General features: G+C 42.7%; 1 protein-coding gene across 1 annotated transcript; it reads right to left on the bottom strand.

The window, feature by feature from the left end:
* Positions 1 to 31,291: 31,291 nt before the first annotated feature.
* Positions 31,292 to 66,501, bottom strand: LOC124607279 (UDP-glycosyltransferase UGT5-like). Its single transcript, XM_047139558.1, has 7 exons — positions 66,369 to 66,501; positions 58,122 to 58,325; positions 52,408 to 52,589; positions 51,847 to 52,306; positions 38,079 to 38,301; positions 37,776 to 37,995; positions 31,292 to 31,840 (listed from the first exon to the last, which is right to left on the bottom strand). Exons 2-7 carry the CDS (start codon positions 58,302 to 58,304, stop codon positions 31,564 to 31,566), a joined length of 1,545 nt encoding a protein of 514 aa, XP_046995514.1. The 5' UTR covers positions 58,305 to 58,325; positions 66,369 to 66,501; the 3' UTR covers positions 31,292 to 31,563.
* Positions 66,502 to 72,089: the final 5,588 nt, after the last annotated feature.

Here is a 72,089-nt window from a genome sequence, read left to right as displayed (position 1 = left end):
AAAATTCCTATTATTAATTTACACAATCTGACGGTATTTATTAAATTCATTTCTGGATTCATTTACAAAATAATGATATAACTTGGTGGAGATTCTTTTTTTGTCAAAAAAGTTTGTTAACTCTTTTGTTTTGTAAACTACTTTGAATGTATTTAGTACTTCAGAAGGAGTAGTGGGCATGCCTCTGATGGAATTGGACATGCTTTTGTGTTTGGAAATAACAATGTAAATTTCTGTTTTATGGAAGTGGAGATCATAAAGTCAATGTGATATAGAAGAATGTGACATAGTAAAAAAAAGTGCAAACAGAAGTCATGCAACAGACTTACTTAAAATTTATCTGATCATCTCGAACCAATAAAGTCAAAAAATTTCAGCCTGAAGAATCCAACCCTAGACGTGATGAACTGCAGCCAACAATGAGAAAATGAACGTAGGTAAAAAAGTTATTTGGACATCTTATGCCTCTCGATGCTTTCGAAACAAATCAGTTTTTATGAATAGACTGAAAATGTGCTGTTGATATGTGGGAGGGTAAGATTACAAGTGCCAACTGTCAGCATTACAAATGCAAGAGAATGACGGTTGGTTTGAAAGGGACACCCAGTACAATTCAGTGAGTGATGAACATTTCATCAAAAGGGTTACAAGGCATGAAATGCTCAGTATATTTAGATGATGTTATCTGCTGTGAAAGTTTCATGATAGAGCATGATGAGAAATTGCGAGAAATTTTGATAGACCAAGGGAACACCAACTGAAGTTGCAACCATACAAATGCAAATTTCTATGAAAGGAAGCGATGTTTTTGGGCATACAATAACACAGTGGGGTGGGGCTGGATGAGTAGAATGTAGAAAAGATTTCCAGTGCCAAGAACTGGAACTGAGGTGGAAAGCTATGTCCAGTTAGTAGGATACGATCACACTTTTATAAAAGGCTTCAGCAAGATTGAAGCACCCTTGCATAAACTCTTAAAGTCAATGAAAGTTGTAAGTGGGGAGGCCAACAGCAGAATGCATTTGAACAATTGTGAGAGACATTAATTTATTCCTCCACATTGTAGAATCTGAGTTTTGAATAACCTTTCATTATACCCATGGACTCAAGTGGTGGGGCCATTGGGACAGTACTGTCACAAGGAAGAGATGTACCAATAGTTAATGCGCTGAGATCCCTAAATAAAGTGAACAAGAATTATTTAGCCATAGAGTTAGTGGGTATGGCATGAGATTGGGCTAGAAGGCAATTTTGACCATATGTATATGGAAGAATATTCACAATTATGGCAGATCAGGAGCCTTTAACTTGGATTTTTAGTTGGAAGTACCTGTCCTCACAGTTATTAAAATAGAGACTAAAACTTGAGGAGAATTCATATGAGATTATATGAGCCAGGTAGATTGAACAGCAATACAGATGCATTAAGTGAATGCAGAAATTGACAAAGAAGTGTAAAGAGAGGAGATTCCAGAACAATAACAGAACAAAGAATTAGATGAGAATATGGTAGTAATTGAGTGACGAGCAGAAAGCAGTGATTATGAAATAAATACATGATGATCCATTGGGTGGTCACCAAGGGGTACACTGCTGGAGCATTTAAAAGAATATAGCACATGGAAGGGAATGTACAGGGGCATCGAAGAGTACACCAGAACACATGAAAAATGGCAACACAATAAGATACTCAGTGTGAAACAAAAATGCCATTGACAATTGCAGATATGTCCACAACTGTTCTTGGCAAATGCAATATTGATATAATCAGCACATTAGCTGTAATGTCGTAGGGCAACAGATATATCCTAACCTTCCAGGATGATCTGAGTAAGTTTCCAGTAACCACTTCACTAGAGAAGCAAGATGCGGATACAATAGCAGAAAAATTCATTGAGATGATTATTTTATTGTATGGCATTCCTTCAGTAGTATTTATGCACCAAAGATTGAACTTTCTGAGTAAAGTGTTTAAGAGAGAGAGTAAATTAATAAGAATTACAACTTCTTTCCACTCCCAGATGAATAGAGCATTAGAAAGGAAACATCAAACAATAATGGAATATTTGATACACGAGGATCACAGCAACTAGGATATGTGAATCCCTTACAGTATTTTTGTTTTTAACACTGCACCACATGCCAGCACAGGGTATATCTTCTTTGAGTTGATGTTCGAAAGAACAGCAAATGTACGAAGGTCATTACAGAAAGAGAGCCACAATGGGGTACAGTTACATAAATCAGTTCAAAGCCAGAATGCATGAAGCACATAGAAGAGTGAGAGAGGAAAGAAGAGGCCAAAGAAGCAAGCAAGGCTCATTATAAGACAGAGCATCCAAGGACATTTCAGATAGGTGACCAAGTGTCACTACACAATGAGACAGTACAACGTAAATCAAAGAAGTTAGAGTCCCATTTCAGAGGAGCATATGAAGCGGTCAAAGTAGAACTGCCAAATGCAGTATTAAAGATGAATAGGAATCAATGGTTAAAGGTGTGTGAATATATTGTCATCATGAGGGTGAAGTCAAAATCACTAGTACAACTTGGAAACTGGTAACCTATGTTAATCTTAAGACATTGGATTGGGAATTTCACCAGTATCTACATATACTATACTGTCTGTATCAAAATACATATACAACAGCTTTTCCTAGCTTATCTAACATATCATACAATGTGAGTCTTGCATTTGATATTGTGAATGCTGCTATAAAATTATTTTAACGTTGCCATTTTCCTTGAAATTGTACTTCAGCTGGACCATATTGTCAATAACAAAATTTATATCTATATTATCTAATCAATCATCCAATCAAAAATTGTGGTAAATCTTCCACATACTCAGTTTTACTCATATTTTGCTGCTGTCCAAATTTTCCCTATAATGAATTCAGGCATACCTTTTCCTGGGTTTACTTTTATTTTCTTTAGATCTAAAGTTAATACCTATTTTTTCTTCTATATATTTTATATATATCTTATTTGTTTTAAACTTACATTTACTTGTTTCCAATTTTATTTTCATAAAGCCTTTCACATAATTTTTAAACATGTTGCTTTTATTTCTATTATTCCACATATGCGAATCAGGTCACTTAGCTCCCGTAATAACCTGAACACCACTTGTATGAAACTCGTATTTATTCTAACTGCACAATTACACATACACACATAAACAACCCTCGCGACCATCACCGGTCGAAACGTAAACACAACTGCACAAAGGCGTGCGCAGAGGTGGCCGTCCTTGTCAATCTAAGTGATAATTGCCGCCTCCTCTGCACCCGTTGGTACTGCAAACGTGCGTAGGAGTGTAACCTGTGTGGCTGAATCGTCCAATGTGTGGGGGGGAACGTGCAGGACGAACAGTGTCCCATCTCATAGATGGAGAGACAGGTCCTCAACTGGAAAAGGTGACACGTCGACGTGGAAAACGGCGATGCTAGTGTCGTCGGTCTGTGTCAGCCGGTCGACAGAAACACTAAGGTGAGGGGAGGGAGGGGTGAAACCTTCACATGCGACCTTTCCTGCAGCCTCTGAGCTGGGGGGAGAACACGAACCACTGGTGTCACACGCATCATCACACGTGTCCCAGGTACCAGAGAGGGGGTTCCGTGCGTTTGAGGTATTAGAGATGAAAGGTGGCACGAGAGTATAGTCGGGGTGGAAGTTGTATTCAGAAGTTGCCTCGTTGTTGAGGCGCCAAGCTGGTTTAAGGCGTGAGATGGACACTGTATTTCACCGTCGCACAGAATGTCAAAAGTCTGCAGCGAGCGGTTATCACTTTGTGTGGGCCTGAGTAGGGTGCATGTAGTGCGGGTCGTACCGTATCATCGCGCAGTATCACGTAATCGCAACTGTATAGGTCTTTGTGCACGAAGACACGAGAGACCGTGTGTGCTCGTGTGGGCGGGGGGCATACATTTGCGGCAAAGTGTCAGACGCATTCTATAAGTGTTGGAAGTTCCGACTGTGGGGGAGGATCGGGACCCTCGATGAACTGTGCTGGGAGGACGAGGGGTTCCCCATACAACAATTCCGCTAGGGAGGCTTGCAAATCGACTTTGTAAGCTGAACGGACACCAAGTAGTACCCAGGGGAGGGCTTTGGACCACGATCAGTTGTGGCACATCAACGTTGTTTTTAATGTGCAGTGCCAGCGCTTGACCAACCCATTGTTTTGCGGGTGGTAGGCGGTTGTACGTAATTTGTTTGCACCACATAGATCACATAATTTGCCAAAGAGCACAGCTTCAAATTGTTGTCCTTGGTTTGTCATGACCGAAGATGGGGGGGCAACAGAACCGTACGATCCAGGAGGTGATGAAGGCCCGTGCGACAGAGTTGGTGGTAATGACTTGTTATTGGAATCGCCTCCACCCACCGACTAACACGGTCAATGATAGATAAAATGTATCGGGAACCCTCAGAAGGAGGGAGCGGTCTGACCAGGTCAAGATGGACGTGACGGAACCTGCCTTTCAGTACCTCAAACAAGCCCAGTGGTGGGTATGCATGACAGCCAACCTTAGCGCGTTGGCAAGGTATGCATGCCAGTGTCCAGTTTTTGCAGTCTGTTCCAACCCCAGTGCATACGAATCGCTCTGTTATGAGACGTGTGGTAGCCCGAATACTGGGATGTGCTAGGTCATGGATAGTGGCAAATAACTTATGGCGCAAGGAAGCCGGTACGAGGGGGCGGGCAGTACCTGTGGAGATGTCACAGAGGACTGGGAAGGCCGAACCTGGAATTTGGCGGGACACAATTGCGAGCGAGGTGGACTCGCTATTCAGTAACTGTTGAATGTTGTCATCCACTTGTTGCTGGGCAGCTAGGTCATCGAAGTCCCAAGAAAAGGAGATCGTACTGACCCATGACATGTAGTCAGCAACGACGTTGTCCGCACCCTTGATATAATGGACGTCTGTTGTGAATTGACATATTAGGTCCATGTGTCTGAAATGGCGGGGGGGAAGGTCGGTTGAGGGATTACGCACAGCGTCCGCCAACGGTTTGTGGTCTGTATATATGGCCACTGACCTACCCTCAATGTCCTCTCGGAAATGCTGAACTGCCTTGTAAATAGCAAAGAGTTCTCAGTCGGAAGTGGACCACTTACGCTGGGAGGCTGACAACTTCTGCGAGAAGAAATGTAGTGTTTGTGCGGAGCCTGCCACCTGCTGCAGGAGCACAGCGCCGATAGCAGTGTTTCTTGCGTCAGCTGTGATTGATATTGGAGCATCAGGTATCAGGTGCGTGAGCATTACAGCCTTCGCTAGTGCCATTTTTATTGCGTCGAACATGCGTCGCATGTCGTCACCCCACGGGACCTTGCGGAGCCCTGAAGTATTCTTTTTGATGAGTGTGTTGGTCAACAGAGCGTGTAGGGATGCGGCGTGTGGGATGTACCGCCGGAAAAAATTTATCATCCCTAAAAAACGATGTAGGTTGCGGTAAGTCTCGGGCAGGGGGAGGTCACATATAAATGCGACTCTGTCTGACGTGGGGCGGGTCTCTTCCGCGGAAACAGTATAGCCCAAAAATGTCACACTAGCCGACTGCAATTGAGATTTATCGTCATTGATTTGGGCTCCATTCTCGGTGAGAACACTAAGGACTGTTGATAGGTGCTGTTCGTGGTCCTCAAGGGTAGTTGATGAAATGAGGATGTTGTCTAAATATTCGTAACAGTATGGGAGTGAGAAAAGTATGGAGTCGATAAACCGTTGCCAAGTCTGTGCGGCGTTTTTGAGGCTGTACAGCATGTAACAGTATTCGTACAGTCTGAAAGGGGTGATAATTGCTGTTTTAGGGATGTCGTACTGGTACATGGGGATCTGATGGTACGCTTTTCAGCAATCAAGTACACTGAAAACGCATGCACCATGGAGTTCTTGGGCGAAATCTTATATGTTTTGTATTGTGTAGTTGTCTAAGCTCGTTCTGGCGTTCAACTGTCGGTAGTCGCCAAACAAACGAAATGAACTGTCCTTCTTGGGCACTAGATGGATAGGCGAGGACCAATTGCTGTTGGATGGACGGACAATACCTGAATCTAACAGCTCCTGTACAGCGGTTTTTGCATGCTGTAATTTGGGGCATTAAGGCGTCGAGCCTTGTTGCGTACTGGGGGGCCTTCCGTGGTGTTCAAATGGTGACAGGTACCGTTAGTAATCACGCCTATCACATGCGGGACACCCTTGGGAACCACATTGGGACTAGGTGGGGTAACACACACTACATTAGAGGTAGGGAGTCACTGACCTGCGAGAAAATGCATTGTTGCGGAGGTATCTGCGCCTCGGTGGAGTTCTTGTGGGTGTATCCCCACGGTGCGGAAGCGTCCCCTTCTGCCTCCCGTGTGCATGACAGTTCGGCTGATGTGGCGGTTTTCAGCTGTTGCAGGCGCGCGTTTTCAGCACGAAGGTCGGTGATCTCGAGGTGCTGGGTTGTCAGGTGCGACCAGGCGGCAGAGAGCTCTGTCATGAGATTGGCGCGTTTGGCTGTCATGGTGGGCAGGGTATCACAGTGTGTGCCAGGGGGCGGGGGAAGGTGGCGAAAATCCCTGGTATCCTGTTGCTGGAAGCGTGATGCAGGAGGGCTGCTGCCTCGATGTCTGGCGAGAGCTCGAAGCTATGCACGAAATCCATACTGATAATGGGGCAGTCGACATCCGCGATGCAAAAGTCCAGGTGCAGCGTAAATCAGGTGAGAGATTTATTTGGAGTTCGGCTGAACTGTGGATGTGAATTGCGGAATTGTTCGCTGCTCACAGTGGCACAACAGTGGCACAGCGGGCGTCAATGTCGAAGATGGGGCGCTTGACTTAGGAATGACGGTAGCATCAGCACCCATGTCCATGAGGAAGTAGAGTGTGCTCATCCTGTCGTGGATGTACAGTCTGTCGGCATGGTGGGCAGTGGGGGTGGTCAGTTGATAATGTGTTTGGCGCACTAGACTGCCATTGCGAGCCATGGTGCCTATTCTGACTAGCGCTGCCCGTTTGGGTAGTTGCAGGGTGCGCGACAAGAATGTGCAGCATCGCCGAACGTGATATGATACCAGCATAGTGGGTATGCTGGGTGTTGTGCCTGAGACAGCGAGCTGGCGACGTCACGTGGCGTATTCGGTTGCACCCGCGTGGAGGTGGGTGTGGCAACCAGTCGAGGAACCGTAACAAGTACGGCCATCTGGCCACCAGGGGCTGTTGCTGTGAGCTAAGTGCCTGGCCTCTGCCAGCCGGCTGGTGAAATGTAGTAGACATCACGGCAGTGTTGCCAACATTCGGAGTGTCGGAAAAACAGGAGGACGCGATCTGGCGATGTTTGATAATGGAATATGCCTGGTCCACCTGTCATAGTTTTTCCTCCAGAGCGGCGTTTTGATATGCCAACAGGTGGAGTTGGAGGTCTGGTGGTAATTTCACAAGACACGATGCCCAGAGTGCTAGGTCGGGGAGTTGCTCCTTGCCCACCTGGGCCCTTAAATGGCGCCAAAGTTGTGAAGGCGTACGGTCCCCTATTGGCACGTCGTGAATTATGTAGTGGATGGCTTCTGCTGGAGGGTGCGATAAGCGCTCGATGATACGAGCTCTTGTGATGTCATATTTGCGTTGGCTTGGTGGTGTGAGCAATAGGTCACTGACCAGGTCTGGTTCATCGTGGAGGTGGGTAACTAAACAAATGAAACGTGCATTGTCTCCCCACACTCCGTGAATGACCAGAATATTGTCCACTAACACAAACCGTGATATAGCATTGTCCTTCTGTAGTTGTGGCAGCTTCGGAAACTGCCCTACAGGTGGCTGCTGTGGTGTTGTGGGAAGATGGCGATAGGGGGGCAGTGGAGGCCTGGAAACTGGTATAGGGTCAAGTGTCTGTACAGTAGCGCAATTAGGTCTATGACCACATGACACACACGGCATGGGAGCAAATGCGGTAGGCGCGGGCGTCGCAGCTGTTGCAAATGCGGTCGCAAGCTATTGGTATGTCAGGAGCATAGCAGTATGCGCTTCAGGCAAAAGTACCTGGTCATGTGTCAGGCTGGTATGTAACATATTCATACTGGATGTTGCTGAGCACTGTGGTGAGGGAAGTTCTTGTTTCACCTGCGGTATGAAGTTCGGAAACTGCCACGCGTTGGGAAGCAAGCACTGCAACATGTGTGGGCCACGGTGCGTGGACTGTACTAGTGGGGTTATACTGTGCACACGGGTTTAACACTGTAGTCGGAGCCGTTGATGGGTGAATTACCGGCAATTCGTCCATGAATGAAATTGTAGGGAAACTTACGGCGAGCTCCGGGTCACAAATCACGTGGTAGTTCACCGGTGCGTAACAGTGGCAGGAGGTAAGATGAGAAACGTGCACACTGTGGTCGTATCGAAAAAGTCAGGGGTCAGCACTAAGGGAGTCAGGTCGCTTAGCTGCCGTAATAACCTGAACACCACTTGGATGAAACTCGTATTTATTCTAACTGCACAATTACACATATACACACATAAACAAGCCTCGCGAGCATCACCGGTCGAAACGTAAACACAACTGCACAAAGGCGCGTGCCAAGACCCACGTCCTAAGAGCCTGTCAGTGCGCAGAGATGCCACTCTGACTGCCACACACACTTTGATGTTTAAAATTTTAGTTCCTTTTTCTGTAGCATTATGTACTTCATCAGTTGTCCAAGTTCCAATAAAACATAGTTTTTCACTTTTATCGATCTTCATACATACAGGTAAAACAGGATAATACAACCCTCTAGATGTCACTACTTTACGTTTTATAAGAACACACCATTTATTAGAATAATATCTTGGCATGTATATTTTTGTTCGGTGGGCCAACGGAATAGTAATGATAATGTTGTACAGTTGGATAGAGACTACACACATCAATCTATCTTATTTTTGTGTTAACAGTATCTGTTTTAGCTCTTAATTTGATTGCATTTGTATGAACTCCATGAAAAGCATGTCTTGATTCAGTGGTTTAACAACTTCGGATAACTGTTTCAATTTCTTAAGTTTTTTGTACTCTGCTAGTTAACCCAATCACATTCCCATATCTCCACTAAATTGCATTTGGTATTCTATATTTCTGCACTTCTTGTCAATGTCTTTTGATACAAGTCATCCATCGATTCCTTATTTTTGTTGTTAATTTTCTCACATTTAAAACATTTTTTACAACCATGCCAAAAACGACAAGGGTATTGATAAAAAGTTTGGTTGCTTTATCAAGGCCATCTACTTTAACTCTACCATTAAGAGCACTTTTCATATTATTATTGTGTAAACTCTTCAACCAAGCTATAGACCCTTTGCTATAATTTTCCTTTTGTTGTCTATCCAGTGCAGCAATTTTTAATTCAGGCATATATTTAGATGTGCATATGTCCATGAAACCTCCAGCAATTGTTAAATAACAGAATGGATACACATTAGCTATTTCTAGCAGTTGTTTTCTTAGTTCCAAATAAACTCTTATTAATATATCTACATCAGAATTATAGTATTTACTAATTTTTTCTTAATATTGAATACAGAATTTCCATTAACTTTTTTTGCCATTTGAGAAATATTTGCCTATCTTTAAGTGTCATAGTATCAGCACAATAGTATTTGGTATCAGGAAATTGTCCTATGTAATTTTAATTTTCCTGTGTATTGAATATATGTGAGAGGTAACCTTTCTTTAATTGTTTCAAATCAGATGTTTGTGGAAATTTACTAAGTTTTCCTCATATAAACTTGCTTCTATCTATAATTTTTAGTTCTAAATGCTTTATCTCCAATAACATCAATTTAGCTCCTGTGCAGACAGTGGTTTAGAATCAATTGAATATCATAGTCTTTAGCATAATGTACTATAAGTATATAATTCTGATGATTATCAGCTATCATCCACCTACAAAATTCATCAGTTGTCTTAAATTTATAAACAATATCATCATTAAAATTGTGAAATGTTTTACGTTTTGCTTTGACAGATCCTTCTTATTTTGCGTTCTCATGAGTTATTGAGAACCACACACAAATACTATAAATATTTTGCACAATTTTGTTCATAACAAATCCTTTTCACTTTGTCAGAAGTAAACATTGTTATTATGTGTCTCATCACAGTTGGCGTTCACTTGATTTCAAGTGAGTTTGGCGCTGAATTTGAATTTTGTTTGCTATCTGTCTCTCTTTCACACTCTTTCTCCCCCCCCCCCCCTCCCCCCCCCTCTCTCTCTCTCTCTCTCTCTCTGTGTGTGTGTGTGTGTGTGTGTGTGTGTGTGTGTGTGTGTGGGTGGGTGGGTGGGTTGGTGGGGCTGTGGCTGTGTCTGTGTGTAGGCTTGTCAGCTATGTGTTGTATTTTCTGTAAAGTTAATGCTTATTAATGTTCAATGTGTTCAATATCGTGCATTTGCTTAGTGTAGTATATTCATTTAAGCCCATTTTCGTTCTGAATGGCTTTCTCTATGTGGAAGTTTTCTTCTATTGTCAGTTTGCGGTACAGGTTGTGGCTGGGTGTTAGTACTTTTAAATCTGTTTCTATTTTGGTTGGAGGGTAGTCGAGGGCTATTAGGTTATCAGCAGAGGTGCTGTTGGAGCTGCTACTTTTTAGAGCTGTGAGGTGTTCTGAATATCATGTACATTTGCTCTATGTACACCAAGTACTGCATGTGAGTTGGTAAACGCTTGATCTGTTGAATTCATCTCTGGATATTTCCTGTGTTATGAGCTTTTTCTGCATTGTTTTGTCAGTCCTCCAGCCTATTTAAAGTCCCTGCTTCTTGCATGTGCTCAATGTCTATGTGCTGTGTTCTTTTATGTTTTGTAAAGTCTAGCACGTATATGGTCTCTTCATTCCTTTTCCATTTACATATTTGTCAGTTTCGTTTCTCTGTCATGTGGGTGTCATAACCCTTTTCCAACGCTAGTTGTTTTATTGTGCTTAGCTCCTGTGTATAGTTCCACTAGCTTATAAACGTTCTGTTTAATCTGTGGTACTTTAATCTGAAGCTTGCTTGCTTGTGTGCCAGTGGGTGGTTCTTTAGTGTGGGAATGGTGGTGCTGGTGGTTGTCAGTTTCCTAAATATTGTGAAGTCATGAGTTTTATTTGTTTTTTGTATGATGAGATCCAGAAAATTTAGTATGTTATCTGTTTCTGTTCTAATTGGAAGTCAATTTTTGGGTGTAAATTGTTTATTTTATTGTGTAGCTTTCTTGTGTGTAATGTGGTTTGTCAATCAGGCAGGTATTTGTGTATGGCTCTTAGTAACTGACGAGAACGCAAAAGAAACAGGATCTGTCAAAGCAAACCCATGTTTCATCCCCTGTGACGATGTTCGACAAAAAATTGTGACAGTGAGCCTTGTAACACACAAGCAATTCCTCACAGATGGCCCTTGGTTGCTTTTTATGGTCTCCCGTTATGCACCGAGGAACCCAGTGTTCACAGACCATTGATGACCCCAGGTGGTGGTCAGCACTACCTACAGAGAAGTCCATTTGTGCAGCCCTGTGTTTGATTGTGATTTGTTGATCACCTCGATTGAGAGTGTCAGTACGTTCCAACACTGCAGGAGTAACAGCTGTATGCGACCAGCTGGAACGTGGGGGATTGGACAGGTTTACACGACCTTGTTGTGATGGTGAAAGACACCACACCCAACGACTCACCATTCTTTTGTTCACTGCTTGTCTCCATAGATATTCTACAGGTGCCTACGAAAACCTGTGATGCACTGGTTTTTCGCCAAAAGAAATTGAATGACATTCCTCCGTTTGAACGCACTTTCATTACAGACACCATATTGAAGACTATGTATAGCGCTACCACCTTTGGGAAATTCATGTAACTAAAGGGGTTAAAGTGGGAATATTCCATCATGTTGCACACCAACTCAGCATTTTTGCAACCGAAATTGGCCGAGAAAAAAGTGTTGCATTCCTTTCTAAACGCCTCTCATATACATCGGGTGCCTTATTAAACCATGGACATGGCGTGAGTTTAGTTTTACTGTGTGTGTTACATGTAAAGATTTATCTCAGTTTGTATGTTTCGACAATGTAGCCACCGTTTATTGGCGAGGAAGAGGGACGAACCCAATATGAGGCCCGGACATTGAAGCCCTTGTTCCGGCAACGCAGGGTATGCTTGGTTTGCAGGTTACGTGTGACTAACTTAGTGTGTCAGTCTAAGCAGAATGTGGCCATACTTTCCGACAATGGAAAATTTTCATTGATTTATGACACTTGAAAAAGTTGTGCTAGAGCTATTATGATACTGAGAAAATTTCGCCACATTGCGAGTTGACGTAGTTAGATAATTTTGTCTGCTTTTGGGACTTCTAGAATTAAACGAGCTGCAGTGCCAAACTTCGAATTCGGTTGAAGGACTTTGTATCTGAAATTTAAAACTTTCCTGGCCTACAGATTCTTTATAAAATTTTGGAAGAACTGTCGGATGTCTGTAACCTACTGCTGAAAACTTTTTTCTGACTGAATAGACAGAACATTCGTTTAGACTGCAAAGTTTTCGGTGTCCGGCGTAGGCTGTAATCGTCATATATGAGGAAAATTTTGCTACCATGCTAATGCGTTAATGTGGAACAGTTTTACGCTGGAAAAAAAATTAGTTCCAATTTTGATCACCAGATGCAAATCTGGCGCTGTGGATGTAGGAAAGACATGTAGAAGTGTTTCCACATGTAATGGATTAAGAACAGGGTTGGGCAGAAAAGATCAAACAAGTGAGAGATGCATAATGTTGATTTTATTATTAACTGCTGCTTAGACAGTTTGTTTGGTAGGATGTCGACACGATGCTGCATCCGTAAAACGACGTGATAAACAGTTGCTTGTGACAGGACTGGTGGAATCTGAGCAATGTGCCCCTGTATACTGGCCTTTGGATCAGGTACAGATCGAACATGTCCCTGGTAAGCGCGTTCTTTTGGATATCCCCAGAGCCTAAAGTTGCCTGGTTTCAGATCAAGTGATCTTGCACGTCATGCAGCTGGAAAACCTTTGGAAATACCACGTTCGTGGAAGGTTGCATTAAGCAGATGTTTCTCAGTGCGAGTAACGTAAGGTGATGTCCCATCTTGCATGAAAACAGCGGTTTTCACACAGTTACACTCTTCCGAAGCAGGGATCACTTGCCTGTACAAGGTGGTCTCGATTTTAAAGACAAGGTGTACAGCAATAGCCGTAGAGCCAATGCTGAGCTGAAAAGAGCCATTCAGTGTGTCATCGACAGCATCGCTCTTCCAATACTACATCGGGCATGCACAATTTCGCTATTCGTCTGCACCACATCATCCCCAATGAGGGCAGGCATATCAAACATGTCATAACCTAAATCTGAAAAATCTGTTATGACGTTTATATGTAGAACATGATGTGTGCAGACTGAAGTTTGTAACTACGAGTAATTTATGTTTGTTTTCATATAGTTCAATAAGTGTCACCCTGCAGCTGTGTGTGTAGGAGACAACAGTACTTTCGGTTGTCTACATCTACATGGATATTCTGCAAATCACATTTAAGTGCCTCGCAGAGGGTTCATCGAACCACCTTCACAATTTATTATAGAGAAAAACGTAATAAATGACTAAAATAAAATGAATTTTGTGTTATTGCCTAATAACTGAAGCGAAGGTGTAATGCAGTGTAAATACATTCCTCTAGAGATAAGTGTACGGAAATTGAAATATCTGTTGTTTTACAATCTAATAATTTGAGTGAGACATGTATTGCTGCGCTAAGCGCAATGGTTAGCTGAGGGACACAACGACCGGGCACACGCTTCTGGTCCTTCACCATGGGGAAGGCTGCTCTACTTACTTTGCTCTCTGGCAGCATGCCACAGCATACCTGGAGGACAGCTATGCCTGCAGCGGTCGAAGTGCCAAGGATGGCCCGTAGCAGCAGCAGCCTTTTGGTAGACAAGGAGGAGGTCTCGGTCTTTGGGAAGACGCTAACCGAGTACTTTCATTGTAGCCAGCGAGAATGGATAATGCTTTTTGCAAGGTACACATCAAGCTGAAACGAGATAGTTCTGTGTTTGTGAAGCTTCTTGCTTATGAAACGCCAACAGTGGCATCTCTCACCACGTATGTTGCCCAGTACCTCGAGTATGTTACCTGCATATAACATAAATCTGATTGCATGTTAACTGTGTTGAAAAACTGCCTTCACATCTTACGACTTAAGTATCAAATCTGAGTGTACAAGCCATTGTCAGTGATCGTGCTGGTTGGTTTGGGATAGCGTACTTGCCAGACTCATTCATAATCAGACATAACAATACCGAGGATGTCTATGGAATATTTTAAGCAGTGTGCTGTTCAGGTCTTTCTATTGTATAATGTGGACGTATCATTTAGGCTGTGGTTCATATCCTCTTTTAATCATGGAGACAGATTTTCAGCAATTTTCCTGAATCGATTAATAATATTAGGATGCCGTATTTGGTAAACATTTGGCTGGATTTTTCTTTCATCTTTCTATGTCCAAGCCTATATTATCCAAGCCATCTTATGGTGCGTGGCGGAGAATAGTTCTCGTACTATCATAAATTCCCTCCTTCCTTATCCCATTCGTGAACTGCACATGAGGAGAGTTATTGTTGGTAAAGCTCCATAGGATCTCTGATTTCTCAAATTTTCTCACTGCAGTACTTCTGTGAGACTTGCATGGAAAGAAATAATATGTTCCTCGACTCTTCCTGCAACATACGCTCTCTGATACAACAGGAATGCTCTTTGTGGTACACAGCGCCTCTGTTGTAGGGTCTGCCACTGGAGCCTGTTGAGTATATCTCTAAGGTTCAGAGTTCTAGTACCGGTCCGGACCACCCTTTTAATCTGCCAGCAAGTTTCAACTTCCATAAGTCTTTCGCGTCACTAAAACAATAGCGTGACGTAACACCTCCTCGATAGATCATCCACAGACTCTCTTTTGTTGATCCAGCCTGGTAATGGTCGCAGACTGTCGAACAGTATTAAAAGATCGCTTGAATGAATGTTTTGTAAGCTTGCTCTTTCCTAGATGAATTACATTTCCTTCAGATTCTCCCAATGAATCTCAGGCTGACAGCTGCTTTTCCTGCTGTTGTCTAACGCCGCCTTTCCACTTAACGTTGATCTAGACGATTATTAGTTATTTTAGGATAGTTATTCTTCCCATTCGTTTGTCGCTAATAATGTGATGAAACAATAGTGGAGCTCTTGATATATCGTGTGATTATAATTAAGGTGCAGATACTCACAGAGATCCAGTCATATGGTAGCAAAACTTCGTACATATGTGTCAATGCAGAACGGATTTACACTGGAAAGAAATTACTTTCAATTTTGGCTACCAGATGCAAATCTGATAGTGTACAATGTTTGGATGATGGTGTGACATCCACACTGTCATTTGACAAGCCGTAATGTGAGTGAACAGTATGGCTATCGAGAAGAGAGACTGTGCACTACTGACTCTTTTACGTGAATAGCAGCGATTCAAGTGATATTTTGAGAGAGTACCGCAGGATGAAGGGTCTGAGGAGAGGCTAAAATTCATCAGATGGCTTAAAGAAGATGATAATGAAATTACAAAACACAGACATGCTTGATGTGGCACGCAGGAGACGAAGGCGTCCTATCCTTGAGGAAGTTGTTGACAAGGTTGCTGTTGCCGTAACTGACCAAACTGTATGTGCCTTAGGTAGTGCTGCTGCTTGTGCAATGTCCTGAGAATTGTCTACAGCACGGACAGCAATATACACAGTATTGCTGTCTATTTTACACTGGTACCCATACAAGATCCACACAATGCAGCAACTGAAACCTCACGATCCACACTAATGTTCTGAATTTGCTCTTCAGTTTTTGATATGGATCGAAGTTGATACCATGTGGCCAGGTGATATTCTATGAAGTGATGAGGCACCTTTTACACTGCAGGGTGCACTGAATATACAGAACTGCCGAGTTTGGGGAACTGTCAAACCACGTGGTATACACGAAGAGCTATTGCACTCGCCTTTTGTGATTGTGTGATGTTGATTCACGAACACCTTTACTTTCGGTCAGTTCGTAATGAAGAAAATACTCACAGATGACTTGTCAGGTATACCGTAACCTCTGCATGTTCTTGAAACCTCCTTGTAGAGGCGTGTGATTCCTGCTTCTGAAGAGCGTGACTGTGTGGAAACCACTGTTTTCATGCAGGATGGGATATCACCTTATGTCGCTTGCCCTGTGAACCATCTGCTTAATACAACCTTCCATGAATGCGTTATCTCTAAGGTTTTCTAGCTGCATGGCGTGCAAGATCACTTGATCTGAATCCATGCAACTTTAGGCTCTGTGGATATCCGGAAGAACGAATTTACTGGGGACATGATCGATCTATACCTGATTCAAAGGCTAGTATACAGGAGCACTTTGCTCAGATTCCAACAGACCTGGTACAAGCAACTGTTTATCACGTCATTTTACAGATGCAGCATCACGTCGATGTCTCCAGTGCTCATACCAAAGAAATTGTGTAAGCACCGGTTAATAATAAAATCAACATTATGCCTCTCTCACTTGTTTGACCTTTTCTACCCACACCCCGTTCTTAATCCATTACATGTGGAAACACTTCTACATGTCTTTCTTACATTCACAGTGCCAGATTTGCATCTGGTGATCAAAATTGGAAATAATTTTTTTCCAGTGTAAAACGCTTCCACATTAAGGCATTAGCATCTTAGCGAAGTTTCCCTGCTATATCAAACTCCCTTCTTCTGCATGTTTTTTTCATTTTGATGCAGTCTTTTGGCGTTGCAATACTTTGTCATCGATTAGACATTTCAAACTACCGCCACACTACAAGTGGCCTGGAATGTGGGTAAGGTGTCGTGTTGTCGATGTGTTTTGGCTTTGTCTTAGGGATGACCAAACCGGTAGAATATGTTCTACTTCTCTATAAAGTTCAATAAAAATTATTAAGAAAGTGGCTGGAGAATGCCAATAACTGTAGCTGACACTGAAAACTTTGCAGTCCAAACGAATAGCTCTAGTTTTGTATAATCTGCACTCATCTACAAGAGCAGACACCTAAAAACCTGATATATGTCAGTTATCCAATCCATTATGCTCTTTGAAGACAGCTAAGCTTAAAACTATATGTGTACAGATTCTATGAGAAAATGTGGACCAATTTGATGGAGTTGGCATGTCGAAATCCTAATCTGCCTGTAGAAGTCACCACTCAGCTGTATGACGCGTGCTATGCGTAAATACATGGGATTATGTATGAACTTGCCATACCAGATGCCGGCACCAAACTATGAGCATATTTAAGCATATATATTTATCCTTATATGTGTAAGATTTCATAAAGAAAAAATAAAAATGAAATATCAGTACGTGATTCCTTACTCTATAAAATCCACTGAATGCTAATGTAAAAAACGTTAATTGTCACCATCACTCAGTGGATGAAATAGCCTTGTCACAAGGATTTCACTGTAGCTAACTTGTCCTACAATAACGTTGATAACAAGAACAGGAAAAAAATGGACCCTTCTCTCCAATAACATACATATTTTAATTGTAGGTCCTCCTGACTGTGGGAAGACTGGTGTTCCATCTCTGTTAATGCAACTTTGGGCACTTATACCTTTTTTTGAACACATTATCTCAGCTCCAGTATCAGCTATTGCAAGATAATCTGCATGGTATTGATAGAGTAATGTACCAGATGTTCAGTGAAAGCAGCGATATTCCATCACCTGAAAAAGTAAATCCAAGCAATGTATTCATATCTGATAATGTCTCACTGAAAATTCAGGATGGGAACCGAAAATATTTCTGTTTTGGTCGCTATATGAAGATCGATCTCCTCTATTGGAACCAAACATACTCTAGGATTCTACAGCAGTTGGTAAGCGATAATGCGAACCTTATTATTGCTTTCAAACTGGTCAATATTAATTTAAAATAATTTATCTAGCACGTGTAGAAACTGGCATGACATTCAACGAGTTTATAGCCATATGTTAGGACTTTTGGAATCATGGACAGTATTGGCTTCTAGTAACTGACAAAACAAGAAAACTGATTGATAGACTTACAGATGAAACTTCCAGGAGTTTTTGTTTAAAAGAGAGTGTACCACTATGTAGCTGCATCAGTTTATTGTTTGCAATGGGTAAGTTTGCGAGAATGTCATGCACTCACTCCGAGGGTGTGATGTGCAGGCCAAATATCCATCTGCATGTTAACACAAAAATTGAAGCATTAAATTGAAGTCTTGGAAGCTCTACTGAATATATCACTGATACTCTTAAACATTGCACTGTGGAAATGCAAGCTTTTAGAGATGTCCTCAAAACAGTAACTGGAAAGGCACATTAAATTGAAACAGCTACTGAGGAAACAAATGCTAATGAAAGAAATGTATGGAAAGAAAGCACTAGAATCATTCTGAGGGTAATCAATATGGTATATGCAAAGGTTGACAACGTAGAGCAAGTCTGAGGCGTTTGGAAAGAAACACTGTACATTAACTTTTATATACATGTCAAGAACATGGAAAGTCATTAAGCTGTGGGGGCTATTCATTTTAAACTATGATTGCTAAAATTAAGACAGAACAAGACCATTTTCTCTCTCTGAAATGCTTAGACTAGTAACTGAATATCTTAAATGACTCTCATACATGACAGATGTGGGCAGAAGAGGAGGAGGAGGAGGAAGAAGAAGAAGGAGAAGAGGGATATACTATTAACGATTACATTAACTGTCACAGTGCTAACAAAATAGACAGGACATATGAAGTCAACAAAGATAAACTACATATGTTGGAAAAGCATCCTAAATGCTTAACCAGACATTTAATGCATGTTGGAGAGAAGGAACTTGAACAAACATCTCGTTTAGTGGGTTTCATATTTTTAAAAACTTCGAATCCTAGCATGTAATTCCCACTAGAGATATGAACATATTTCAGTATATGTTCATATCTCTGAAATACTATTTATGACTAACGCACATAGATGAAACGACACCCAGATGGACGAATAAATAGCCTCAACTACATTAAATACATGAATATTATTAGGCCGTAAATGCATCGACATCTGTCATAAGGGAATGAACAATCGACCTCTGAAGCATGTGTGCTATGATGATTCTAACAAAATCATAGAATTGTAGTGGCAACTTCTGCCACCGAATGTATCAGGAAGACCAAATGTAGCTGGAAGAGGTAGAAGGCACTGTATTAAGACTTGTCCATGCTTTCCCAGTGATTTATAGTTTCCAACTACAGTGACTCCGTTCCCCTCGATCTGCGTCACAGAGCCACGCAATGCTGAAGAAGCACCCCAGTGGCCCGTGCAGTGCAATGCTGTGTCTAGCCGGCCTTCTATGCCAGTGGAGTTGCAGCATCGTCAGGACGCTGGCAGTTGGCTCGGTGTGCGCCACAGGTGGCCAGCTGCATACTTCTCGCCGACATGGCTGAGATTGTGGTGACAACAAGCTCCCGCAATCCGGTATCCGAATCTGCGGCCCTTGCCTCGGGATGCTGCTGGCATGTGTCGGAAGCCAGGACTACTGCCCACGGTAGCGAGCCATGGAGTGGCCCGCCGCTGGCTGGCTACGGACCCTGCATCAGCCTCAGAGGGTGGAACCAGTGACCCACCGTGGACTGGAACGCTGGCGACCCATCTGCTGCTGTGTGTAACTGGTGGTGCAGCACGCCCCGCTGTCCAGGAGAGCTGTCACACTTGAATCAATCTCGTTAGAAACCCACACCTATTTATACGTGGCTGTACACCTCTGTTTTGCCATACGCACCACTTAACATCACGTACTCATAACGTGCTAAGTTGGCCAGTGGGCCCCTTCTGCCTGTGATTTGCGACATGCAAAACCACTGTGTATACGCTTTCAGCAATTTGACGGCCTTGTGGCATCTATTCTATTTTGCATCTGTTGGTATGCGTAACTCATTGCAATCTGGCCAACACCTGGCTGTAACTTGTGCTCAGAATATTTCACAAAACTAACTTTCCATCTCCTAAACAGTGGTGCCACTACAGAATACTTATGGCTACTCATATCATCATCTGGTGCAGGGAATGCTATTCAGAGGAATGAAATCACACCAATCATTTTAGAGCTTCGAGAAAGGGGCAGTTCTGAATAATTATGGAGACTATTGCCCAAGAGCTCCATAAACTAGTGTGTAGGCATGTTATTATATATGATTTGTGTAATTTATAGCAGACAGATCTCACAGATATGAACCAATATTCCTGAGCAAATAAAAGTTCCAAATATGTTTTAATAGTTATAGACACATACTCTAAATTCACCCAGGGCCCTAACTGTGAAGGTGAAGAGTGGTAAGAATGTTGCACATGTATTTGAACAATTTCTGCAGACAGGAACAAATCACAGCCCAGGCAACATTCAGACCAATCATGGTGCCAAATTCTACAATCAGTGACTCAGGGCAGTAATGGATCAATACAGAATACACCCTTCCTGAGCATTCTCCCACATGAAAGTGAGTATTGTGGAACATTTGCATTGAACAATAAAAAACTATACATGTATGCACTTTAATCTTTGAGGATCATGCTGGTGGCTCAATATTATCCTGCAAATAACTGCACAGTATAACCGTTCTTGACACTTTTACACATAAAATTCCAGTATGTAGGAGTCAATAGCTCTTCTCCTCTTAAATGGATTGACCGATTTTGATGAAATTTTTTTTATACTGATGGGGACATTTGAATGGTTCTTAGCCACAGTTGGCTCTGGTTGATGATGTTCTTGTTGAGCTCCATAAATAATTTCTATATTATGACCAAACTTTTTATATATGTTTTGGATTCCTCGCACAAAAAGCATATAATCACAAATTTTTAGTCTCCTTGCACCTCTCAGTTTTGACTTACACCTCAATACATGAGAAAGTTCAAATGGCTCTGAGCACTATGGGACTTAACATCTTAGGTCATCAGTCCCCTAGAACTTAGAACTACTTAAATCTAACTAACCTAAGGACATCACACACGTCCATGCCCGAGGCAGGATTCGAACCTGCGACCGTAGCAGCCCCGTGGTTCCGGACTGCAGCGCTAGAACCGCACGGCCACCACGGCCGGCTACATGAGAAAGGTCATTGCATATTAGCTTGGCACTGGTTTGACACTGAAATTTCGGATTGTTGGGTTCTGGTATAGTACATGTATTGTAATTGCATGCATACTAAGTGAATTATTTATCAATTAATTTGAAGCAGATGTATCAAAGGAAATGCTATTGAAATAATATATCGTGAAAATGCGAAAGGTTCATTGTTTGAATAACGACTTTTACATGTGTTCATTTAGCACTTTTCATGTAACCTCCTAAATAAATATTTTATTTAGTGTTCAGTTGTCCCATTTCAATGATGATGCAATGTTTATGAAGGACACAATGTGTAAGTATATTCTACTGACTTAAATAATGTGTGGCTCATTCATAACTGACAGTTTGATTAATCTGTGGAATTGACTTATGTATCAATGTATGAACAATCTCATTGTGTCATAGATTGGCATTATTTTTACAGTTCGATTTTGGATTGCTGAGTTCTGATATATTCTGTGTATTGTAGTTGCAGGAATATTGAGTGAATTACTTATTGATTCGACACTCATACAACAAGTGAAGTGTATTTGAAATAATACTCTGTGAAAATGTGAAAGATGCATTGACTGATTTTTACACATTTTCGTTTGGCGGCCTTAATATGTAACCTTCTAAATAAAACATGTTATTCAGTATTCATTTGTGCAATTTCGATAATGAAGCAATGTTTATGAAGAGTTAAATGGTTTTTGGAATGTACACAACATGTAATCATACTCTACAAATTAATGTAAAGTAAGATAAATGAATAATTCGTTCCTCATATATATGTTTTATGTGTTTCTCATATTCATATATTGTGAATGTATGGAAATATGCAACGAAGAGCACAGACAAATATTGTTCAACATACACAGATCAGTCAGGCTGTAAGAAACCTTAGAGCATCAGACCAACACTCAATGCACAATGCAGATGGACAAGATGGGATGGCAAACATATGTGCAATGGAAAGTCAAGAGCAATGCAACAATCGCCTTCAAGCAGATGTATTGGGACAAAGGAAGGTGAGTTAACATGCCACTGATGCACATGGAGCATAGAAACGACAGTGCATGGAAGCACATCGTGCAGTAACACATTCTACATTCGTTTATCTTGTATATGACTGTGAACCAGACACCGAGTATTCGATGCATTCAGAATTGTTACTGGTGAAATGGACGAATATTACCAATATTTTCATGCATTAACATTCAAATTAGAAGCACGTGGCAACTGCTGTGAACCAGGTGAAGTCGTACTACCAGCTTAGAATTTACCACCCAAATCTTTGAAAGAGCTTATCGATGGTGCGACTGTCCTTAAGAAGTGTTTTTGCTCAAAATTCACAAATTAGAGTCAGGCTCCCAAATGATGCCTTTTTGAGCAATGAACATTGTTCACAGCAATGATGATCAAAATTTTGAGTCGATATTCAAAATTGAAGGCCAAGTTTACCGTCAATGGCAGTTCATGATGAGGATCTAAAAGTCCTAGAAATTCATGTTGCATAAGAAGTATACATGGACACAAAATACCATTACAATCACATCAAACACACTAAGGAAAGGGAATTGTGGCATGGCTTTCAAACAGTCACAAACAGTTGGTACGATTATTCAAAACATTGTCAAGCAGTTTACAGAATGACACTGATGGGCTCATCATCAAAGCAAACAAAGCGCCAATTCGAGAACAAATAAGCTAGTCAATGCACTGACTATACAGGAAGTCGTTGTTATATCTGACGATCAGTTTGAACATCAAGACATTAGAATCCAATGCAGAGACAACACAGTACAAGCGACTGCAGACACACGGCACTCATTCGGTGCTCTACAATATCCACTGTTATTTTGGGAAGGAGAAGATGGATATCTAATTAATATCAAACGGCAGAATCGATTGATAGGAATAAATTTTCAAATGGAAACGGAAATGTCTCATACAACGCTATTTTCAATATTTATTCAATCATTCATACTTTCTGGGTGTCAAAACCAACAAAATTGTTAGCACAGTGAGATATTATTCATACCGGATGGTGATACGAGCCAATCAACACAATCAGATTCCGAAATGTCAGCAGATATTCCAGCAATACATCGAGGACATGTACGTGAAAATCGAGAGCAAGCGATTACATTACAGCTGCTTTAATCAAGCGAAGCTGTGTTCAGAGGAGTATATTTGTTTGAGAGATGCTATTTTCAGTAACGTACATTACAGCTGCTTTAATCAAGCGAAGCTGTGTTCAGAGGAGTATATTTGTTTGAGAGATGCTATTTTCAGTAACGTACATAGAAATTTAAATATCAACGAAATCTGAAATGCGTTCGTACTTCTGTCGACATATATTGGCAGTCCACATCACATGAAAGAATACATACAAGATACTGTGACTTTTGTGCTCGTTTATGGACGACCATATGTATTTATAACGTTCACTTGTAATTCCAAATGAGAAGAAATACAAACTTTGTTATTGCAAGGTCAATCAGCAATACAATACTACGACATTGCTGAATATGTGTTCAAGCAAAAACTGAAACCATTGATTACTTTAACAATCAGATTGCACGTTTTGGACCAGAATGTTGCTCATTGTATTCTATTGAGCTGCAAAAATGAAGTCTGTCGCATGTACACGTTTTGATGTGGTTAACAGACAAAATATGACCAGAAGAAATTTGGTAATGTTATTTAAGCAGAAGTATCAGATAGGTCAACCAATGAAGAATTGTTCCGTTTTGTTACCACAAACATGCCCCGTGTTTCGTGCAGTGATCTGAACACGAGAGCACCGTGTATGGACAACTGGAATTGTAGGTAAGCATTTCCCAAAACAGTTTATTAACGACATTAATTTGAACATAAACAGTTATCCATTATATCGTCGTAGGAACAAAGACAATTATGGTCATTCATTTACAAAGTGTATGTCAAACAGTAGCAGTCAGACTGACACTGGCACTCAGTGGGTAGTACCATGTTCATAACTACTGTCAAAAATTACAAAGCTCACCTTGATGTGTAGTTTTGCAGTACTGTTAAATCAGTGAAACACACATCAAATATGTTCATAAGTGCAGCAATATGACAGTATTTGCAGTTCAAAATTTAAATGAAAACGACGAAATGACAGGCTACCAGCTGAGCAGATACATCAGCGGCAACGAATCCGTTTCGTGTATTTTGAGTTGTTACATACACGGTTGATCTGTCATGCATCTGGCTGTCCATCCTGACAATGGCAATGTGTTTGATTCACAGAAGGCAGTGTTCTGTAAAGAGCATTCGATCCACCAAAAACCATGCTGACTAAATTTTTCGAAATAAGCAAAGGAACAGATATTTTCGGTCAATTAGCACGAACAATATTTTATTGTGATGTCCCACGATACTTCACATGGAATGAACTACCATAGAAGTGGAACAGCACAAGTGAGGTAACTCTGTTCAGACATTTCCGGCAAACAGAGGTGAGGTTGTTTCTCTGACGACAAAGTCAAACATTCTGCAGTGAAGGTATTAACAAACTGGTGTCGTTGAGAGAGATGTGTTTATAGCAAGGTTGGTTGGTTTAAAGGCGTGAGAAGGGACCAAACTATGAGGTCATCGGTTCCTTGTTCCTAATAAAACAATGCCACAAGTGTGAGAAGAAAACGGACGAAACATATAACACAAAATGGATAGAAAGGAAAAGCCAGAAGAACGAAGGGATGGCAACAAACACTAAAAGGAACGAAATAGGACCAGAAAACAACAGAGAAACGCTAGAAGCAGAAGAGAGTAAAACATGAAAGCAGATTACAGTACCTGGCCAACCACGAGAATAAAAAGGAGAAGCCAGCCAATCTGCAACATATTAAAACCTCCACCCTAAAAGCACTAGGGTGGAGGACACAGAGGGACTTGTGCTAAAACCTGCATAGAAGTATAAAACCCACTCTCATGGATAAAACGTAGAACTAAAGCTGCTGTGGAGGCATTGTCGCCCAATACTGAAGGCAGGGTGCTAAGTAAAGTTAAAAGTCTGCCACAGAGCGGTTAAAAGTGGGCAGTCCAGCAAGAGGTGGATGACTGTCATTTGGGAGCCTCAGTGACACTGAGGTGGGTCCTCGCGACGGAGCAGGTAACCATGCATTAGCCGCATATGGCCAATGTGGAGCCAGCAAAGGACAACTGATTCCCTGTGAGAGGCCTGCGTGGAAGACTTCCACACATTCATAGTCTCCTTAATGGCACACAGTTTGTAGTGTGTTGATATGCCATTCCATCTCCCAAAGCCGGAAAACCCTGCGGTGTAGGACAGAATGCAGGTCGGCTTCAGTGATGCCTATCTCCAGAAGCAGTTTCAGCGTCGCCTGTTTGGCCAACCTGTCGGCAAGCTTGTTGCCAGGGATTCCAACGTGTCCTGGGGTCCACACAAACACCACGGAATGGCGGGACTGTTCCAGAGCATAGATGGACTCCTGAATGGACGCTACCAGAGGGTGGCGAGGGTAGTAGTGGTCGACAGCTTGTAGGCTGCTCATTGAGTCAGTACACAGGCGAAATGACTCGCCAAGGCATGAGCAGATGTACTCAAGAGCACAAGATATGGCTGTCAGTTCTGCAGTGAAAACACTGCAGCCAATTGGCAAGGAGTGTTACTCAATATATCCTCCATGAATATATACAAAGCCTACGTGACCATCAGCCATTGAGACGTCGGTGTAAACCACTTCAGAGCCCCAGAACACGTCCAGAATCGAGAGGAAGTGACAGCGGAGAGTGGCGGAGTTAACGGAGTCCTTAGGGCCGTGTGAAAGGTCCAGACAAAGCCGCGGCCAAGGCGTACACCATGGAGATGTATGTGAACGGACCACAAGTAGAGGTGGTAAAGGGAAGGACTCCAGTTGGGGGAGAAGGGACCACACGCGAACCACAATTGTTAGCTCCGATCTGGGCCGCTGATGCGGGAGATGGACTGCCACGGGCAGGAAAAGGAGACAGTAATTCGGATGCTCAGGGGAACTAAAGTGTGCTGCCTAACTGGCGAACAGTTGTGCACCTCTGATCTACAGTGGAGGAACACCATCCTCCACCAGTACGCTGGTCACTGGAGTCGTCCTAAAAGCTCCTGTTGCTAATCGAACCCCACAGTGGTGCACAGGGTCGAGTAAATGCAATGCTGAAGGCGCTGCCGAACCATAAACCACACTCCCACAGTCAATTCGGGATTGGACAAGGGCTCTGTAGAGCTGCAGCAGCGTAGAACGATCTGCAATCCAGTTGGTGTTGCTCAGGCAATGGAGGGAATTGAGGTGCTTAAGCTGACAAAGATGAGGGAGCCAAGTCAATCGAGTGTCGAAAACCAGTCCTAGGAATTTATATGTCTCCACTACAGTGAGTGGATCGTCATTAAGGTAAAGTGCGGGTTCTGGATGAACAGTATGACGCCGACGGAAGTCCATGACACACCACTTTGTGGCTGAAAACTCGAAGCCATGGGCTAGAGCCCATGACTGCGCCTTCTGGATGGCTCCCTGGAGGCGCTGCTCAGCAACAACAGTCCTGGAGCAGCAGTACGAAATGCAGAAGTCGCCTGCATGCAGAGAAGGTGAGACAGAGGGCCTGACAGCTGCTGCTAGAGCGTTAATGGCCACTAAAAATAGAGAGACACTCAATACAGGGCCCTGTGAGACTTTATTCTCCTGGATATGGATGGAATTATGTGAGTCACCAACTTGGACACGGAAAGTACAGAGCGACACGAAGTTTAGGATAAAAATCGGGAGAGGTCCCTGGAGACCTCACTCAACAATGTGGCAAGGATATGATGTCGTCAAGTCGTGTCGTATGCTTTATGAAAGTCGAAAAAGACAGCAATCAGGTGCTGCCGTCTGGAAAAGGCTGTTCGGATGGCAGACTCGATGGACACAAGAATATCAGTGGTAGAGCGACCCTGATGGAAGCCGCCCTGACATGGAGCCAGCAAGCCACATGACTTCAGGACCAACCCAACTGATGTCATACCATACGTTCCAGCAGCTTACAAGGAACGTTGGTGAGGCTGATGGGCCGATAGTTATCCACATCAAGCGGGTTTTTACTGGGTTTGAGCACTGGAATGATGGTGCTCTCCCACCATTGCGATGGAAAGATTCCACCACATCAGAGCTGGTTGAAGATGACGAGAAGATGTCGCTTGTACCCAGATGAGAGATGTTAAATCATCTGGCTGTGGTGCAATCAGGTTCAGGAGCTGTGTTGGGGCAATGTGCAAGAGCACTGAGGAGCTCCCACTCTGTATATGGGGCATTATAGGATTCACTGCAGCATGTAGTGCATGAGAGGACGTTCCCTTCCAGCCGCCGTTTGAGTGTGCGAAAGGCTGGGGGGTAATTCTCCAACACAGAGGCTTGAGCAAAGTGCTCAGCAATCGCGTTTGCGTCAGTACATAACTTGCCATTTATTGTAATACTGGGGACAGCTGTTGGGGCCTGGCACCCGAAAAGACTTTTGATCTTTGCCCACACTTGGGAAGGTGACTTATAGCACCCAATAGTGGAGACGTATCTCTCTCAACATTCCTCCTTCCATTGTTTGATAAGGTAGCGAACACGGACACAGAGCCATTTAAAGGCTATGAGGTGCTGCAGGGAAGGGTGCCACTTATGCCGCTCCTTAATTGCTTCAGCATCTTCCGGTGACCACCAAAGGACTGCCTTACGCCTCGGGCACCCAAAGATTGAGGGATCGCGTTTTAGTTGTACTAGTCACCTGCTCAACCATCACATCAATGTTACCATGTGGGGAAGATTCAGCGGTGACACCAGAGGTGAAAGTTCCCTAGTCCACCTTGTTCAAAGCCCATCTGGGCAGGTGTCCATGTGCCTGACGCTGGGGCAGTGACAGGAAGATGTGCTCTCCAGTGGATAGATGGGAGAAGTCCTGGGCAGCAAATTGATAAATCAAATGCCGAGTAACTACCATGTGTGGCGGCCCCTGTATTTAAGAGGCAGAGGTCGAATTGCGACAGTAAAGTTCCGACATCTCTGCCTCGGCCAGTAAGCATGGTGCTGCCCCACAACGGGTAATGGGCATTCAAATCTCTTGAGAAGTAGGAAAGGTTTAGGGGGTTGATCAGCTAATACATTCAGGGGTACTGCACCATCTGGAGGATGACATACATTGCAGACAGTTATTTCCTGCATCATCCTTATTCTGACAGCCATAGCCTCAAGAGGGGTTTGAAGGGGCACATGTTCACTATAGACCGAATTTAGGACATAAACGCAAACTCCAGTTGACACTCGATTATAGTCACTACGGTTCCTGTTACATCCCTTATAGCTACGGAGGGCCGGGGTTCACATTGCTGGGACCCAGGTTTCCTGGAGGGCAATGCAAATAGCAGGTATAAAGCTTAACAGTTACTGTAGCTCAGCTAGGCAGTGGAAAAAACCGCCGCAATTCCACTGGAGGATGACATCGTGAGACTGGGAAGGCATGGAACATTCAATGAGGCAGTTTACGCCTCAGAGTCACCTGCTGCCACCGATTTATTGCCTGAACAGTCTATATCCGTTGTGTCTGAAGGTCTGGCGAGATCTAGGTCCTGAGCAGACGCCAAAATCTCCACCCCATCCTCAGACACAGAGCTTGTAGGTAGCGGTGGTGCCATCGCAAATTCCTTGGTCTTGGTGGTTTTCTTTTTGGATTTCCCTCGCTGCTCCTTGGGTTTCCCTAGCTAGGAGGACTTCATTGGCTCAGTCTCTGGGACTGAGGATGAGTGTGAAACCCTATGACCAGCTGCTTTTTGGCTCTTCAGCCACTGGCGGATGTCGTCTTTCCCACTAGAAGAAACATGGGAAGGGAATGACCCAAGGGACCCCTTCCTAGCGAGAGAAGCCAAAGAAGACTTACACTTCTCTGGCTAAGAAGTGGGGTTGGACGTCCCCGATGGTTGGGGGAGTGTTGCTCCCAAAGTAGGTGGTGCAGGAGCAACAGGGATGGTGTGGGTGCCACCGCAATTTCCTTGGTCTTAGGTGTCCTCTTTTTGGATTTCTCTCGCTGCTCCTTAGGTTTCCTTGGCTGGCTCAGTCTCCAGGACTGAGGATGAGCGTGAAGCCCTTCGACCAGCAGCTTTTGAGCTCTTCAGCCAATGGTGGGTGTCATCTTTCCCACAGGCAGAAACTTGGGAAGGGAGTGACCCAAGGGACACCTTCCTAGCGAAAGAAGCCGAAGAAAACTTACGCTTCTCCAGCTTAGAATTGGGGACAGACATCCCTGATGGTTGGGGGGGGGGGGTTGCTCCCAAAGTAGGTGGTGTGGGAGTAAGAGGGAGAGAAATGCCCGCCCCCCCCCCCCCACCATCAAGGGGCAGGTATAGTCTTCTGGCTCTGAGAGGTGACCTGGGTTGGCAGAGCTGATGGTGCAAGAAATGTTGTAGCGACAGCGTAAGACAATGTCACACACACAGGACGCAGGTGTTCAAATTTTCTCTTAGCCTCAGTGTAGGTCAGTCGGTCCAGGGTCTTGTACTCCATGATTTTCCTTTCTTTCTGGAGAATTCTGCAGTCAGGTGAGCAAGGCGAATGGTGCTCTCTGCAGTTGACACAGATGGGAGGCGAGCACATGGAGTATTGGGATGTGATGGGCGTCCACAATGTTGGCATGTGATGCCGGAAGTACAGCAGGAAGACATACGGCCGAGCTTCCAGTACTTAAAGCACCGCATCTGGGGAGGGATATAGGGCTTTACATCACACCGGTAGACCATCACCTTGACCTTCGCAGGCAATGTATCATCCTCAAAGGCCAAGACAAACGCACTGACAGCAATCTGATTATCCTTCGGACCCTGGTGGACACAACTGACAAAATGTACACCTCGCCACTCTAAATTGGCGCTCAGCTCATTGTCAGATTGCAACAGAGGGTCTCTGTGAAATATGATACCCTGGACCATATTTAAGCTCTTATGGGGTGTGATGGTTACAGAAACATCCTCCAGCTTGTCACAAGTGAGTAACTCCCGTGACTGGGCAGAGGATTCTGTTTTGATCAAGACTGACCCAGATCTCATTTTGGACAGGCCCTCCACCTCCCCGAACTTGTCCTCTAAATGCATGCTCAAAAACTGAGGCTTCATCATCATGAAAGATTCCCCATCAGCTCTCGAACATACAAGGCACTGGGGCGAATAAGATCCGCTGCCATCCTTAGCCTAATGTTCCTCCCATGGTGCGGCCAGCGATTTGGGGTCGTACTTCTGTGGGTTGAATTGACCTCATGATCGCTTAGAACTGCTGGTGTTTCACCACCAGCAAGAGATGATGGACTACACTTCATTGTGTGTCATCCGCTATGATGCCACCCACTCTGACCAAGGGCATTCCCCACCGGCGCCAACCAGCTGCAGGAAAGGCCACCTGGCAGGATGGCCATTGCCGGAAGTCCCAATGCCCCAGGGGGATAGGCATCTACCCCTTCGCATACGTGGGGCATTAATGGCGCAGTCCTCAGCAGAGTGATTCCTGTGTGGTCAGCAGGCTACAACCAACAGGGTATGTGGTGGCCCCACCACAAAGGACTGGCTACTGTGCTGGATATCAGGTGCAAAGAAGTCCATGGTCATCGTCGATGCAGAAATCGACACTGCATAGTGCAGGGTGGAAAACGCACCCAGGAATGGAGAATGGGCAAGAGTGCAATGCGAGGATGAGGAAGTGGGCTAAAGATCTCAATGCGCGATGGACACGATGCACCTTGTAAGGTGCCCTCCCACAATTGGCTCGCTCTTCAGAAAAATTTTGAAGAATGGAGGTCAAACCCTACAGGGGACCATCACATAAAGGTCGAAATGTGTGAAACTCCTATTAGTCGCCTCGTACGACAGGCAGGAATACCTCATGCCTATTCTAATACCTGGACCCGCAGGGGGCTGTGTTTGTGGCCAAGGTGATTCTGTTGAGAAATAAATAAGTAGACATGAAGAATAAAGATGTAGAGTATTAACAACGTTTTATTTTATTTGAAAATCTTTATTTTCACATAAAAAATTCGGTGTTATTACTTTTCAATGTGCCCTCACACTTGCGTTCTTACTAGTGCAATGCACGTAAACATCAGCTGAAAAAATCTGAATGGAAATAAATACGATTGTGTTAGAAATACACAGTCACTTAAATTACTTAACAAATAACAAATATATATTTCGGCACCCTGCACAGCAGGAAATAATTTGTTTCACCTGAGTCTCATGTAAAGACAATTTAACACGTGCTTGTTCTCATAAATTGCCCCAGCTGATTTTTCATGTCCACTTTTGTTTTAGCTAGATGCTATAAATATTATTTCTTCAGTCCAAAATGTGAAACTTTCGTCATCAGTATCCATCACAATGTCTTCTGCTTCAGAAAACCGCGTGCTGAATTTCTGCAGTAGCAGGCTGCCTTGTAAATCAGGTAGACTACGATGGACGCCGCTGCAACCACGAATGCGATGACGTCGAGCAGTAGCAGCTGCCACCAGGTCAGGTCGAGGGCTGCGCTGCGCAGGTGGGGAGCTCCATTGTGACGTATCACGTATTCTATCCACCAGACGGCAGTGTCCAAAGACCTCTCCTGGTGCTCGCGGAATATCGCTGAGAATCGCTTCATGTTCTCCTGGTAGCTGTGGAATAAGGAAGCCAATGATATCAATAGCAAATAATGCTTCGAAGTTCCTACACACAATGAACCAGAATAAATTAAAATTTTACAGCATACGAAAGAAAGTAAATAAATATTTAAACAACTATAATGATACTGACACAAAGAAAAATAGATCTGATTATTTCTCAAACAGTTTTTATCATCATGAGACGAAGAACAGATACCACTGAAATATAAGAATATAACGTTGAAAAGGAATTAGAACTAGCGATAAGACGCCTCTTCATAAAATTGGTAAAGTATAACTCCTGAGTTAATATTACTAAATAGATGACGACTATTTAAATGAGTGAGCGTGTAGGTTTTAACGTCTGCGGTATAAGTTAGTAAGAAAATACAACTTTTGTTTCACTGAGTGTTTCGATATATTATTTTAGAACAGCAGTGTTGACAGTACAAAGTTCGTCCGAAAACTTCGGTGTATGGTCTCAGAAAATGAAGGAAACAAAATACAGTTACTGGTCTTCAAACTAATCATCATTAGCTACAACACATTTCTGAGATCGGTTGTAAAGCTGTTGAAACTGTCAGCAAACATTCCTTGTGAAATAGCTAGAAGCACTGTGGTCGCAGTTTGTCGGATATTCACAACATCTGCGAAGCGTAAGTCTTTCAGGGTTAATTTAAGGCGGGGAAACAAGATGTGTGCCGGCGGCAAATCTGGAGAATAAGGTGGGTGTAAACCTTCACAACTTCCATTGCGTCTCTAAAGCGATCAAAGCACTCAAACACACACCTTTTGCTGACTGCTTTAACAGCTGACACTTGCACTGGTATCTCAAGAGTCTCCATCGCTGTGTTCCCCAAATTAAACCAAAACTGCTTGTTAACGCGTTGCTTCACTTTGCACTTAAATTTGCAATGCTTCGAGTTCTCACGGTGGCTCCGTCAATTTGGTCGCAGTGTGCATCACTGCTTCACTTCCGTGATTTGAACGGCAGGGGCTGGTTGTCGACATGTCTCTGAATGCGTGTTTGGGGACGTATGATCCTAACCAGCTCGGTTTTTAACATATGGGGCATTTCAACGAATTTTTCAAATGCACCTTTTACCTCGTACTTGTCATTTACGTGAAATTTATATTATTCTTGAAGAATCAAGTTAGACAAGATCGCTAACAATTCTTTTTATTACTATGACCGGTTTCGACAGATCTACACTGCCATCATCGGATCTTTAACATTATTCGTTGTACGTGCTTGCTGCAGTACTGAAAGTCACATAGTGATGCTGCGTCAAATGAAACGTGGCAAGGAATATCAGCATGTCATATAATCAAAACATATGAGATGTGATTAATTATGCCAAGACATCAGAACAACATGTTGTGTGATTTAATTGCATGTTATTTTATTTGTTGGTGTTCCATGCCACATTTTATTTAACATAACACCATTATGTGACTTTTAGTATTGTTTTGGGGCGATCTGAAAGTTATAATATTCTTGAAGAATCAAGTAATACTGAAAGTCACATAGTGATATTACGTTAAATAAAATGTGTCATTGAACACCAGCATGTCACAAATACTGCAGATGTAATTGTGGACAACTACTGATTGCCTAAAAACGGCTGCGCCGGTAGCCGCGCGGTCTATGGCGGCTTGTCACAGTCAGCGCGCCTCTCCCCGTCGGTGGTTCGAGTCCTCCCTCGGGAATGGGTGTATGTCTCGCCCTTAGCGTAAGTTAGTATAAGTTACATTAAGTAGTGTGTAAGCTTAGGGACCGATGACCTCAGCAGTTTGGTCCCATAAGACACCACAAATTTCCAAATTTCCTAAAACACGTTCCTATATTCTGCTAGCCATTGACAACTGTCTTAGTTTATCAAGTGAAGTGTGATTCCATTGTTCATGACCAAGGTTAATGAATATTATTTTTTTTTTAGTTTTGCGGTTCATTGCTAATCCAACTCGTGTTTACTCATGCGTGTGTAACATATAATTACCAGACGGCATGGTCTTATACGTAAATATCACTCAGTATTAAGTAACCGCATTTTTTTTAACTGTCCGAAATATTTTCAGCTGGTTCTTCAAGTTGCAGCGTCTGCATTTACTCAGTTGTGTCAAGAGGACGAACAGTTACCACATGCTGTCAAACTGCAGTCCATAAATCATCTCCTCATTTCATTGTAACATCTAATCTGACAGGATTTGTGATCAGCATTGTCATTCTGAACTAGCCTTGAGTAAACTTGTGTCGCAGCTGTCGTGTGTTGACTGGTGACAAGCTGTAAACATAAAAGAGGAAACGACAGTACCATCTACTGCAATTTTTTAAAAAAGGAACTTGTATCTTTCCTTCCAGATAAGGCTTCTTTTTGTCATCAGCTTTCTGGCAAGACTGATGCGGCCCACCACGAATTCCTTACTTGTGCCAGACTCTTCATTTCAGATTAGCATTTGCACGCAATGTCCTCAGTTATTTGTTGAATGTATTTCAGTCTCTCTACACTTCCCTCTAATACCATGGAAGTTGTTCCCTGATGCCGTAACACCTGCCATGCCATACTGTCCCTTCTCGTTAGTGTTTTTAGTGGTTCCTATATATTCCTTCCCCACCGATTCTTCGGGGAATCTCCTCATTTCTTAAGTTATCAGATTACGTAATTTTCCAACATTCTTCTGTAGCATCGCATCGCAAATGCTTCCCTTCTCTCTTTTCCGATTTTTACACGGTCAATGGTTCACTACCGTACAGTGACTTGCTACAAACGGTTCCTCAGATTAGGGCCATTGTCTGATATTGGTATACTTCTCTTGACCATAAATGTTCTCTTCGTCTGTGATAATCTGCGCTTCGTTCGTGATGCGATATTTTGTTTGAAAGGTAACAGTATTCCACACGTCATCTACTTCATGGTCCCTAGTTGTGATGTTAAGTTTATCACTGATCTCATTTCGCTACTCATCATTACTTCTGTCTTTATTCGGATTACTCTCAACCCATATTATATACTCATTAGACTGTTCGTTCCATTCAAAACATTTTGTAATTCTTGTTCGCATTCACTGAGGACAGTAATGTCATCAGTAAATTCAGAAATGAGGTCCTTTCGCCTTGAATTTTAATTCAACACTTGAACCTTTCTTTTATTTCCGTCATTGCTTCTTCGATGTACAGATTGAACAGTACGGGCGAAAGACTACATCCCTGTCTTATAGCCTTTTTAATCCGTGTACTTCGTTCTTGATCTTCCATTGCTATTGTTCCCTCTTGGCTCTTGCGCATGTTGCATATTACCTGTCTTTCCATATAGTTTACTCCCATTTTTCTCAGAATTTCGAGCATCTTACACTGTTTTACGTTTCAAACGTTTTTTCAGATCCACAAATCCTATGAAGCTGTCTTGATTTTTCTTAAGTCTTGGTACCATTATCTGTCACAACGTAAGACTGCTTTCTGGAGCCCTTAAGTTTTCGAAAGCGAAACTGATTGTCATGTAACAGATCCTCAACCTTCTTTTCCAGTCTTCTGCATATTATTGTCCTCAGAAACTTGGATGTTTGAGCTATTAAGATGATCGTGCGATAGTTCTCCCTCTTTCCTAACGTGCTATCTTCGGGATTTTTCGGAAAGTCTGATGGTGTGTCTCCAGTTTCTTACATTCTTCACACCAACTTGAACAGCCGCTTGGTTGCCACTTCCCCTAATGATTTCAGAAATTTCAAAAGAAAGTTTTCTATACCTTTTGTCTTATTCCGGACGAGAGTTTTAAACTTAAGCCTACTCTTTATAATTATTAAACTGTGATCCTTTTCTGTATCTACTCCTGGGTATGCCTTACAATTCGTTGTCTGATTTTGGAATCCGTGTCTGACCACGACAAAATGCAGCTGATATAGTCCCGTATTTTTAAGCATTTTCCAAGTATTCCTCCTGCTCTTGCAATTGTTGAACACTGTTATCGCTATTACCATCTAAAATTTACTATAAAATTGATTTGCCTTTCTCCTCTCATGTTCCTACTATCAAGCGCATATTCGCCCGTTACTCTTCCTTATGTTCAGTCACACACTGCTGCGTTCCTATCCCTCTTGATTATCAGATTATCATCTCCTCTTACATACTTAATCACTCGTTCATCACACAATTTCTCTATCTCTTCATCTTCTGTTTGTGACTTCAGCACATATACCGGGGCTGTTGTTGACTTTGGTTTCCTGTCGATTGCGTTGAGAACAGTCCTATCACTGAACTGTTACGGTAACTCACTCCCTGCCCTACCTTCTTATTCTTAACGAATCCCACTTGTGTTATATCAATGTCTACTGCTGTTGATGTTGCACTAAGTTCCTCTGACAAGAAATCCTTACCTAATTTCCATTTCACGTCGCTGACCGCCGCTACGTCCAGACTAAGCCTTTACATGCCCGTTTTCAGATATTCTAACTGTCCTATCATTCCAACTCGTAGTATGTTATCTTATCGTTGGTTATTCAATCTTTTTCTCATTGTTACTTTTCCCTTGGCAGTTCTTTCTCGGAAATCGGACTTGGGTATCTAATCCGAAATCTTTTGCAAATGGAGAGATCATCATGAGATTTTTTCAATTACACGCGACATATCCTGTGGACGCATGTTATGTGCCTTCAGTGTAATGGTTTCCATTGTGTTTTGCATCCTCATACCATTAATCATGGTTCATTTGTCCGCCTTTTGGAGGGTTTCGCATCCCGTCGGCAAACTCTGTCTGCGCCTCCACCCTCTTTGACAAGGCCGTTGGCAGACTAGGGTTAGTTATCAGTCCGGGAGAATTCGGCCGCTATTGGTTGTTATTTTTGTTAAAAGTTTAAGCATTGGCTGAGGGTTGAAAGCCGGAATTCACGACGTTTGGTAAGTTATCAAAGACCCTACGTCTCCACCACTCTTTTTTGTGTAACAGTCTATACTTTCCCTTCGTGGCAACTGTTGTCGGCAATACTGCAGTTTTTTTGTTTTTTGTACATCTATCAATTGCATTTCCAGTTTTTCCACATTAACTGCACGTTAAGGAGTAATTTCTTTAATAGTGGTAGGCCTTAGTCCATTCGATATACTGCTTAACCTGGAAACCGAATAAGAGATTTCTGGATTGGATATGAGTGAGGCAAGTGCGGATGTAGTGTGGATGCGGATCTCATGTTTTTTACACACGCAGACGTCTAATTCTTAATGAGATAAACAAAACTTAGTTTTTAAGTTTGTAAAAGATTACTGAAATAACAGAAGCTTTTCATTATAAAGATAAATTTTTTGTAAGCTGATCGTTATATCTAAAATCCAGATGCTTGGAGCTTATTTCGTAGCACGTCAAGATTGCTATTACCTTGTTAATACCACTATTCAGAAATTTTATTTGGGCACCTTAGCTAATAGAGTCCCACATTAAGTCCATTATTTTGGTTGCAGAAATGGTTATGTGCTGTGAAGGATATAAATAACAATTAAACCGTCACATTTATGTATGGTGCGTAAGAAATGTTCAAATGTGCGTGAAATCTTATGGGACTTAACTGCTAAGGTCATCAGTCCCTAAGCTTACACACTACTTAACCCAAATTATCCTAAGGACAAACACACACACACCCATGCCCGAAGGAGGACTCGAACCTCCGCCGAGACCAGCCGCACAGTTCATGACTGCAGCGCCTAAGACCGCTCGGCTAATCCCGCGTGGTGGTGCGTAAGAGATAGGAAGCTACAACAGTTAACACAAAATTGTGATTGCTGAATATCTTAACTTCAACCTGTTTTCATTCAAAGGATGTGATCCTTAGAGTTAAACACAGTAAGATACAAAGAGCATCTGTCCATATAAAAATGTTTTCCTCTGCAGTAACATAAAGGTTAGTTAGTGAGTGTACGTGAAACACTAATTTTTCGCTTAAGAATTTTGACACGTATTCTTACCTTTCGTTGCCAAGAACTGTGTGAATGGCTTTCAGAACGGAATCGGTAGTGACATCTTTGAACAGCAAACGGTACCCTATACCTGCCTGTACCATCTTAGCCACATTGTGCTGCTGGTCCCCCATGAAAGGAATGCCAATGAGAGGCACTGCGAAGTAACTTGCTTCATTCATGCTCTGGAGTCCTCCCTGGGTAATGAACAGACGAATGTTTGGATGTGCTGGAAAAGTAACAACAGACGTAAAAGTTACGACACTGACGAAACTTTACTTGTAATGACTGGTACACTGTACAGAAGCTTACCCAAGACGTCCTGCTGGGGCAGCCACTTGGCTATCATGACGTTCTCCGGCTGTCCAGGCAGGCTGTCCACCTCCCATTTCCAGAGCACCCGCTGTGGTAACTGCGCGAAAGCTTCAATGAACGCTCTCCTCTTATGCTCTGGCATCGTACTGCTCCTCACGTTGCTGCCGAGGCTGAAGTAAATCACACCGTTTTCTGCACCATCGAGGAAGCTCTGTACAGCCTGTTAAAAAAATATTACTACAAGCATGTTAAACATTACGATGTACAACGTTTCATTCTATCCAGGAAATAAATTCTTTGACAATGGTTCATAGCAATCGGTAAAACGAAATAATTAGGGAACCATTTAAGATTTGATAATTCCTTTTTAACCCAGATGAATTGTGGAAAAGGTCCTCACTAAATGACGTAATGTCTCTGCTGATATTTATATGAATTACAGAGATATCAGTATCAACTTCGATTTTTGAAATGGAATTTTAATAATTTCTGCCGCTGGTATCGTAAGAAAAGGAGCCAGTGGCATTTCACTCTTAGTTTTGGAGAAATAAGTGTGCTTCGAATTTATCTGTTTTGAACATGAAATCGATCGTTGTCTTGTGCGGAAGCTCCTGTTGTTATAAGGACCTGTCGCTGTAGGCTGATGAGGAGCACCAGTTTAACGCAGCTGAGAGAGTCTGCTTGCAAGAGCGGGACAGCGGAGAAAAGTTAAACTCAAAACTGATGTTAAGCACACTTGGCTACATGTATTTGGACCGACACACCAACTGGAATGTAAAGAATGTGACATCAGAGAATGATTCACTAGTTAACTGCGGTAACATTTCTACTCTTGCTTCTTCAAGAGCCTTGGAAGAAAGATGAGCATTCTCTGATGACCAATAAGGCATATTTCTTAGATTCAACTTTCCATGTTTTAAAAGATAGCTTCATAGGTGTGAATAGTAGTGATCAAGTGTGGGTGTGAGGATAAAGGGCCCCTTGTACTTCTTAACTCTAAGATCAAAGGTAAATGTTCTCCACATCTCCAAGGTCAATGTGCCTCATTCTGAGACAACCATGTGACATATCTCCAATGTCCTGGGCCAATGTCCTCCTTGCGATAAGGCGCCCAGTGCTCTCTACAAGTCACCCACTTGGGCTAGCTTCCTTATCGCCAGTCACTTTTATTAATGACCTATCATGTTACTGTTATAACTTATTACCCAATTATCAAGTTAACTAACGACCTGTCGCATTTATCTCCATTATTTATCAACCAGTTATAATGATTTATTACCCAAAAATTGGGATTTTCCCCCACGACTCCAAAAAAATAGTTACCCCCGCCATTCCTCACTAACCATCAGACTGACTCCTTACTCATGCTCTGTTCACCATAGTGAAAGGATCATCATTAAGCGCTGGCTGCAGCAGAGATCAACCACCAAATTAATATTTATAGCGCATTTAGATATCCTATGTGCTGCTACCCCCTCCCCATTGTATCCAATTATTTTCTGCGTTCTGTTTTTAAATAATTTGTAACATTGCCTGCACACTGTTGTTAATGATCGGCTCTTTTTGGAGTAACAGTCTACAGTTTCCCTTGGTGGCAACTGTTGTCGCCAATACTGCAAGTTTTTTCGCTTTTTTACGACTCTATCATACCATTTCCAGTTTTTTCACATTAACTTCACCTTAAGGAGTAATTTCTTTAATAGCGATAGGCCTTAGTCCATTCGATACACTGCTTCTTTTTCTTAAGACCTGTTGAATATCAACGTTTCATATTACAATAAACATGCAAGCTGCACGAATTTTAATAAGTAAAACAGACAATTTACATGTGGAAATATTCCCTTTGAAGGTCGATTGTACTTGTAAAGTGTGCGAAATCTTACATAATTATAATACTTTTTATTTTGCTAGAATTTACGTAGAGGAAGCGTAATTATATTTGTGTATTAAGATAAGCAACCTGCATGCGTGTGTGTGTATTTTGTACTCAATAAATAATAAATAATCTTATGGAAGAATCTACTTTTGACATATACAGACATCTTTAATTACACTGTAGGAAATACTACAACCAGCCACAAGTTTTTTTTGAAATGATTTTATTGTACCATTACTAATCTCGGGCCTGAGCCCATCGTTGGATGGTAGCGTTGACATCTGTGTCCTAAAATATAACAAAACTTTTGTGATGCATAATTGACAAAACGTTTTACATTTGCATCCTAAAATATACCAGATTTTTTGTGATTACATAGTGTTATACTTATAAGTGTACTTATAAGTAAAACCTTTTGTAAACTATTCACCACATAAACTTTGTACAATTTTGGGACACAAATGTAAAACTTGTAAACAAGTCAACGCTACCATCTGACAGTGGGCTCAGGTCCGAAGCTTGTAATGGTACAATAAAATAATTTCAAAAAACTTTCGGCTGGTTGCAGTATTTCCTACAGCTGCTTTGTTCTCCAACCGAAATGGATAAAATGATACAGATATCTTCTTTCGAAATGTTACGTATCTGTTACCATATTTAGTCATGTTGTGTGTAAGTTAACATGGGAGTTTAAAGTGATACATCATAATTAAAAAATGCCTTATGTCTTCCTTCCTAAAAATGGTATTTGTGCGCGTGTGTGTGTTGTGGTAATTTTATTTGATGTTGGTGTAGCTGATTGCAGTTTTGGAGAGCCGTGGTTCTTATTGTAGCAATTTTTAGCAACTAGGTTCAGTGATATCTATTACTTTCCGATCAATATCTTCGATTATGTTTTCTGGTGATGTGTTATTTTCTCCCTCACCCTAAATTGGTGCTGAAACAGGAAACACCTTGGGTGATTAGAGCAGGCAGTATAATACTGAATTCCCTGTACGTCTTTAGATATCGTTGTTAATTTGAGGACATTGCAGCAATATTAGGCCTAAATAATTTCATTCAGAATGTCTATTTTATTGTGTGTTTGCCTATTATTTTATCGCGACCAGATTAGTATCAATGTCTTAGGCCTAAAATTTGTGTTAAACCACATGTTTTTAGGCATAGAAATACCACTGACACAGTTCATTCTAGAGTTCATAGGGATGTTGTAGTGGACTTACCTAGCATGTTTTCTGTTGTTATAAGCCTGGTAAGGTTAGTGTCAATCTTTTCAGCATAACTTGAAACGTCAACTGTCTGTTTTTTTGGGCATGAAAAAACACTAGTTTGAAAGCCATAGGGATGTTTTAGGCACCAATTTCACGAATACGTGTGTAAAATAACAACATTATATTTGACCTATACATTGTGCTACTCGACGTAAAAATAACGGTGTTTTGCGCTGCTGATACATTTTTGTAGACATTTTCGAATACTGTGGCGTTTGACAAGCAACATAGATGTGGTAAGCAATTAATTTGAAATTTTGTTGTGTCTTACACTGTAACACAACAGTCAGACCTTGGACATTTTATCAGTGCAGCCATATACTGGCAAAGACAGGCATCAGGTTGCATAAATGAGCAGTTGATTTTAGTTCCCATTTTTGAAGTTTTGTGGAATATCATTTAAAATAAAACTCATGTTTGATGGCTATATGTTACTAATTCATTAATTACATTATATAAACAAATGTTTGTTTTAACTGTGGTGAATATGTGTTGTACTCATTCTAATATCAGATAACAAATGATATATAACTTCCAAGAAAATTCATAGATGCCACTGGCAAGAAAGTCCATTAACGTTTTTTGTAATCAGTAATGGAAACATAGTTGACAATATTTTTGGCAATATTTTTGCAGTTCAGCTATTGTTTTAAGTGTGTGTGTGTTTTTATGACCTATTTTAAATGTGGAAATACTGCAATGTAATTTTTTTGATAAATACTTTGGTTGCTTTTTGAGCACAGTCAAGATGGGGCTATATTGTAACTGGCTCTTTCCTTTTGATGGTGGCTAAGATACTAGGTTATTATTGGAAAGTAATAGAGGGATGTGACACTTTGTGGAGTGTGTATTTACGCAGTTTTATGTAAATATCACGGAAATTATACACCTAGGCATTTTAATATTTCGCTGTGTTCGGATGAAGAGACAGGAGGATCTTCGGGTTCTTTTTAATTTCCCGTGTTTTTTGAATTCCCTACCATCTGCCATCATTGATTATTAAATATCTCGCCCATGTTTAATTTTTCCGTCATTATATACGTTGTGCTTTCGCCTATTTTGAATTTTCTACCAATCTCCCCATCCGTGAGCTTGCCACTATCAACTGCTGTTGCGTTACTACTGTGGCACCGACTAGCTGCAGAAACTTGAAATGTAGGCTGGCGGACTTGTACGTATACTACTGAGTTGCAACTGTAAAATATCCCGAAGGATAAACTTCGAGGGATTTAACGTGTACTAGTTATAGAGAAGGCAGATGCCGGACTGAGATACAATCTAAGAATCCTAAGGAAATGTAATCCGCCCACCACCAAGATACGTTAAAAAATCTTCGTACAAGTGTGGATTGCTTACCAAGTAGTATTAGGGGATAAAACAGAGAACATCAAATCAAAAGCAGCACGTTTTGTCATGGATTCGTTTTTTAACACTAAGGCGTCATGAAGATGTCCACCCAAATGCAAATACCGATGGTACAACAGAAGTGTTGTGCAACATGAAGAAGTTTACAGTGGAAATTTCCGAGGACGCACAATCTTGAGTTGAGACAGTTACATATTACTTTCTCATCGATCTACCTTGAGAAGGGCCAGTGGTGGAAGGGCAGAGAAAACTTCGTTCATACAGTTTTTAGGGCCGGCCGGTGTGGCCGAGCGCTTTTAGGCGCTTCAATCTGGAACCGCGCTACCGCTACGGTCGCAGGTTCGAGTCCAGCCTCGGGCATGGACGTGTGTGATGTCCTTAGGTTAGTTAGGTTTAAGTAGTTCTAAGTTCTAGGGGACTGATGACCTCAGATGTTAAGTCCCATAGTGCTCAGAGCCATGTGAACCATTTTTAGGGATAATCGCACTACCCGTGCACCGTGCGCGATTGGAATAGGATAGGAGGGAAATGATAATAGAACCCTGTGAGCCCTTTGCTGCATACCCTAAGGAGGCCGGCAGACTGTAGAAGTAGCTGAAGCTGTTGATGGAAGTGAGATGACGCTAACTTTGTACTTTGGGGCACACACTGTGAGATGCGACGAACTGGGAGGCCTCCTTTACAAGCCTGTGCATGCGGCTGATATACACTCAATCTATCGATCTCCTTGTCTTCGTTCTCCCTAGCGTGTCTACTTAACCAGTTGTTTAATGTGTTCCCAGAGCTGTGATTGTAAAAGCCCTTTCAGTGAACAAAAACAGTTCAAATCGTAAACTGCAAGATAATCGCAGAAGCCTCGATCAAACACACGCTCTTTAGAAATGTTTTCATATGTGACGTCATGCTTGACCACAACAGGAGCACTGTTCTGTAATTTCAGAATTCCAATAAAAATTGTGGCCACTGGACTCGCATTCGGGAGGACGACGGTTCAAACCCGCGTCAGGCCATCCTGATTTAGGCTTTCCCTGATTTCCCTAAATCGCTTCAGGCAAATGCCGGGATGGTTCCTTTGAAAGGTCACGGCGGACTTCCTTCCCCATCCTTCCCTAATCCGATGGGACCGATGACCTCGCTGTTTGGTCCCTTCCCCCAAATCAACCAACCAACCAAAACTTCCGCCTCTTCAGCGATCGGCTTCTGCCCAGTTATCTTTACTACTGGTGCTGGTAATTGTAGTTGTTAGCATCCACACAACAGAAATTCTTCATGGGATCCGTAAGAAACTTTCACTCAATTTGCACTATAGTTGACTTCTAGAGCAACTCTCTCCATCACATTCCTTACACTAGACCTGGAATCTGGTCTGGTACTCGTCTTATTGACGCCACTCTCTCTGAGACTGCGTACTCATATCTTGGAGGACGGCATACAGAGTCAAATCTGAACGTTCCAAATACATAATAATCTTCTGAAATTACGGTAAGGTCAAATACCGGGTTTCCGTTTTTCTTAAAATAAAACCTATTCCAACAGAACTATCAACGCTGTTCAACACTCATAATAATAGTAAAATGAATGAACTATATCTTATTAATTGGGTGCTACTTAATACGGAGCTGATGTTAAAAATTTTCGTATTAGCTCCAGTTTTCTAACTGCAGCTATTCCCTTTAATTACATTCTTTTCGCTAAATAATGGGGAGCACTTAAAAGCGGTCTGCGGCACTAACTGAGCATGTCTTAATTCCCACAACAGAGTTTCATCAAGTGATCAAATACATGCTTTAAACATCTTCATCACTTGAACCGTAGTGTTGTGGCCAGTTAAGAGTTTTCAGTAGTTACGAATATCGTAATGATCGTGTTTTGATGCTTTTGCACATAATTATGGCTAAACATCAACATTCTAGCCCACCTAACGACAACGATGTGAAGATTTTGAAACGAATACATAAATGCGGGAAAAACAGTCCACGGAGAAAAGACAGTGCCTGTTTCCTAAATTTTTAAAGAGGAATTTCGATACTTGAAAGATGAAGGTTTAGATTTCGTTGCAAATATGCGAAACGATGAGAACTTCAAGACTGTGTTTTGTAAAGCAAGAAGGGAAGCTATCAGGGCAAGCCGATTCCCCCACAGGAAACAACTAATTCCAAACATAAACTGATAAACTGCAGTTCGTGGAATTGATTAAAGTCAAGTAGTAATGTCTACCAAGATGGTCAGTTGACTAAAATATAAATAAAGAGCTGAGATCCATAAGGGCCTAAACCACACCGCGGTCGATCCCACATTTAAGTGAATAACAGAGAAACCAATGATACAGCTTTTCGTGAATTTTCATATGTATAATGTGGGCCTACAGTACAGATAAACCTGACTCAACATAAGGTCAACGGATTCCAGAAGCATGAATAAATGCTACAATCTCACAATCGATGTGCTTTAGGCCCTTACAAGTCTCAGCGCTTGAAATACACTCCTGGAAATTGAAATAAGAACACCGTGAATTCATTGTCCCAGGAAGGGGAAACTTTATTGACACATTCCTGGGGTCAGATACATCACATGATCACACTGACAGAACCACAGGCACATAGACACAGGCAACAGAGCATGCACAATGTCGGCACTAGTACAGTGTATATCCACCTTTCGCAGCAATGCAGGCTGCTATTCTTCCATGGAGACGATCGTAGAGATGCTGGATGTAGTCCTGTGGAACGGCTTGCCATGCCATTTCAACCTGGCGCCTCAGTCGGACTAGCGTTCGTGCTGGACGTGCAGACCGCGTGAGACGACGCTTCATCCAGTCCCAAACATGCTCAATGGGGGACAGATCCGGAGATCTTGCTGGCCAGGGTAGTTGACTTACACCTTCTAGAGCACGTTGGGTGGCACGGGATACATGCGGACGTGCATTGTCCTGTTGGAACAGCAAGTTCCCTTGCCGGTCTAGGAACGGTAGAACGATGGGTTCGATGACGGTTTGGATGTACCGTGCACTATTCAGTGTCCCCTCGACGATCACCAGTGGTGTACGGCCAGTGTAGGAGATCGCTCCCCACACCATGATGCCGGGTGTTGGCCCTGTGTGCCTCGGTCGTATGCAGTCCTGATTGTGGCGCTCACCTGCACGGCGCCAAACACGCATACGACCATCATTGGCACCAAGGCAGAAGCGACTCTCATCGCTGAAGACGACACGTCTCCATTCGTCCCTCCATTCACGCCTGTCGCGACACCACTGGAGGTGGGCTGCACGATGTTGGGGCGTGAGCGGAAGACGGCCTAACGGTGTGCGGAACCGTAGCCCAGCTTCATGGAGACGGTTGCGAATGGTCCTCGCCGATACCCCAGGAGCACCAGTGTCCCTAATTTGCTGGGAAGTGGCGGTGCGGTCCCCTACGGCACTGCGTAGGATCCTACGGTCTTGGCGTGCATCCGTGCGTCGCTGCGGTCCGGTCCCAGGTCGACGGGCACGTGCACCTTCCGCCGACCACTGGCGACAACATCGATGTACTGTGGAGACCTCACGCCCCACGTGTTGAGCAATTCGGCGGTACGTCCACCCGGCCTCCCGCATGCCCACTATACGCCCTCGCTCAAAGTCCGTCAACTGCACATACGGTTCACGTCCACGCTGTCGCGGCATGCTACCAGTGTTAAAGACTGCGATGGAGCTCCGTATGCCACGGCAAACTGGCTGACACTGACGGCGGCGGTGCACAAATGCTGCGCAGCTAGCGCCATTCGACGGCCAACACCGCGGTTCCTGGTGTGTCCGCTGTGCCGTGCGTGTGATCATTGCTTGTACAGCCCTCTCGCAGTGTCCGGAGCAAGTATGGTGGGTCTGACACACCGGTGTCAATGTGTTCTTTTTTCCATTTCCAGGAGTGTATATTATGTATGATAAAATTCATAACTTAATATTCTATAACTCATTCAGAAATCCACAAAATAGGTTTACTGTCAGTACAACTTTAATATATACTACGTCCGATCTAATTTCACTATACAGCGAGTGAATTAACGTATCTGAGGAGCGTGGTATCATCTAGTAGGATTTATGCCGAGAAAATGGCGATAAAAGATGGCCGCAGTGTGCTACCACCTGCTGGCACTAACGTAAACTTCTAGTTGAGTGGCAAAGGCTAGCATGCACATCGTGAATCGTGCTCATTGTTTAACAAATTCGTATGTATGTCGCGCATGTCATGCGCAAATGCTCCTTAAAACGTGCACGACCGAAGGTGTACTCGTGACTCTGATGCCAAGTTTTACGGGATCTAGAGGAGCAGTAGCGCGGTAGAATTCAGGGCGGTATCTGTAAGATACGTTTAACAGCATTCAGAGAAAAAGCCAATAAATCTGCAAGGTGTCGAAAGTTAGGGCGTTCATGTGCTCTTGTGATCTTACACAGCAGTCGCTAGAGGATTCACCCTTTGCCTAGGCACAGCTCGTGGTTTCCATGCTGGGAAAAACTGCGAGGCCGGCCGCGGTGGCCGAGCGGTTCTAGGCGCTACAGTCTGGAACCGCGCGACCACTACGGTTCGAATCCTGCCTTGGGCATGGATGTGTGTGATGTCCTTAGGTTAGTTAGGTTTAAGTAGTTCTAAGTTCTAGGGGACTGATGATTTCAAAAGTTAAGTCCCATAGTGCTCAGAGCCATTTGAACCAAAGACTGCGATATTTATTGAGCGTAAGTAACCTAGACCTCGGGCTACGCGTCACATAATTCTGTCACCAAAACCATGATTTCAGGAGGCAGGGGGTACAATATCACTCTCTAGCCAAACGTTTATCTTCTTCCCGTTTCATGATCAACTACTAAATAATATGAAAATCTAACTCCAACATGAAATCTGTAGGCAGCATATTTATCTCCCACCGTCACATTTCTTGACACTTAACCACAACAAATCATATCAAAGACCCGGTTTCGAGAGATCTTTAATACGATGTATGTTAGTTTCGCTGCATACTCAATGTTTTTGGTATTTTCATTTCTACCCAGGTGGTTATAATTAAACTTCCCTGTTTAACAGGTATAACACAGAAACTAATTACCGTACTAGTACCAAACTTGGTAGTATTAATGTCCTGAGTATGGGGCGCATGATTCCCATGGGCTACAGCGCCACCGTCCATTCCCAAAGATGGCCACAAGGTGTCGTGATCAGTCATCGTGACTCATAGTCTCACACACCTGACCAGTCCCAGCGCTCTTGTTGACGTGTCAGCATGAGCTTGGACAAAAGAGCAGAGCATTATTCATGAAGCTCTATTATCAGAACAACAGTAATGCTGCAGCTACACTTCGAGTATATCGCCGGCTGAAAGAATTACGGAAGGATCCTCTTTCTCCACCTGCTGTGCGGAGCATGATGGAGATGTTCGAATCAACTGGAGAACTGAGCATCGCTCTGGGAAGAGGCCGACGAAGGGTTGCACCACAGGTGGTTGACGAAATCGCTGTTGCTATGGCGCGCAATTCCCGATCGTCAGGCAGTGCGCGTGCTGTGCCAGACAGCTGGACCATTGTAAGGAAGGTGCTTCGAATCATTGTCAAATGGTATCCGTACAAGATCCATATAGTACAGCAGGTTGCACTACAGGACGCACAATGACGTGTTGACGTCGCTCTCTACTTTCTCGCAAGGGCTGAAGTCGACCAGGGACCTGGACCATCCTATGGACAGACGAAGCTCATTTTTCTCTGTCGGGTGAGGTGAACACACGGAATGGGGATCTTCACCTCCAGCCACTGTGCTTGAAGTTCTTCTGTATGATGAACGTGTCACCGTACGGTGTAGCTTCACGGATATGTTCATAACTGGCCCATTCTTTTTTGAACAGGTTGGCGCTCAAGGACCAAAGACGTGCAAGTGACTGCTTCGCCAGCAAGCCACACCCTCCCTATAGGAGAGAGACATATCGAACTCAACAGTTTTCATACAAGATGGGGCCCCACTGCACATCTCTCCTGAAGTTCGCCTTATTCTCCGACACACGTTTTGAAACCATCGAATTATCAGCCGATCGTATCCAAAAGCTTGATTGGCACGGTCTCCTGATCTCATCTCCTGATCTCACTCCCCGTGATTTCCGGTTGTGAAGGATACCTGAATGACAGAGTTCACCAGGGGATTCACAAATGTGCTGATCTGAAGCGCAGCATATCAGGAGAGATAGGCAGCATAGCTACAGACATGCTTCGTTCTGCTGTGCAGAATGCAGTGCTGCGCTTTCAGACTCCTCTGGACACTGATGGGCGCCACATTGAGCCCCTTTTGTAGCAGTAATGGTACCGGCATGTAGTGGTATGATGTACCGTAGCAGCTCATTAAAAGTGTTTCAACTGAATTGATTCTGCATTTTTTTCTCTTCCCCATGTCCTTGACATTAATGCTACCAAGTTTGGTATGCATACGGTAATTAGTTTTCCTGTCATAACGTGTTAAATAGAGAAAGCTTAATTATAACCACCCGCTACTTAAAATGTTTAGGGTTTTGTGTGCTCAACCTGCTGCGTTTATGAGTTCACGTGATGAAATAGTGATATTTCCATGATGTCACAGAAATTGTGTTGCGATTGGCTGACATGAACAATCCAAACAACTGACACGGTAATTTACACTTGGTATTTGTTGTATTTATACTTGTGTATTACAAAAGTATCAATTTTAAGTGATAAAGCGCAGTTTGGACGTCTGATATGTAAATGAAGAAACAAAAAGTATAGCATTTCCATCAGAGCTACTCTCTTCGTGTGTTTATTGTTGTATGTGAGCGCAGGAAGAGGGCTTCAAAGTATCTTTTGTTGAAGATTGCATCCAGTAACTCATTTAAATGTTAACAATACACTATTTTCCCCATAATTATGATTCCAGATGTGCTATAAGCACAAAAGACACTTAGAACATTTTGAAAAGCCACATACCATTGTAGCGGGTGCCGGCTTGATAAAGTTTTGGAAAGTACATTACATACATTGAATTAATCATCATTTTATCAGGCAGAAGTATTATTATACTAGTTAAGCCGGTCGATTAATAGGGAAAGGGGAGGGGGCAGATAGTAACGTGCCAGATAGCCAAGAGTCTACCGTAAATACAGTTACTCTAACAACTTATCCTTTCGACGTTAAAACTCCACTAGAAATGAATCATTGCATAAACAAACACGTAGGTATATTAATACTGTTTCACACCTAACAATTACATCTGTCCTGGAGTTTTTAGTAGGATGTCAGAAGCATTCGAGGAAAGTGGAGTGTTATTTTCGATTCATCTCAGTAACATAGTTGTTCTTACCTAGTTACTCTTTCGTAAAACTGCTGTCCTACGTACATCCATAAATGTAAAAACTCAAGGAAAGGATGAGTCACACGGCGATATCGCTCTAATAGACCAGTAGTTGTTGGGAATAACAGCAAAAACTTTTTCACTCCACGTTTGAGCATTCCGTTCACGAATTGTCAGCGACTCTATTGAGTGGATGTGTGAACCTCTAATGAAATAATTATCATCTGATTTTAAGAAAACCATTTGGAGAAACAAAAATGATCTTTTCACGTCTTACAGTATATCTTATATGGATAAAGAACTGGATTCATCGTCTTAGTTACTGTGCTCCCTTCAAGGAAGTAAGGCATTGCACGATTTTTTAAGATTTTTGCAGAGGTGAAAGCACATTGTGTAGACTTTGCTTATGGTTCGTTTTACGTCATTGACTTCAGTGAATATCGAAATCGTATTTAAATCTGAGAGCAGAACGATATGTGCCAACGTTCTCAAGATATTGGTTATTATATCTACAGAACAGTTAGCACGAATTGTCGGCAACGTACTTCAGTGGATATGCTGAGCGCTGTGAAATACATATCATTTGATTTTAAGAAAACTGTTTGGCGAAAAAATTTCATTCTTTCGCATTTATGCAAATGATAGCATGCGAAGAGGTGCTTATATTGCCGTAATAATTGAAACATTTTTATCTGTCAAGACATAGATGTAATTATAATTTTTTCGATGGAAAGATATAGTTCTGTAACAGATTTTAATATCTAGTCAAAATAGTATACTGTGGCATTGGAGAAATTAATATTTACGATATTCTAAGTGGAATATTCAGCTTTAACCGACATCTGCTTGTTGTTATGTCACAAGATGTAACAACTAAGTAACTAAATGTTTTAATTATTATAGTTTCCACCGAGATCTTTCCTTCATTCATAACCTTTAGAATGCATTATTGCTGCATGTAATGATATCAACTTGCCAGCTAGTCTCCCTAGCGACACTATGGCATTGGTTTTTATTTGGAGGTGTGTGATAGTCTGCTTCAATTTCTTTTACCCTGTGATGCCAGGTACCAGATGTAATTACCTGTCACCGTCTTCATGATTTATTTCTCTGTAGAACCACAACGGGGTTCCATTTTCTCAGTCAAAAAGGAAGATGAAAGGAGCGACACAAATAAGAGAAGAGCAGCCGACGCACACAGGGCGAACGGTGGGAGGTTGCTGAGTGGCCAATGCGGATGTGCGGCTACCTGGCCGCTAAGTGCTTCGCGCGTTAACGTGTCCAGAGCACACAAAGACCCAAGCCGTTGACAGATTTAACATGTCGGGAGCACAAAGAAGGCGACAAGAGGGTGCACATATACACGTCTAGAGCACCTGATAGAAGGATCAAAGGCGCGCGTAAGCGCGTCCAGAGCACCCAGGGACAGAAGCAGCAGCGCATATTAACATGTTCAAAGAGCAGTCAAAGGCGTAAGAGACACCAGCCATCACCAGGATTTCTCGCTGATGGAAGAAAGATACAGAAGGAAGTGGACTGATGAGACATCGAGTGATGCTTGCTGAATCATGAAAAGGGTGTCAGACCGAAAAGGAATGCTGTTAAGGAATTGGATGTTTCTTTACCTATTATCATGTTTTCTTGTAAGATGCATACCATAAATATCATCTAAGATGAGAGGTAGTTAATGACTTTATACTTAATTTCAGAGATCTGTGAATCAAAAAATCGCAAAGAAACCTCATTTCACTCATCATAACAATCAATTTTTTTAAATTCGTAGAGAGTGTTTAATCTGTAATCATCCTGAACAGACTTCGTCGGTGTAAGTTGAACAAATAAGCGCTGGAATGTTGCTCTGTGGTGAAATCTTGCACCTTAATATTATAAAACGTAAAATAACTGCCTTTAATGGTTTAAAGGACATGGGGTGGACTACTTACCAGAGGAAGTGGCTTCCGCTGTTTCTCTAGATGCAGCCCCGTCAGCTCAATGATATTAGGCAGCAACGGTCGAGGATAGTTCATACTGAAATGATTATTTACGATGAGGAGGCTGAAATTCCTTTCAATTTCGTACACTGGTGGGTGACCAGGACCAAAATATTTCGTTTGAATCTTCTCTTGCATTGGAACCACTCTGGAGTTCCATATGTATTGAAAGTGTGCTGTTACGTAGGTGCTATACACTCTTTCCCAGAAGGACATGTGGTCGGTGTAGCCCACCATGAAATCAGGGGAATAGGCAGGGTTGTTGGGATTCCCAAAAGAGGAGAGTACAGGAGCGGGCGCGCCCACAGATACAAAGCCTATCATTGGCGGGGATCCCATCTGGTGAATCAGACCATAGTAACATTGGAACATTAAGCTCTCCAGGATAACAACGTCGAAAGACGGCTGGGACCTGCAAAACAAAATTAAGATGTTGACAGTCTTTCGAAATCTACTTCTGTAGTGGTATTATAAAATGGCATACATTAAATGCCGTGGGAATCTCATACTTACCGAATGAAATGCTGCACCTGCGGGAACTCCAGTTGCATTTCACACACTTTTTCCGTCATAGGAGCCCATAGGTCTATCACTTCGATTGGACTTAAGTCTGACATTGACACAAAGTCAAATTCTGACCTCACGTAATCGTATGACTTTGACAAGTCTACTTCTGTATAATTCTGGATACTTTCCTACGGACAAAAGACAGAAAAAAGAAGACAAATCAGAAAGACATAAACTGGGAATGTGTCTCATTGTTTATACTTATATTTGGTTTAAAATACATGTGGGAAGTATATACGTAACATTACAAAGACAACATTTCAAAATCACTGAGTGTGACGTGATCTTTGGTCTAGAAATTGATTTGGTACAACTATTTCCTCAACTCTAACCTGAGGAAGTCTCTTAAACTATTGCAGTCTATATCCTTTTGACCTATTTACAGTATCGATGTTTTGGTCTCCTGCTTCAGTTTTTACCCCAACATTTCTCTCCACTACAAATTTACCAATTTCTTGACATCGCATGCTGTTTCCTGTGTTGTACCGTCAATTTCTTTTCTCCTCGACTATATTCAGTAACTCTTACTTAGTTATCCGATCTACGCATCTAATCTTCAGCATTCTATCAGAGTGCTTATTTTCCACTTTTCACTTACGCAATAGGCTACAGTCCAAGCAATTACTACCAGAACATTCACTTAAATTTACATTCGATATTAACATTTATCTTAATTAGAAAATTTTTTTTCCCTAGTTGAAGTATGAATTTGACATCCTCGTTATTGCTCCCTCAGTCAGTTATTTTTCTCCTCACGTAGCAAAACTGGACTATTACATTCAGTGTTTCATTATCTTTTCTTACTCCTTCACCATCATCTGATTTAATTAGAGTGCATTTGACGATCCCTATTTTTCTTTCATTGATGTGTGCGTTATAATGTTTTCAAGACAATATCCATGCCATTAAACTGACCTTCCAAGTCCTTCGCTGTCTCTGATGGAATTACAGCGTCACCGAGCGTGGTGGCGCAGTGGTTAGACAGTGGACTCGCATTCGGGAGGACGACGGTTCAATCCCGCGTCCGGCCATCCTGATTTAGGTTTTCCGTGATTTCCCTAAATCACTCCAGGCAAATGCCGGGATGGTTCCTCTGAAAGGGCACGGCCGACTTCCTTCCCAATCCTTCCCTAATCCGACGAGACCGATGACCACGCTGTCTGGTCTCCTTCCCCAAACCAACCAACCAACCAACCAATTACAGCGTCATCAACGAAGCTAAAAGTTCTTATTCCCTGTCACTAAACCTTAATCCCGTTTAGAAATTTCTTCTTGGTTTCTTTATCAGCCTGATGAATGTACAGATTGAATAACATCAGGAATAGATTACAACCCTGTCTCACCTCTCTTCCCGACTACTGCTTTCCTTTCATAACTTTAAACATTACAAGCTGATTCCTGTAGCAAGTAGTAGATAATGTTTCGCTCCCCATAGTTTATCCATGCTACCTTCAGAATATCTTAGAGTGTACAGCGATTAACTTTAACAAAAGCTTCCTAAGTACCTACAAGCACTAAAATTTAGGTACTCTATCTGCGTCTGCTCTGGTCTGGAATCTCATTGAAAGGAGTAGAATTGTCTTCAGTGACGAGTCCCGCTTCGAACTGAGCCCCGTTTAACGGCGATGGCGTGTCTGGAGAAGCGCCAGACCGCGGTCGGATACCAGCCTGTCTCTCATCTTCCATACGCCGCGACAAACAAGAGTGATGGGCTGGGTTGTCATTTTCTTTCCTACATCTACGTGGATACTCTGCAAATCACATTTAAGTGCCTGGCAGAGGGTCCCAGCAGGACCCCTTTGGTTGTCATCCCCGGCACCTCTACACCACAGTGGTACGTCGAGGATATGGTACTCCTGATTTTGTTGCTCCTTACGGCAAGCCATCCTGGGCTAACATTTCAGTAGATAAAGCCGCACACTGCGATGGTTTCCACTGTATGTCTTCGTACTTAGCAAACTCTGCCTTGGCCAGCAAGATCATGGGATCTATCGCCAATTGAAACGTTTGAAGCATTATGGCCATGGCCCTCCAAACATATCGGGAGTTTGACGATCCAGCGCGCCAATTGGACAAATTTGGCACGGTATCCCTAAGGAGGACATCCGACAACTCCAAGCCGAAAAACTGGTTGCTTGATGGCCAGAGGTGGTCCAATGCATTATTGACTTACATTGCGAAGCTATTTCTCTTGAACAAATCATCCAATTGTTCTGAAATTGTAATCATTTGTTTGTCTGTACATGTACATCACTTCAACCGATTCCTGTCCCATTCGGTCAGCTACCTGTTTACCTATAGAATACAAGATTCTTCACACAAACATCATTCAGCCAAGTACAGTCGTTATAACAAAGGATTGTTACTGTTAGCACTGAGAGCCTAGACCGTGAGTCAAAATTAGAAATGCTTCTAATTTAAATGTTCATTTAACTATTCTCAGGTAAATTAAGCTAAATAAGTATAAAATTAAATGGATGTTTATGTATGTTAGTTATCTAAATGTTTTCACGGCAGGCTGGATCGTTGATAGCCCCTTAAGTGGTTCTGTTCTTCAGTCCATCCTGTGCAAGCTTCCTTATCTCCAAATAACTACTGCAACCCACATATATTTGAATCCGTTTATTGTACTCGAATCTTGGTCTCCCTCTACAATTTTTACCACCAACACCGACACTAAACTGACTACATCTCGATGTTTCAGAATGTTTGGTATCAAGCGATTCCTTCTATTATTAAAGCTATGCTATAAATTTCTTTTCTTCCCAGTTATATCCAGTACCTTCTCATTAGTTACGTAATCTACCCATCTAATCGTCAGCATTATTCTGTAGCACCAATTTCAAAAGCTTCTATTCTCTGCTTGTTGAAACTGCTTATCGTCCATGTTTCACTTCCGTAGGAGACTACACTTGAGACAAATCCTTTCAGAAAAGACTTCCTCACACTTCAATAGACGTCAACGAACCTCTCTTCCTCAGAAACACATTTCTTGCCATTTCCAGTCTACATTTTATGTCCTCTCTACTTTGGCCATCATCGGTTACTTTACTGATCATATAGCAAAAATCATCTACTACCTTTATTGACTCATTTCCTAACATAATTTCCTCAACGTCGCCTGATTTAGTTAGACTACATTCCATTACCTTGCTTTTGCTTTTGCTAATGTTCATTTTATATCCTCCTTTCAAGACACTGTCCAAAGTGTTCAACTGTACTTGCTATCTCTGACAGGATTACTCACCAACAAACCTCAAAATATTTATTTCTTCTTCCTGAACTTTAATTTCCTTCTCAATATTTTAGTAACTCAGGAGGTAGCAGCATTGTCCTTAAACGGCAAGTTTTATTTCAGGTGGTTTTAATGCACACTGCCGGAAAAAAATTAGTATACCTCGAAAAACGACGTCGTTTTTGATCCGACGACGGTATATGCCACCTGGGAGATGGTAGACGTAGTAATAACGGTTTCAACGTCGTCCGCCAACATATACTGTAGTGGCATAGCTACCAGAACTCCATTAGTGTCTAGCCTTTAATAGGGATTGCTCACGGCCATAAGGCTCAGTGTGGTGCAATTGTGAAACAAGCAGGCAACCATGTTGCAAGGTCGCATTCATGCTTCCTACAGGCAACTGAGTGAGTTTGGAAGTGGTCAAATTGTGGCCCTCTGCGTGGCGGGATGGGCCTGTCGGAGAATTACCACACAAGCTGCGTGCAGCAATGTTGGCATCGGTGGTCACGTGAGCATTTCCACATCCGTAGACGAGTTCTGGACGTCCACGCAGCACAGACGCGAGCCAGGATCGTCGTATCGTAAAGGCAGCAGTGGCAGCTCGTATAGGTAACACGGCACAAGTAACAGGGCTTGTCAGTCTAAAAGTGTCAGCACTAACTGTTGGACCGTGGGCACGCACACCTGTAGCCCCTCTTATACTCACGCCACAGCATCGACTTGCACTGCGCGAATGGTGCCGTCAGAGGGTTACTTGGAAGATGGAATGGCGTGCCGTGGACCTCAGCGATGAAAGCAGTTTGTGCCTGCACGCAACTGATGATCATTTTCGCGTACGACGTAGATTTGGTGGACACTGTCTCGTAGAGTGCATTCGTCCGAGACACACTGACCCCATTCCGAGACCTTATGGCCTGGCGTGCGATAACCTACGACTCTCGTTCGCTGTGTTTCTGGAAGAGACGCTAACCAGTGCTCGGTACGTTCCGTTCTTGCAACAGGAACGTGATATGTGGTTCCAACAGGATAAAGCTTACCCTCAAACTGTTCGTGTAACCCAACGTGCTCTTCAAGACGTGCAGAACTTCCCTGGCCAGTACAGCCTCGGATCTTCTGCAATCGAGCACGCTTGGGGTATGATAGGACGAGAAGTGACTCGTGCGGCTCGTCCACCAACAACTCTTACAGAACTATTTGAACAGGTCGGCCAGGAGTGGCACAACGTATCCCAGAACAGCATTCTCCTTCTGTACAATCGACTGGATGCCGAAGTCAGCGCCTGCATTACCGCCCATGGAAGTTACACCACATACTAGTATTGGTGTTTCAGTATGGGTCGATAAACCTCAGAAACGGTAGTGCTATTGATTTGTAAATGTAATCATATCACGTATTCCATATGCACTACTGCGACAATAAATCTCGAGTGAATTGGAAACCTCTAAAAGGGTGTACCAATTTTTTTTCCCTGGCCGTGTACAATGTTAAGTGATGTTCGCTTACATATGTGAGGGCCTGATTTCGATCCCAGCAAATATCGGCTGTTTGTCCTCGGTGGGAAGACAGTAAGTGGGACCATATCAGAGTCGGGAAGCCAGCTGTGGAACTTCTTTAAAGAAAAGTAACGGACTCATTTTGAAAAGGCAGTGTTGACATATTGATAAATATTACTCATTCAGGAGAAACCGCAACATTCATTCTGTAGCACTAAATGGAAGAACGATTTGCAATTGGTAACTCTTCGGTAAGGATTCTACAGAGAGATGTACACTATACAGCAGTTTCCATTTTCAGTAGGTTTCCTGTGAATCTGAAAAACTTAAGTGACCCCAAGTCCAAATCTAAGTTGAAAGGCTGCCTCGTGTCCTACTACTCCTGTTGTGTACTGGAGTTGAGAACTTTTATATGTAATACGTTTCTTACTCGGGGTTTATAAATTGTTCGGTTTCTTTTGTCTATAACTTTGCTAATCACCATTCTGTAAACTACGACTGAGAGGTTCGGACCAACTTTCCTGGGTCCGAAGGGACATGGAAAATAAATAAAAAATAAAATGAGACTAACAGCTAAGGCAGTGATGTTCTACGAGAAGTCTCCACAGTCTTCCAATAAGGCCCTACGAGGAAGATGAAGTAGCAGTCAGTGGGCATAGTTGCATATCAAGTCGGCGGGGACTAAAATTCGTGTTTTTCAGTTTTTTACATAATTCATTGGTAATAGCATTTACACTGAGGAAGCTACCTGCACTAAAGCCAATTTGGAAAAGTCTTGTTAATAACATAAATTTTGATGAACATATTATGGCATTAATTGAGGTAACTAGCAAAATGTCATAATTCCATGCCAAAAACAAGAAGCTACTCTAAATCTTGTGGTTTTCTTAAGCTACGCTTTTCTTCCGATTAGTCAACGAGGTACTTACCCTTAGAGGATCAGTAGTCATTAGTGTGACCTGGTGGCCTCTCTTGACGAGCTCGAGAGCTACCAGTCGGAATGGGAGCTGGTGGCTGATGGAGGGCGTGGGGATGATGCCCAGAATCCTGGCCGAGTTTGCCATTCGGGCTGCCATAGTCAACAGCACGAACAGAGTTGCGAAGTTCGTCATTGTGGGTATGTCAACTTATACCTGCAAACACCAGCACAGTTCCAGTGTAATGCTACATAGATGCATACGACAACAAAATACTGTATTAATGATCACAGGAGAGGTAAAAAGTGATGATATCGACAGAAGGCGTATTGTAATTTAGCTTAAGGATATGCACCTTCAGAAAACTGTAAAATTATTTACATTATTTGACACATAGGTTCAGAGAAGGGCCAGCCGGCGTGGCCGAGCTGTTCTAGGCGCTACAGTCTGGAACCGCGCGACCGCTACGGTCGCAGGTGCGAATCCTGCCTCGGGCATGGATGTGTGTGATGTCCTTAGGTTAGTTAGGTTTAAGTAGTTCTAAGTTCTAGGGGACTCATGACCTCAGAAGTTAAGTCCCATAGTTCTCAGAGACATTTGAACCATTTTTTTTTGTTCAGAGAAGCACGCGAGCACTCAGATGTGAAATGAACCCGCTACCAAGCTCGCAAGCGATGTAGTGATACTCAATGTAGTGATGCTCTTATAACACGTGATGGGTGGGATCAGACTTAGTGACACAGTGGTCAAGGATTGAAATCATCTCGACTGCCAGAAATCCAGTGTGTTTAGAATAGGTAGTCACTGACTTACGGTGCAATCTAAGAAAGTATGACATCGTCAGTGCTCATACGGACAGTGATTTTGAACAATGTTTGACTGACAATTCACACAGGGCAACAGATGTTGAAAAAACAGGTGTTAGCACAATTAAAATAAAAACTGAATGGAAAGTCCAATAGTTTGATGTATGTGTACTTGTCGCTTAAAGACCCATACAACCGGTTTCGCAACTTCTAAGTTGCATCTTCTGGTGTATATCTGTACAAAAATTTTTTTTAATTGATGCCTTGATGATGGGGAATTGAAGTTATCTTAGAGATCTTTAAGTACTGAATGAACATACTTAACCATGGAAAACTAGATGCGGAACATTTTTTCCCTTGGTTAAGTCTGTGCATTCAGTACTGTAAGATATCTTAGATACCTTAAGTTATCAAAGCATTAATCTAAAAAAATTCCTGTGGACATATGCACCAGAAGAGTTGCGGAACAGATTGTATGGATCTCTAAGCGACTTAAATAAATTCACCTAGAGCGACTTTTCATTGTGTTATATTCTGAAAGTTTTAACTCTCATTTTTTTTTAAATTTGTTGTACGGTGTGAACTGTCAGTCAGTCACGCATAACTGTTATAACTATGGCTGCCCCAGTTAAAAATAAAATATATCTGTTCGAGCAGTGGATCCAAACCACAGAGAAGATTGCCGTAGCTATGAGGAACAAAGGGAAGGTATCGAATACAAGTTCACAAATACACGCGTCCCAAGGTAGAGACGATGTTACAATGTGCAGTACACTTCTGTGGGCAACACGGCGCATGTCAGCCTAGAGCAGGACGAATGGTTAAGAGCCAGCATTAATGTGTGATTTCAGTGCCTGCACGTCTCGGACGGCCTCTGCGTGTACGACACATCTCACGTGCTTCACAAGTAGAAGCTCAGAGCCCTGGAGACATTCCGTAGAAGAGGCAGTATTGACCAATATATTGCCGCTGGAAACGTGTTGCGCGCCATCCTAACGCAGAAGTGGGCTGGAACACTACAAGGTTGGCCGTACTGTCGAAGTTATAGGAACACAGGCAGTTTTCTTGTAATTATGTGTGGCGTGTAAGGCGTACTTGAGGGACGACCGGTTCTGCTGCGTAGTCGTCATCTATCACCGCCAGTCATGTTAAGCTGGTATAGCGATTTGCCTGACGTATCACTGGGAGTTTGCCAACACGTCTTCTAAGGCTAAGTTCGCCTCACGCCTTGGCAGACGTGAAACAGCAGTACTATGCTAGCGACAACAGTTCGGTTTCCTTGTTTACTTCATGTGTGCGGAAGACGTAAAATCTAAACTCCTCTCTGCAAAATTAATGACTAATCGTCTCCATGGGGCGGCCGGAGTGGCCGAGCGGTTCTAGGCGCTTCAGTCTGGAGCCGTGCGACCGCTACGGTCGCAGGTTCGAATCCTGCCTCGGGCATGGATGTGTGTGATGTCCTTAGTTTAGTTAGGTTTAAGTAGTTCTAAGTTCTAGGGGACTGATGACCTCAGATGTTAAGTCCCATAGTGCTCAGAGCCAGTTGAACCAAATACATCAAAAACTACAGTAGACTAAAAGCAGAAAGTTTCCCTGCTTAAGGGGCAAACGCTTTAGTTCAGTTTTTCAGAGTAATAACATACAGGCTTATGTTCGGTCTTTCATGACGGCGTGACGAGGTATCACCCAAGATGGGGACTTTACTGTGTCTGTAGAAGAAAGTTTGGACATAACCAGTGCAGCGTACCTGTAGTAAACGCTGCACCAGACCCATTACAGTAGGACATCAAAAAGCCTATCCCAGTACGTTTGCTAACAGTGAAGTCCTCCCCCCCCCCCCTCCAAAAAAGGAAAAAGAAAGAAAAAATCAGGCTACGTTTCTATTCATGGAGTAAGGCGCCAGGTGAAGCCATTCATACCATCCGTCTTACCAAGCCTGAACTATTTGAGACTTAAACATGGAAGTAATCAGTATCGTAATTGTGGAGGGTTTGATAAGGGTACTGAATATGACTGTGATAAAGACACTCCTCCTACACGTTATACTCGTATGTAAGCAACCTATCAGGACTTTCTGTTAAACATCGGAGGATGGTTCGAAGATGGATGAAGATACAAGACACAGTTCGGCTGCACTACTCCCTTGCTTTGGACTATTATTTAGTGTTGGTCTCCCGTTGTTGAGTATCATCGAGTTACTTTCATCAGTGATCTCTGCGATTAATCTGCCAAATCTGTCTTCTCGACGTTAGTCCGACGCAAGATGATGTGCATTGAAGTCCTGCGTTATTAATTTTGAGTTAGTACCGGAACTTACGAGAGTACCCAGATGGACTTTAGTTATATCATTATGTGGTGCCCTGAATACAGAAATTATGTCAAAGTTTCCAGTATCTGAGAGAATGGAGACACCTGCGTATTGAAATTCTGCATGCCTGATTTAAAAATTTTATTTAGGATCTCATGTTTAATTAGAAGCGCTTTTCCTCCATACCAGTCTTCGCTGTCACCGCGCACAATGTTCGAGCTGGATATGGCGATGTAAGTCAGTAGAGCTAAGCGCGTCTCACTGCGTATATTGCTATATGCTGCACGTTCATAAATGAAAGTAATCTGTTTTTATTACTGCCTATAGAACGTACTTTCCATAGCATTATATTGTACGGTAAAACAGCCATTTACCATTGATTTGTCAACTGCCATTAACGTCGGAGCGAGAATCTTATGCATGAGATCTTTCAAGTTGCGCTGCTAGACGTTTGCATACACTCACGAAACATGTCGACTGTAGAAATGTATCCTTCCTGCTGTTAGTGCAGCTGAGACATGGCAACGTGATGGGAAATGTTGGCAATTCTGTTGTCGACCGTCGATTTCCTGGTATGGCTCTAAAATTGTGTCTAAATCCATCTGAGTTCCCTTAAACAACGATAATACTCAGAATAATTCACATGTAGGTTGTAAGTCAAGTACTGTATTAGTTTTCAGAATCTAAAATGGTCGTTTAGTGTTTAAGCTACAACTGCTCTTATTTTCACGTCACAAGCCTTCAGCCTTAATCAACATTTCAGCAATGAGAAAGTCTGTTACGATTGCAGCATCGCGCTCGCCGTGTGCTCCAGCTCCCGTCTCCCAGTGCGAAGAATGTGGTGAAAGTTAGGCCAAATTTCACTGGATAACAACAAATTTTCGTCTAGTTTTTCTTTTTTATCTTTCTTTGAGCGAGCTGTAACTGCCAAGAACGAAACTGTAGGAAAGCCTCGAACGCGTTACCACTGATGGTCAGTAGGCTGAACAGGCAGCTGGTGACAATTGCCATCTCTACCAGACTGTGGAAAAACTCATTTATTGTTAGTGAAATTTGGAAATTTGTGGTAAGGACTATGGGACCAAACTGCTGAGGTCATCGATCCCTAGGCTTACGCAATACTTATTCTAACTTAAACTAACTTACGCTCAGGACAACACACACACCCATGCCCGAGGGATGACTCGAACCACCGACGGGGGAGTCGCGCGAACCGTGACAAAACGCCCTAGACCGCACGGCTACCCCGCACGGCCCTTATTAGTGAATTATTATTGTTATTGCAGAAGGCAGAGGCACCCCACTCTGGTGGACTTACAACAAAAGTTGAAGCTAATGAGTTTATATGTTTTCATCAGTTTTTGTATTGTTAGACACTGGAATTGATCGTTGTTACTTATATCTAACAAACTGTCATCTTTAGTGTGTTACTAAGGTTAAATTAACTTCGCAGGTGAATACATATCACACAGAAATGTTATTGTTGTTCTGGTCTTCAGTCCAGAGACTGGTTTGATGCAGCTCTCCATGCTACTGTATCCTGTGCTAGCTTCTTCATCTCCCAGTACCTACTGCAACCTCCATCCTTCTGAATCTGTTTAGTGTGCTCATCTCTTGATCTCCCTCTACGATTTTTATCCTCCACGCTGCCCTCCAATAGTAAACTGGTGATCCCTTGATGCCTCAGAATATGTCCTACCAAGCGATCCCTTCTTCTAGTCAAGTTGTGCCACAAATTTCTCTCTCACCAATTCTATTCAATACCTCCTCATTAGTTATGTGATCTACCCATCTAATCTTCAGCGTTCTTCTGTAGCACCGCATTTCGAAAGCTTCTATTCTCTTCTTGTCCTAACTATTTATCGTCCATGTTTCACTTCCATACATGGCTACACTCCATACAAATACTTTCTGAAACGACTTCCTGACACTTAAATCTATACTCGATGTTAACAAATTTCTCTTCTTCAGAGATGCTTTCCTTGCCATTGCCAGTCTACATTTTATATCCCCTCTACTTCGACCATCATCAGTTATTTTGCTCCCCAAATAGCAATCCTTTACTAATTTAAGCGTCTCATTTCCTAATCTAATTCCCTCAGCATCACCCGATTTAATTCGACTACATTCCATTATCATCGTTTTGCTTTTGTTGATGTTCATCTTATATCCTCCATTCAAGACACTGTCAATTCTGTTCAAATGCTCTTCCAGGTCCTTTGCTGTCTCTGACAGAATTACAATGTCATCGGCGAACCTCAAAGTTTTTATTTTTTCTCCATGGATTTTAATTCCTACTCTGAATTTTTCTTTTGTTTCCTTTACTGATTGCTCAATATACAGATTGTGTAACATCGGGGATAAGCTACAACCCTGTCTCACTCCCTTCCCAACCACTGCTTCCCCTTCATGCCCCTTGACTCTTATAACTGCCATCTGGTTTCTATAGAAATTGTAAATAGCCTTTCGCTCCCTGTAATTTACCCCTGCCACCTTAAGAATTTGAAAGAGAGTCTTCCAGTCAACATTGCAAAAACTTTCTCTAAGTCTACAAATGCTACAAACGTAGGTTGGCCTCTCCTTAATCTATTTTCTAAGATAAGTCGTAGGATCAATATTGCCTCACAAGTTCCACCATTTCTACGGAATCCAAACTGATCTTCCCCGAGGTCGGCTTCTACCAGTTTTTCCATTCGTCTGTAAAGAATTCGTGTTAGTATTTTCCAGCCGTGGCTTATTAAACTGATCGTTCGGTAATTTTCACATCTGTCAACATTAGCTTTCTTTGGGATTGGAATTATTATATTCTTCTTGAAGTCTGAAGGTGTTTCACCTGTCTCATATATCTCGATCACCAATTGGTAGTTTTGTCAGGGCTGGCTCTCCCAAGGCTGTCAGTAGTTCTAATGGAATGTTGTCTATCCCCGGAGCCTTGTTTCGACTTAGGTCTTTCAGTGCTCTGTCAAACTCTTCACGCAGTATCTCCTGTATCATCTTCATCTACATTCTCTTCCCTTTGCATAATATTGTCCTCAAGAACATCGCCCTTGTTTAGACCCTCTGTATACTCCTTCCACCTTTCGGCTTTCCCTTCTTTGCTTAGAAATAGGTTTCCATCTGAGCTCTTGATATTCATATTAGTGGTTCTCGTTTCTCCAAAGGTCTCTTTAATTTTCCTGTGGGCAGTATCTATCTTACCGCTAGTGATATATACCTCTACATCCTTACATTTGTCCTCTAGCCATCCCTGCTTAGCCATTTTGCACTTCCTGTCGATCTCATTTTTGAGACGTTTGTATTGCTTCTTGCCTGCTTCATTTACAGCATTTTTGTATTTTCTCCTTTCATCAATTAAATTCAATATCTCTTCTGTTACCCAAGGATTTCTAGTAGCCCTCGTCTTTTTACCTACTTGATGACTTGCTGCCTTCAGTATTTCATCTCTCAAAGCTACCCATTATTCTTCTTCTTTATTTCTTTCCCCCATTTTTATTGGCAATCGTTCCCTAATGCTCTCCCTGAAACTCTCTACAACCTCTGGTTCTGTCAGTTTATGCAGATCCCATCTCCTTAAATTCCCACCTTTTTGCAGTTTCTTCAGTTTTAATCTACAGTTCATAACCAATAGATTGTGGTCAGAGTCCACATCTGCCCCTGGAAATGTCTTACAATTTAAAACCTGGTTCCCAAATCTCTGTCTTACCAATATATAATCTACCTGAAACCTTCTAGTATCTCCAGGCTTCTTCCATGTGTACAACCTTCTATGATGATTCTTGAACCAAGTGTTAGCTATGGTTAGTGAGCCCCCAGGAAATGTTTCCCTGTTTCGGTAGTATGAATTATATCTCTCAATAATGGCACAGTATTGGTTACTTCATCTAATACACGACGAGAAAGGACAGAGCCGTTTTCCCATAATATGTCACATAAAATTTCCACTCTAGGCAGTCCCAGACATGAAATAAAAGCGATACGTTATGTTTCATTTGCGTTAGTGTTGTATAGGCCCTAATGTGTGGTAGTGATTTCCGCCACCAAATTTCATAATGTTAAATGTACATATCGCGCGGTGACTAATCATTAACTCAGGAGATAAGGGTATGTTCGGAACTGTGCAATCAATGGGTTGGGTTGGGTTGTTTGGGGGAGGAGACCAGACAGCGAGGTCATATTTCTCATCGGATTAGGGAGGGACGGGGAAGGAAGTCGGCCGTGCCCTTTAAAAGGAACCATCCCGGTATTTGCCTGGAGCGAATTAGGAAAATCACGGAAAACCTAAGTCAGGATAGCCGAACGTGGGATTGAACCGTCGCCCTCCCGAATGCGAGTCCAGTGTGCTAGCCACTGCGCCACCTCACTCGGTGTGTGCAATCAATCATCGATCCGCGAAGTATCCGTGACTGGAATAGAAAAGGTAAAAGGTGGCGTTCCTGAACCGTCAAAAAAATGGTTAAAATGGCTGTAAGCACTATGGGACTTAACTTCTGAGGTCATCATTCCCCTAGATCTTAGAACTACTTAAACCTAACTAACCTAAGGATATCACACACATCCATGTCCGACCTGAACCGTCACTTTGACACGTAGTATGCAGTTCTTTATTGTGTAAATAAGCAAGGAAGAGGAGCGGAGGAAAGAGCTATTAGATACGTATGTCACGACACAAAATAAACTATTATTAGAAATGATGACGTAATGGCCTAAGCGTAAGTAAGAGAGCAAATATTTTTTAGCGTCGACAAGAATTAATAACAAATCAGAGGGTGAACAAATAACAAACAACAATGAGGCAAACTAATGAGAGTAACGCAGCACATCGACAGCGCTTCTCCTCGTATTGAAAAAATTTGTGATCTTATAGTGTCATCTGAGCAATGGTAAATCTCCAGAAATTTCCTTCAGTCTAGAAATGCTCAGTACTTCTTTCGTAGGTGAGCACTGGGCGACTGTATGGATGGAGAGGTGGGTGGCATGAATACACTCCTGAGAACCTCGTTTTCAATGAAACTGTGTCAAATCTGCCTCGTCTACACATTGATATAGAGTCTGAGAAATTTAGTGAACCGGGTGATGTTTCTGTAGTCTCTGGAAGCACGCAGCACAGAGGAGCTCAAAGCAACGATCAAATCTCTGATAACTTACGGAATAAACGCATGGAAACAAGCAGCGCGCGGTCTGATGAAATAAAGAGCACTGCAGCTACTTATATGAAGGCGATTTCAGGAGCTGAAGAGAACGATGTTGCACTTGCACCGATGGTGCCAATATGGGCGTCGAAACAGCCTCTGGAGCAACTGGCTGCTGCGTGCACACGTTCAGCCATTTATCTCGCACCGAATGTCTTTGCCAGATGACGTACTCGGCGGCGTCAAAATCGCTGTATCATCGGGAAGAAGCACCTTGCTATCACTGGCTGGTGGAATTGTCAGCTCACGCTAGTTTACGCTCAGACATTTATCTTCGCCTGGTTTGGGAATCGTCACCATGACACGGCGAATATTTACAGCTTTCAGTGTAGGGTTACATGACCCATGTTTAGACCACGGACTCTCATCCCGGAAGTTTTAACTCAGAGTTAACGACGTAATTACTACAACGCTGGATGTTATAACTGAAATGAGAAATTAAGATTATTTTAAAATTTGCCGTTTGCTGTTGTTAAAACAGTGACAGCTAAGAAAGTGATCTAGTAGTTTGCTTACAGTGTGCCGTTAAGTGTAAAGCTGTGGTGAAGCTTTCATTGGCTGGTAACGTTACTGTTTTCGTAAAAGCTTAACTCCACAACTCTCTCGTTACACTTCTGCTTTTGGTAATCAGGAGCCTTCGCTACAGACTGCTGACTCCTGGTTTACAGAGGTCGTGCTTTCGTCAGTCAAGACATGTGTGAAGATCGATTAAAATATGTTTTTGTCCCGAGATACAGCGGAACAGTTCGCAAACTGACAGAAAGAGATCACGATGGGGTTTTCAGTAAGATAAAGACATTCTTAGGCGTACTGCGGTCTGTTTCTGCATTATGAGAGGTGGCGGTTTTGTTCGTAATATTTGTCACAGAGAGCATCTTTCCAGAGTACATGCGTAGAAGAGCCTCTTTGAATACCAAAGTTCATGTTGTTGCCACATATTCAGGCCCTGTTGAACTGCGGAATAATTTTATTGTACACATTTATATTTTTAGAAAAGTTCTCAGAATAGAGAAGGTTAGAACTGGGCCGGTGTGTCAATCGGAATGTCAACAAGGTGTACCGCCATTTAATACACTACTGGCCATTAAAATTGCTACACCCGAAGATGACGCGCTACAGACGCGAAATTTAACCGACAGGAAGAAGATACTGTGATATGCAAATGATTAGCTTTTCAGAGCATTCACACAAGGTTGACGCCGGTGGCGACACCTACAACGTGCTGAGATGAGGAAAGTTTCCAACCGATTTCTCATACACAAACAGCAGTTGACCTGCGTTGCCTGGTGAAACGTTGTTGTGATGCCTTGGGTAAGGAGGAGAAATACCTACCATTACGTTTCCGACTTTGATAAAGGTCGGATTGTAGCCTATCGCGATTGCGGTTTATCGTATCGCGACTTTGCTGCTCGCGTTGGTCAAGATCCAATGACTGTTAGCAGAATATGGAATTGCTGGGTTCAGGAGGGTAATACGGAACGCCGTACTGGATCCCAACGGCCTCGTATCACTAGCAGTCGAGATGACAGGCATCTTATCCGCATGGCTGTAACGTATCGTGCAGCCACGTCTCGATCCCTAAGTCAACAGATGGGGACGTCTGCAAAACAACAACCATCTGCACGAACAGTTCGACGATGTTTGCAGCAGCACGGACTATCAGCTCGGCGGCCATGGCTGCGGTTACCCTTGACGCTGCATCACAGACAGGAGCGCCTGCGATGGTGTACTCAACGACAAACCTGGGTGCACGAATGGCAAAACGTCATTTTTTCGGATGAATCCAGGTTCTGTTCACAGCATCATGATGGTCGCATCCGTGTTTGGCGACATCGAGGTGAACGCACATTCTAAGCGTGTATTCGTCATCGCCATACTGGCGTATCACCCGGGTACCATTGGTTACACGTCTCGGTCACCTCTTGTTCGCATTGACGGCACTTTGAACAGTGGACGTTACACTTCAGATGTGTTACGACCCGTGGCTCTACCCTTCATTCGATCCCTGCGAAACCTTCCATTTCAGCAGGATAATGCACAACGGCATGTTGCAGGTCCTGTACGGGCCTTTCTGGATACAGAAAATGTTCGACTGCTGCCCTGGCCAGCACATTCGCCAGATCTCTCAGCAACTGAAAACGTCTGGTCAATGGTGGCCGAGCAACTGGCTCGTCACAATACGCCAGTCACTACTCTTGATGAACTGTGGTATCGTGTTAAAGCTGCATGGGCAGCTGTACCTGTACACGCCATCCAAGCTCTGTTTGACTCAATGCCTAGGCGTATCAAGGCCGTTATTACGGCCAGAGGTGGTTGTTCTGGGTACTGAATTCTCAGGATCTATGCACCCAAACTGCGTGAAAATGTAATCACATGCCAGTTCTAGTATAATATATTTGTCCAATGAATACCAATTTATCATCTGCATTTCTTCTTGGTGTAGCAATTTTAATGGCCAGTAGTGTATCTTATGTTTTGACTATTAGAACATTGTCAGTTTAATCACTTCTTAATATGCATGAACTCAGGAAAGCATCACATCACTCTTTTCCCCTTTCTTTTTAAAGTACTGAATGTTTTATATTCAAATTACAGTACTTGTGAACGACAGTTAATTTCATTGTAGATATACTGATATTTTCTAGTTCTCATTGGGTCAGTCGTTTATGATTAATACACAACTACATCACACACATTCCACACACCACATTTACGTATTCAAAAGTTTTAATGCACGGTTATCTTGATATGTATTGCAGATTGCGTGATTCGATTATTTGTGAATGTTTTAATGAAGCTTGGCCCCCTCGCATTGCATCTAGCAACATTTGATTATGCAGTATCAAAAGCAGCATGATCTTTTTCAGCTCATTTTGTTACAGATGAGTGTAGTCAAGGTAGGCATGCACTGCGGAATAGAGCTATGTTTCCGTTGTTGCACAGGTAAGTCATATCATTCTTAGAGCCATGATCAGACTTTGTTTAGTGCCTTTAAGGAATGGTGAGTTTTTATTCATTTTTCACAGGTTGGAGATTACCTTAAGCTGTAGTGCTTGTTTATCCTGTATGTCTATCAGTTATAGTTGTTGGGTCAAACATCCTATCGTATTCAGAGCATTGTGTTAAAAAATGTGTTGCTCTGTACTAGTAGCAGTGGATAGGTACACTTTATATTAAACGATTAGTTCAATAATGGTGCAACAATCTTTCACGGCTACGTATGTGAAAGTTGGTTTGGTTTGGTCAACATACATACCTATGTTGTACAATTAAAATATTGTATAAATGTTCCACATTAGAAGTTTAAATTCAAAAATTAAGCGTGAAGTTAATATAGTTATACAGAAGTCACATCTGGAAGGTCCGACTTGTACGCTTCACAGAGATTACATAAACCGTATAAAACTTAATAACAGTTCTTTCATCCGTGTTTCGTAGAATTTCGTGTGAGAAAATGGCACTCTGGGTTTCGTACGAGCGATGTTTTATAATTGCTTTTTGATTTGAGTATAGAAGCGTTTTTGCCTCAAGGAAATTTATTGTATTCTAACCTAGAACATGCTGAAGAATTCTGCAGTAAACCGACGTTAACGATATTGCTCTGTAACTCTGCTGACCCGTTCTCTCACCCTTCTTATGCACGGTAGCTGCCTGCACTTTTTTCTATTAGAGATAATTCCGCGCTCCTAAGCGAAGACTTTCTTTGAATGATTTTACAATTTTACAGTGGAATCAGGTGGATCTTAAAAATATGTGGTGATTAGGTTGAGATCACTAGGGTGGTTGCGGGCGTTCGGATAACTTCGCAGTCAAATTCAGATTGGTTTAAATGTCTCTGAGCACTATGGGACTTAACATCTGAGACCATCAGTCCCATAGACTTAGAACTACTTAAACCTAACTAACGTAAGGACATCATACACATCCATGCCCGAGGCAGGATTCGAATGGGCGACCGTAGCAGCAGCACGGTTCTGGACCGAAGCGCCTAGAACCGCTCGGCCACAGCGGCCGGTCGCAATAAACGCTCCCCTCTTTTGATGTCCGACCTCCCTTTTATATAAGCGTTCCACGCCGCGTTAAAGATTTCGGAGCTCTTTACTTTCAGTTTAATTCATCTCTATTGCTACACGCAGATTCCGTACTAGGGCTGCTGATCGCATAATCTAATTAGGCCACATGTACACAACTTTGGAAGCTGTATCACGCCGTTATGTCACAGATTAGCAAGTGTCTTGAAAGCGCGCAGTCACCGTGTGATTTCTTAACTCACAAGGAACTGGCTAAGATAAGAAATTCGTTGTCATTCGTCTTGTGATAACCCTCTTTTGGCGAGAGGTGGGGGGTGGGAGCAGTATGACTCACGACAATGTTGCACCATTCTTATTTTGCTCTAGAAAGAGAATTGTGAAAATACCCAAAATATTTTTATTGCATTGTCCATCGCGAGACAAGATGATTGCTAGGACACACGTTTTTCTTGCTTTCCCAAAAGTAGCACCTGCCCTTACTGAAGTTTCAGTGTTGCGTATTAACACTAATTATCTACTGCAGGAGCTTGGAACGGGTACACGTAGAGACTGTTTGTGCCGTTGATGACGCCAAATGTGAGTGTTTAAGATGATATCGTTGCCAGATGCAGACGATTTCTCGAATGTCCTCATCGAGGCATATACCACTATTAATAGTATATATGCAGACTGAAACGACGAACGAAAATTAATATCAAAGCCGCGTTTCGGATTCGGGTCCCCTGCTCACTACGCATGTGTGCTGACAACTACACCAGTCTGACACAGTGCTTTTGAACAAACGAGTGGACTACCCTAGCATGCCTCCCTCCACAGTCCAAATTCCCACTCACGACTGAGACCACTTGCCATTCCCCCTAAACTCTATAAGAACTGTAGAGGCTCTCCAACTGTATTGAAATAACATCTCTGCATCGAATGAAACGGTGTCCTGCCTGAAACTCAGGTACAGACACTTTAATCAAATGAAACTATATGGCTACAGAGACCTTTTCAAGTCTCAACCATTTATGTTTTGTATATGCAGACTGAAGCGACTAATTAAAATTGTACCAAAGCCAGGAATCAAACGGGTGACCTCACTAGGCAGATATACTAACCTCTACGACACCCTGGCACAATGACTTTGCACAATTGCGCTGACAACATTAGCACGACTCCCTCCTCAATCTAAATTCCTATACAAACATCAAAGATGTTGTGGACTTGAAATGGTCTCTGGAACAATATACGCTCCTGGAAATTGAAATAAGAACACCGTGAATTCATTGTCCCAGGAAGGGGAAACTTTATTGACACATTCCTGGGGTCAGATACATCACATGATCACACTGACAGAACCACAGGCACATAGACACAGGCAACAGAGCATGCACAATGTCGGCACTAGTACAGTGTATATCCACCTTTCGCAGCAATGCAGGCTGCTATTCTCCCATGGAGACGATCGTAGAGATGCTGGATGTAGTCCTGTGGAACGGCTTGCCATGCCATTTCCACCTGGCGCCTCAGTTGGACCAGCGTTCGTGCTGGACGTGCAGACCGCGTGAGACGACGCTTCATCCAGTCCCAAACATGCTCAATGGGGGACAGATCCGGAGATCTTGCTGGCCAGGGTAGTTGACTTACACCTTCTAGAGCACGTT

The sequence above is a fragment of the Schistocerca americana genome, chromosome 3 (genome assembly GCF_021461395.2).
Source record: "Schistocerca americana isolate TAMUIC-IGC-003095 chromosome 3, iqSchAmer2.1, whole genome shotgun sequence".
NCBI classification, from domain to species: Eukaryota; Metazoa; Arthropoda; class Insecta; order Orthoptera; family Acrididae; genus Schistocerca; species Schistocerca americana.
Note: the sequence above shows the minus strand (reverse complement) of the source record. Positions and strands in the feature narration are given on the sequence as shown.

Bases quoted from the DNA above. Each gene is read 5' to 3' on its own strand.
- LOC124607279 (XM_047139558.1), bottom strand. From the start codon at position 58,304: ATGACGAACTTCGCAACTCTGTTCGTGCTGTTGACTATGGCAGCCCGA. The intron at 52,590-58,121 runs GTAAGTACCTCG...TTTTGTCCGTAG, and splicing joins TGACTACTGATCCTCTAAGG to GAAAGTATCCAGAATTATAC. The intron at 38,302-51,846 runs GTAAGTAGTCCA...TTTTTTTAACAG, and splicing joins AGCGGAAGCCACTTCCTCTG to GCTGTACAGAGCTTCCTCGA.